General features: G+C 42.8%; 3 protein-coding genes across 4 annotated transcripts; 2 read left to right on the forward strand and 1 right to left on the reverse strand.

Moving 5' to 3' along the window:
- The first annotated feature begins 2,099 nt into the window (after positions 1 to 2,099).
- tmeff2a (transmembrane protein with EGF-like and two follistatin-like domains 2a) lies at positions 2,100 to 31,446 on the forward strand. Of its 2 annotated transcripts, none has more exons than XM_042336297.1 (10): positions 2,100 to 2,466; positions 4,650 to 4,759; positions 5,109 to 5,238; positions 6,007 to 6,033; positions 17,613 to 17,709; positions 21,639 to 21,787; positions 25,961 to 26,020; positions 26,705 to 26,825; positions 26,930 to 26,983; positions 29,249 to 31,446. In XM_042336297.1, exons 1-10 carry the CDS (start codon positions 2,310 to 2,312, stop codon positions 29,343 to 29,345), a joined length of 1,002 nt encoding a protein of 333 aa, XP_042192231.1. In that variant the 5' UTR covers positions 2,100 to 2,309; the 3' UTR covers positions 29,346 to 31,446. The 2 variants fall into 2 exon arrangements, with proteins under 2 accessions (XP_042192231.1, XP_042192230.1); XM_042336296.1 differs by having other exon boundaries at positions 2,104 to 2,466; positions 26,930 to 27,088.
- Positions 31,447 to 36,781: 5,335 nt separating this feature from the next.
- On the forward strand, positions 36,782 to 41,997 carry cavin2 (caveolae associated protein 2). The gene is made up of 2 exons (XM_007890171.2): positions 36,782 to 37,638; positions 40,800 to 41,997. Exons 1-2 carry the CDS (start codon positions 37,057 to 37,059, stop codon positions 41,832 to 41,834), a joined length of 1,617 nt encoding a protein of 538 aa, XP_007888362.2. The 5' UTR covers positions 36,782 to 37,056; the 3' UTR covers positions 41,835 to 41,997.
- A 3,752-nt stretch (positions 41,998 to 45,749) lies between these two features.
- Positions 45,750 to 56,235, reverse strand: LOC103176544 (SOSS complex subunit B2). Its single transcript, XM_042336286.1, has 6 exons — positions 56,038 to 56,235; positions 54,694 to 54,832; positions 52,322 to 52,393; positions 50,853 to 50,937; positions 50,632 to 50,695; positions 45,750 to 48,011 (listed from the first exon to the last, which is right to left on the reverse strand). The coding sequence occupies exons 1-6, from the start codon at positions 56,204 to 56,206 to the stop codon at positions 47,815 to 47,817; spliced, it is 726 nt and encodes a 241-aa protein (XP_042192220.1). The 5' UTR covers positions 56,207 to 56,235; the 3' UTR covers positions 45,750 to 47,814.
- Positions 56,236 to 72,089: the final 15,854 nt, after the last annotated feature.

Genomic DNA, 72,089 nt, shown 5'->3' on the forward strand with positions numbered 1-72,089 from the left:
TGATTCCTGGCATCTAATCCGAAGTTCCTCAACTATGAGTAAGTAGCAAGTAGCCTCTGGTACCTAACCCATCTCTTCAGTGTATAATATTTAACCCCATGTATATAGTCGTTCCTGGCATCTGTTCCTATATAAACATCTGTGACAATCAGTGGTGTCTAACCCAGTGACCTCAGCAGGAAGTTGTTTATCTAGTTCCATGTTTTCGCCTTGTATCTAATTTGTATCACGATTTGAGTTGTGACTGATCCCTGGTGTCTAATCCCAAATCTGTAGCGGTGCTTGATCCTTAGTATCTAATCCCCATGTCTGTTCTCGTCAGTGCCTGATCTTTTTGGAGTCAATTCCCATGAATTCAGCAATGCTTTCCCCCTGTTATTTAATCTCATTTTGTTACTTAAGTATCATTTTCGTCCACAAAATGCGCAGTGAATAATGCACTTTACCACGTATTCTGTGAAGCGCCTCGAGGCGTCTCAACATCGGGAATGAGGCGCTATGTAGCAAATGCACAGGTGATTTTATTTATCCCGTGGCATCTGATGCCACTTGCTATTCAGATACCGGCTCCTGGTACCTAACACTCTTTCTTCAGCATTTTAAATATTCGTTTCCTTCAGTATCCTATCCCATATCCTAAGGAGTTACTGCCCCCTGGTATCCAATTATATTACCTCGCAGGTACCATTATCTGGTACATCATCCCATTTCTTCATCAGGTACCTTCTCTCTCGCTGTCTAATCCAATTCCCCAAACAGTGACCGGTCATTTCATATTATATTCAGATTCCAGAGTAGCTGGAGAATAGACAGTGAGAATTCATGTATTCTCTCACATCTGCCCTCTCAGCGGGGAATAGTGACAGAATCAATGTGTGAGATGATTTATTGCATCCTATCCAGGTCCCTCGATAGGAGTGGGACAGGATATATGCTGTGATGCATTACATCTCTCGCCTCTTCGACAGCCAAATGAGACCAGGCATAAACTTAGTATATTAATTCCTAAAAAAAAATATATATATATTTTTATATATTAATTTTTTTTTAAAAAACACACCTCTGAAAATTGCCATTGAGGCAGCGAGCAGCCTGGTCTGGTCTCAATGTAATCTCTCACATCTCCGCCGCTGCACCAAAGCAAAACACGAGTGAACTTTCACGATCTAACGTTAATCGTTCGCATCCCCGGGTCTCTCCCACCGATCTGGAGGTGGAAGTCTCTTAAAATTCCCGTGTCTCCAAAAAGTGTTGTGTGTGTGTGTGTGATCTGATCTGATGCAATGCCTCACACCGCTGTCTGTCGGTCTGTCTGTCTGTCTGTCTGACCTCCCCCCCCCCCCCTCCCCTCCCCTCGACATCTGCAGACAGATGGAAAAAAAAGATGCTTTCGAGTCTGATGTCGCCTCTCTCGCTCATCTCCACTCGTCCCCACAGCGGCCCCAGAGGGGACAGAATCGATGCCCTCCCCCCCCCCCCCTCCCACCCCGACGATGCTTCCTCGCATCCTTAGACATCCCGTTCTCTCTCTCTCCCCTCTCTCTCTCCCCCCCTCTCTCTCTCTCTCCCTCTCTCTCAGAGGGAACCCGAGACACAGCATCCCATCTGCTGCTGGTCCATCCTTTTGATTCCTTGTCCCCCCCCCCTCCTCTCACCAGAGAGCCCTGAGCAGAGAGAGACGGGATGGGTCTGACACTCTCTGTGGATGGATGGATGGATGGGACTGATGTGGTCCCTCACTCGCATCCCCAGTCCCTATCAGACCAGGGGGATGAGAGGCGATCAATGCTGATGTTCCAGTCCCCCTCACAACCAGTCAGTCTCCTTTGCTCCCACTGTTATCCCAGACGGCGTTATCCATCCTGGTCCAATCCTACACATGCCCTTAACTCACGTGGCACAAGCTCAGCCCCAGCAGCTCCAATACCAGCAGAGAGATGATTCAGAAAAAGCCTGACTCCGCTCATCGGCACATCAATAACAAGTTTCTCTACCAAACACCCCCCCCACCCAACCCCCCCCCCTCCTCCCCACTCCCCAACCCACCCACCCACCCACCCCCATTACCCCCCTCCCTCTCTCTCTCTCTCTCTCCTCTCTCCTCTTCCTCCTCTGTCTCCCTCCCTCCCCCCAGCAACCAACCGGGCTCTAATGGAAGGCTGCTTTCTGGGATCCTAAGGCTTCTTCGCTCTCCATCCTCATGTGGTGTGGTTCGGCGCAGGATGTGTGATGTGCCCTGTGTAAGATGGTGGTGTCGGGGAGCCCAGGATTAAGCAGAGCCAGAGGGTTGCGATCGGCGAGCAGTAGTCATGGTGGAGGTCCATCAGCGATGCTGGACACTTCTTAATTACCTGAGCGTTGTGCTGTTTCCAGCGATGCTAACGTTTTCCACGCTACCTGTTAAACTCTCGGCTTTTCCTGCCTCCTTGAGTGACTGTCAAACACCCACTGGCTGGAACTGCTCCGGTAAGCCACAGCAACAAATAACACCAGGCGCTGGCTAGTGAGGGCAAGGCAGGGCAATGCAAGGCAAGGCAATGCAAGGCAGGGTAATGCAAGGCAAGGCAATGCAAGGCAGGGTAATGCAATGCAAGGCAGGGTAATGCAAGGCAAGGCAATGCAAGGCAGGGTAATGCAATGCAAGGCAGGGTAATGCAAGGCAAGGTAATGCAAGGCAGGGTAATGCAAGGCAAGGTAATGCAAGGCAGGGTAATGCAATGCAAGGCAGGGTAAGGCAATGCAAGGCAGGGTAAGGCAATGCAAGGCAGGGTAAGGCAATGCAAGGCAGGGCAATGCAAGGCAGGGTAATGCAAGACAGGGCAATGCAAGGCAGGGCAATGCAAAGCAATGCAGGGCAAGGCAAGGCAGGGGAGGGCAGGGGTTGGGAGCGAGCTCTTACAATTTGAAGTCACAGTCGCCAACTGAATATCTGTGCTTGTGATAAAAGTTACTCTGCCGTGGGTTTGCTCGGGTAACGTTGTGCGATGCTGCAGTCAGCGATCACCGTGAGCCACAGAGCCACGACTCGGGGTTGGCGTTCTCGCTCTGTCCCTCTCAGTTTTCTCTCTGGAAAGTGTGCAATGCTTTTTTTTTAAAAAACTTTCAGACGCACCTTTCGGGCTCAAAACACATCGTCCCTTTTTCTCGTGTGTTATTTTAGTGACAGGTGCGATTCTACGAGGAGCGAAGACGGGCTGTCGTTCCCCACGTTTTGCAACAGACGTGGTTTTCTGTCTAAAGATTTCAGCCCTTTTTTTCAACAAAAAAAAAGAGGCTTTCGGGGTTTAAAACAGATCGCTGGTTTTTGTTTTCGTGCACGATGTTGCATCGGGAGGAGGGGAATCGTTGGTGGGGGGCGATGGAGGGGTTGGGTGGGTGGGTGGGGAGGGAGGGAGGGAGGGAGGGAGAGAGGGAGGAAGGGGGAGATTATGATTCTGTTTTAAACCATTTAAGAGAGAAGTCGGGCTATTGCAGTTCTCAGCAAAACCCCTTTGCGCCCACGACTCTGAAAGCTGCTGCAATGCAAATAAGAATGTTTTCCAGTTTATAGTTATGTCGCAATTTAACACACACACTAACTAACACACACACACACACACACACACTAACACACATACACACACTAACACACATACACACACACACTAACACACACACACACTAACACACAGACACACTAACACACATATTAATACACATACACACACACACACTAACACACACACACACACTTAACACACACACCACACACACAACTCATGCGAAACAGAAGCGAAGGCTCTGTCAGGAGCTCTTCGCTGTGGGTTTGGACTTTGACTAACCCCATCCTCAGTGCACAGACACGAGTCATCAATCTTCCTTTTTTTTTAAAAAAAACACATACACACAAATACACACACACTCGAGCCAACGCCAACATATAACGTGGTTTTATCTCTGCCACAACTTCCTCGTGTAACCTCCTGGGTCTCGGGGTCAGTCTCGCCGTTTGGCGCAGATAAGTGGAGAAAATCGTGTTGCAGGAGAGGAAAAACGCGAGAGGGATGGAGGAAGGTGGGAGGTGGGGTGGGGGAGAGAGAGAGAGAGAGAGAGAGAAAGAAAGAAAAGAGAGAAAGAAAAGAGAGAGAGAGAGAGAGAGAGAAAAAAACTGCACGGATGGAGGAGGTTAGCTGTGGATTGGGCATTTGGCGTTGTGTCTCTCTCTCTTCTGAATCAAAATGCACTGTGAGTGTGAGTGAGTGAGTGAGTGGGAATTCCTGCGCTGGTTCAGCATCATTCGGAATTATTTCTTTCAAAGACCCCAACAAAATAAAATCCGCTGGTCTCCCGGAGCTGCATCTCTGTAACTGCCGAGTTAGCGACCCCCCAACCTGCCCAGAGCCTCTGAGAAAGCAGAGAGAGAGACAGAGAGAGAGACAGACAGAGACAGACACACACACACACACACACACACAGATAACCCTTTTCATTTAATCGACTTTTGAGTATGTGATATCCGACCAGTCTCGTTTGCCAAAACCATTGCATTAATATTTTACACCCACTAAGTTCTGCAAGTACTTTTCCTCTTTCCCCCACCCACCCCCTCCCCCTCCCCCTCCCCATCCCCATCCCCATCCCTCCCCCTCATCTCCTCGATACGTCTCAAGGTTTTGATGACAGGGAACACGACTTGTTCCTCTGCGACACGAATACGTGTCAGTTTGGAGGGGAATGTTTGCGGATCGGACAGACTATAACCTGCGACTGTCAATTCAAGGTAAGGTGGTGGTCGGGGGTGTGTGTGTGTGGGGTGTGTGTGTGTGGGGGGGGCGGTGTGGGTGGGTGATGGGGATGATGGAGAGAGAGAGAGAGAGGAGGGAAGGGAGACATCGCTGCTTTAACTGAGCTCCACTTTGCCTGAGCGCTGTGGGTCCGACTGTCCTTTGCGGTGGGGCGATGCGGTGCAGTGCATTGCAGGAAGCAATGCTGGTGGGGTGGGTGTGGGTGTGGGTGGGTGTGTGGGTGTGTGGGGGGATCTGTTTGACAGGACCCTCCTCACTCACCAGTTATTGTATGCCTTCTGTCCCCCCCCCCCCCCCCACCCCCACCCCGAACCCCCCACTCAGTGCAACACAGACTATGTGCCGATGTGCGGCTCCAACGGGAACACCTACGAGAATGAGTGTTACCTGCGCCAGGCCGCCTGCAAACAGCAGAGTGAGATCAAGCTGCTGGGAGAGGGCTCCTGCACTCACGGTAATGGGCGCTCTCTGGACCCCGCACCCGGTGATGCCGCGCAGATTTTCAACGCCTTTTGCATTTTGAAATTTTTAATTTTTTTTTTAATTGGAAGGTGTCCCCTTCGAAATCAAATGGGGCCCCAATCAACCACCCGACCACCACCCAACCACCCACCCACCACCCAACCCCACACATCATACACATCACACACATCACACACACATCATACACATCACACACACATCATACACACACACACACACATCATACACATCACACACATCACACACATCACATCATACACATCACATCATACACATCACACACACACATCACACACACACCCCAAAAGCAAGTGTGCAAAGATGCATCCAGTGAGATGCTCCCAAGCCCAAGCCCAAGCCTGATCCCTGGGGGAATTTGCTGCCCTCTACTCTTCCCCCTCTTCTCAGAGCCCCACTCACTCGCACGTTATCACGTTCCGCAGCTGTAATTGAAACGTATTGAACCGAAATGGGAGCGAACCACTGTCCCTCCCCACCACCCAATCTGGTCAGGGCATTTAAAGTCCCAGGTTCGCTCGTTTTGCCATATAAATCCTTTTTTTTTCTTCTTCTTTTTGTTGTCGTTGTTTGAAATCGTCTCGATTTTCTTACAAGAGAAACCAGAGACTTTGATTTTGATGATGGATTAGATCCAGTGCTGAAAGGAGCAAGAAATCTTATCAAAAACACATTAACCGGGTACTAATACGCTTTCTAATGAGATATTGTCTCTCTACAGATATGGGATCAGGTTCTGGGGATGGAGGTAAGTACATATTGCAAATGTATTTCTAATCTAATCATTGCGGTTATCGCCTTGCCATTTCATCTGCAAATCACGCATTTTAGGATCTATGCCCCTCGAGGGTTTGTTTTGTTAAAGTCCAAGATTTTTCTTTTTATTTCGCTGTAAGATTGATTCATTCGCTGTCTGTCAGCCACCGAGAGCTGTGGTGTGGCTCACGGACTTCTCTCTCTCTCCGGTCAGTGTCGCTTTCATTGTTAGCTGGCCTCCTGGGTCCTTACAGTGAAGGTAGCCCGGTCCATCTACACCACCCACCCCATTGCCATGCCAGGTCCTGAGTAATAATAATAATAACAATCCTTGCATTTGGTGTAGCGCTTTATCACATCTTCACAACGTCTCAAACCGCTTCACAGGATATACTGTAAAGTGAATTGACTGTATATTTTTGGGCGAAATGCAGTAGCATGCCCCCTGCCAAATAACGCACAGATCCACCCTCATAAATTTAAGCCACATTCCTGGGGTGTTAACCCTGAGAACTCCCAGATGGGAGGGAGGCTTTGTACCACATGTGCTGTGCTACTGGACTGTCCAGAGATGCACTTTAGATTAAAACAAACAGGTGAAATATCAGGAAAAAATCAAGGGGTGGAGGTTTCGTGTGGAGTATAAACACAGGCATCCACTAGTTTGGCCGAATGGCCTGTTTCCATGCGGTATCATTCCATGTCATTCAGCACTCACTGAAAATACAGTCATCAGGGTGTGAAATTCAGCAGTACACAGAGTATAGTTTCACAAAAGAACCCAGTGTGTAATGTGGCCAACAAAAATTTGAGGCCACGATTGAATTATGTCTGAAGATGCTAATGTGAGAAATAAGGGCTGGAGGTTGAAATTCTGAGACTATGAAGTGAAATGATGCTAGCCACTACCCACTTCCTATTATTTTAAGTGAACTGAAGCAATCTATATTAAGGGTTTGTGTTGCAGTATTCATACGCATTCAATTATAATAGACACCAGCCTACACTTGTACACTCTTCAAAGTACTGCAATCTTAGAAGCCGAAAGCATCCTTGGGTGTTTTTCAAGTCAAAGCGCTAATAAGAAATGAGCATCTAATGCAGAGAGATCATGGGCGGTTGATGTCTTTTGGACAAATGTGAAATGGATCTCAAAGTTCAAGTATGAAAGTACATACTGAAACATGTCTACAGCCAATTACTTATTTTTGTTATCACAGAAAAGGTCAATGAAGACCTCTCAACATTTGTCCAGTTATTCTTAGATACAACACAGCCTGCATTTATCTCTTGTCAAAATCTAGTGCAGATCAAACATAACAGAGGTCTGTAACTTTGAATATGCAAACGTGAAATGTTTACAATCACTGAGAAAACAGCAAACGAGCATTTAGGAGTAACATACATCAATGCAACTGATACCAAGTGATTCATTTCCTTATTAGTTATTCCTGTAATTGTATTCATTACAAGATTAGTGATCAGGAAGCTCATCAGTCCAGTCTGGCTTTAATATATACTACATCATTATGACCACTTATCATAAAAGTCTGCCTTTCTTGTTGGGAGGGGGGGGAAAACGGATGTTAATTTCCACATAGATTACATAATTATTTGCACAGATGATAAATTTGTTAATTTAATATAGTTTGTTTATGATTCTACTTAAAGAGCTTTTGGTTTCATTTAAATTTAATCCATGTGGCTATTTATTTCAAAACTTTATTTCCGGATACATATTGGCATGTTTATGATGGTTTAAATATAGCGATGATTTTGAATGTACAAGCTTGTATTTTGAGGATGCAAAAGCATCTCATTTTCACCAGCCAGGTGTTTAAATTCATTCAAGTATAAAGTAAACAGGTGCTGGAAAACTTGAAAGGAAATATTTAAAATTAACTTATTTAAAGTTTCTGTAGATATGCAAAGCTTATGTTTTGAATGCTGAGACTATCTGGCACTGATAAAGTACAATTATGCACAGAATATAACAGTTTAATTCGCTGAAGACAGTAAATTTAGTCTGATGTAGTATGCAAGCTATTCCATTGGTGCAGAGAAAGTCCCGTTAACAACTTATGGTTGTGGTAAATTTAAATGCAATAAAGTGGCGAAGGAATCTATTAATAATAATAATGATAATCTGCAGTTAATGACATTTTTATGTTTAGTGTAGCAATCACATTAAATATTAATGCATAAAATTCACACAAAATACAGTGCCTCTTATGACTGTAGATGGCACTGTTTGAGAAAAGCTATTATTCAGCACAAACTGGAAATGTTACACATTTGTTCAAAAAATCGTGGACGTTTTGTATTAAATATAACTGGCTATCAAATTTTGTTCAAAATTAAATGAACTCAATTTGGAATGAAGTTCGAGTGTTCTAGCAATTTTTTTCAATGAAATTTCATTTTCGTTTCCGTCTTAATCCCCAAAACGTATTGGTTAATAATTCCGTTTCATACGAACCAAGTGTGTTACAACACGCCAGTGTTATGTAGATTAAAAAGAAAAGTTTTAATTTATCAGCATGAAAGGCAACAGATCAAAGGCAAAGGCATAGGAATCCAAGAGAATGTAGCCGGCAATGGATAAGGCAACACTGCGCAGTGTTCAATAATGGGTACATCACAACAAAGGATATATGCAGCTCACAAATTGTATACACTTCATAAGTGCATGTGACGATAAGACAACAAGAAAAAACAATTGCAGTGGCTTCCACAATGGCACCGAATGGCACTACGCACTGCAGAACAGAAATTTATAGGTTTAATTCCCCGTTTGAATTGAGTTAGCTGATGTTAGCAAGGGCAACGAGCCCCTGGTGTGGAGTGGGAGAGAAAATCAGCGCCTCTTCTGATTGTTATTCAGCGACCCCTGCTGGAAAGTGCTCAAATTTGTATAGGATTATGTTGAGTTGCATTGCCCTCCACTGCATGCGATAAAATAAGGCTTAAACATGAAAAAATGATCAAAAAAAAAGTTGAACTGTAGCCCCACAAGACGAGGTGAAGAGTGAAAATTAAAACAAATATCAGGTTTGTGGCAACAATTAGTCTTTACAGAATATTCAAATAAAAGTCAATCTTTGAAAATTCGTTTGAGTTATCAATGAAATTTTCTCACTCTTTGGTCATATTTTTCGTGAACCTCCATAACTTGTCTTTCCTCTCCTTCCTGTTCTCTACTTTCTCTGTGAAGCTCTTTAAAACATTCGTCCTATGCGAAAGGCACTTTATTAGTGCAAGTTGTTGTTGTATACTTTCGTTAGAATTACCTCATTGCATTTTCAACAGATAGTGTTTGGTGGTGATGGGGAGGGAGGGGATAAAGGAGGAAAGGAGAACTGTGGGCCTCTGTTTGGATGGGTTGGGGGGGGTGAAAAAACTGTGATGGTTCAAAGCTGCTCATCATCTTTCACGAGTTCTGTAACTTCTGGTTGTCAATCATATCGCTTTGCCTCTGGTTAAATATATCCCTGTGTTTGGGGGGATGGTTAAATATATGCCTACTCACACGTACATGCGCAATGATTATATCATTAAAGTGTGTTATTTTCTATGTCACTGGTGCAGATTATAATTCTTGGATAGCTTTGAATGTAGCATTAAGGATAGATTAATTTTGCTCAAACTGAAGGATGGTAGAACAAGTGAACATGAGATATTGCAAGTATTAACTCTCCTTGTGTGTGATTATCTGACTAGCGTTGCGCTCTGAATTTTATCCATTTTTTGGAAAAGAAAAGGAAGGAGGAATTGTTTTGAGGATTGGTTGGAGTGCTGTACACTTCCTTGGTCAACATGGTTAAAAAGCTGGCTGACCACATGTATTGCTATAGACACTTTATTATAGATATCATTTCAATGTGGCTGGGAATGACTAAGAAGAATCAAACACTCAGACATTTGAATTGTGGGAATCTCAAGGGGAAACTTATTGACAGAGAGTGAAGAGTGCAGGAAGCAGCTGATACTCATTGCAAATAACCATATGTTTCAACATTATCATTAGCCAGCAGGAAGTTAGTTTAGCACTAGAAGAGCATCCAGTTAATAACTACACAAATAAAGATTTTCTAAGTTCAAGGCATGTCTTTGTGAGAAAGTGTTTGGGAAACAGTACTTTTGAAGGATGGTTGAGGCCAGAATCCTGGACTCATTTAACAAACAGCTCCATGCCGTAATGAGAGGAAGATGGGGAGGGTAATCTGGAAGAATGAGATCAAATAGGCCGAAAAGGCCTTATTCAATTGAACCGATCTTGTGCCCTTGTCTAGAGGGTAGATCAAGCAGAGACCAGCTGCTAACTGATTGAATTAAATAGTATAATTGCTACGGTTTATATTCAAATCAGATCAGTATTTATTTGGATAGATATTAATCCATTCACTTAAGTGCACATGTTCAGGCTCAGGCCAGGAAATGTGTGTTTGCAGATGAATGATAGAGTGGAGTCAAACTTTGTCCCATTTCCTCGCCATTTGGACCTTACGTTTATCTTGCAAAAGTCTTTGTAGTAGGCAGCTTTGATTTTATAGCTGACAAGTTTGTGATTGCCAAGACCTGTCTGTAGACACTGGTACTCAAAATGCTTGCATGTACATATGATTATCATAATTTTCTTCTGCTTTAAGCCAAATAGTTAAGCAAAGAAATAAACTACTTCCACGACATTCCAGTGTCACCCCCTGCAAAGAAAACAGGCTTAAATTGCATTTCAAAATGATTCACACTGAGTTTCTCCTTTAAATTACATCCAATTGGAGTGAAAATATGTTACCCTGTGTATAGCTATTGCCAGTAAAAAAAAGAGTCCAATGTATTCCTGAAAGCTTTTGAAACTCCAGATACATATAACAGCAGAATTGAGATGCCTGATCCTTCAGTTATTGTGTAACATTTACGCCATCTTCAGCCTGTGGAAACAAACACCTTTGTTTTATCCTACGCAGAATGTGGGCAAGGTTAGTGAGGAAGTTTTGTATACACATGCTGTCGATCATTCTATTGTAGTAACAGCCATAGGGGAGATCAATGCTTGCCTGGACAGCTATCAGTCTATACAGTATTGTGATTATTGGCTTATGAAGCATAACCTGGCCAGTGAAGAAGTAACAGTCACCAAAGTCCTACTTTGACAAATGGACATAGCGAGCCAGGATCCAGGCAAGAGGAATTGGATTATGCCAAATTTCACCTAATGTAAAATGAATATTGTTGTTTGCAGAAATAATAAGATCCATACTGTTCAAGGGCAGACAGAAAAACCATTTCCTTAATAAATCATGGCAGGAACTAGAGAAGATTATATCACAGAAAAACGGGACAAGTTTCCATCTGCAGTACTAATGAGCAGTTAATCACAAGCTTGCAGCACCATTGGGTCAATGTTGTCAGGTATCTCATTTATTATGACTTTCTTTGTCAACTCGAAAACAACGTGGAATAGAATAGAGAATATGCATTTTAAAGAAGAGCAAATGACATGCATAGATATGCACAGATAACAGTACAATCTAGGAATTATGCTTAGAGCAATGATGGAATTAGTAAAAAGTGTAGTGTTTCATTCGATGCCTCTCCGCATTAGTTCTTGACAAGCTACAGTAGGTTTTTGAAGTGTGAATAAGAATAATTCTCATGTACAAGGTTGGATGATCGGTAGAAAGCTCATCATATATAATAAAGTGTTAATGGGTGATGTATTAGAGATTAGGTGTGAGATGGTAAATCAGTTACAGTTAATTAATAGCTTGACAGGGGAATCATATTATATGCCAGAAATTGGGAATGACAATATTTTTTTAAAACCAACCCAGTACGTAGCAGATATCTGTGTATATGCAGAGCATCGGAGAGGAATTGTGGCTACCTAAACATACCAGGAACATATTATGACAGATTTGCATTTGTGTAGATTTGTCTGTACTTGTACTCTGGCCATTTCTATCATATTAAATTTCCTGTTTGTTCATTTAACATAGAGTCTCAGCATAGATCGGTTGGTAGCACTCTCACCTCTGATTCAGAGGGATATGGTACAAGCTAGAATAGTCTAGACTCACGTAGTCTAGGCTGACACTCCACTGTACTGCTGGGGGTGTGCCTGAGGTGCTATCCTTTGGAAGAGGCTTTAAACTAATGACTTGTTTGCCTGCTCGGGTGGACATTAAACGAACCCTTGGCACTGATCGAAAAAAGAAGGGAGTTTCTCCTAGTGTCCTGGCCAACAATCTCCCAAATAAAAATTTACTTCAAGGCTGTTTGGGCGACATTGCTGTAGCACATGGGCTGCTACTTTCACCCACTCTATTTTGCAGTAAATCCTGTGAAGCTCTTAGAGACATCCACCTGACGTGAGAGGCACTATACCAAATGCAAGGATTATTCTGATTATATGCCTTCGCGCTGAATCTGATCATCAAGCATAACATTTAATATCATGCTTCTTTGAAAACTGACCTGCTGCCAAATTCTGAGCTTCAGTTGGAGATGAATTGTTGAAACAGCAAATGACATTCAACTCCAAATCACAACTACAATAGCACAACTCTTTACAGCGACTTGTTTAAACTAACATACAGTATTTAACCAAACCAGCAGATTTCTTAACCCCCTCCTAACCCCCTACCATCCTGCCCGCTCCGTCCACTCAGCAGGCTCCAGCCTGCTTCATGTTCCCCCCTCTGCCCTCCCCACCATTGGCGGGTGAGCCTTCTGCCACTCTGCCCCCAGCCTCTGGAACTCCATTCCACAGCCCATCCACCTCACCCCCCCCCTCTCTTGTCTCTTTCAAGACCCATCTCAACACCCTCCTCTTCACCCATGCTTTCGATCATCCTGCTTCCCTCCCTGCCCCTCCCCAATCCCGATCCCCAGCTCGGGTCCAGTGCCTTGGGACATCCGCCCGACATGAAAGGCGCTATAAAAATATAATTTTGTTGTTGTCGTAAATTCTCTGGAACTAAAAAATGTTTGATGCTCTACAATATACTTATGCAGTAATATGCTGTTATTGAACTGCTAGCCTTCTGCACTACCTTAAATGTTCAAATGATTAAATATTAAATAATAGGGTTATTGTATTCAAACTACAAATAGGGTTTGTTGATGCTGAGTGCTTAGGTTTTACTTTGAAAAGTGCCTAATTTTGTAAATTAGAAGAGTTGGCAGTCTTTCACATCTGCAAGTATCAAGTCAATGAAACAAACCTCTTGAAAACTCTAATATTCAACATTATTGTCCTTGAAAAAAAATCACTGAATATGATGGAACATTGCAGCTCAAAATACAATGAAGAAAGCAATATTGAATCTTGGAGCAAAGCATTAAACAGTATAGTTACAATATTTGTTATTTTTCTCTGAGAGTTATATTATTGGCTTCATATATGGAATACTTGTGAAGCACATGAAAATTATTGGGTTCAGGGTTGGAAGGATGGGGGGAAAGAAAAGAGGGTAAAACATGCCATCAGAAATTATAATGCATATTTCAATACAGATTTTTGTTCTGGTGATATGAGGCCCGACACTTCAATCATTTCCGAGTGAATGGTTGAGTGTAAGACAGATACATGCAGGCTCTGTCTGCTGCACAGAAGCACTTTCTATGGAACAGCATTAATAAAATCAGGATTTGGTGGATTTACATTTAAAAAGACAGAACTGTCTTGTACATTTAATTAAATTTACCTCAACAGTATAAAGTGCTGCTGTAAAGTTTTGCCTAGGGAAACTGCAGATAATCTTTTCCATCAGCCTGTCTGCAGATAGATGCAAGAACAGTTTTGCAGTGCTTCTGTGGGGATTTTTTTTTTAAAAATCACCAGAATCCTCTGGATAAATTCAGTCACGGAATACTGTGTATTGCTGCCATGCGTGAAGTTAAAATAATAACTCATAATATGCGCTAGATAATATAGCACACGAAAACGAAACATCAACTGCATTGATCATCTCAAGGTATAATTAACAGCGCGCCAGTAAATTCTCACTGGTCGGGGGGGGGGGGGGGGGTTGAGGTGGGTGTTGGGGGAAGAGGATAATGGGTGTTGCTTCAAAATAAATAGTAAAAAGACTCGCTGAATAGATCTGTTTCATATAACAGTTATTAGCTTGTCTTGAGTTTTGTCTAACCAGTGCACATAAATTATATCGATTGTTTTCAGAAACACAAAGTAATCTTGTTTTTCCTTGGTGGGTGGGGGCTGGTTGGAACTTGCTTCTTTTGTACATTTTGAGTTGCAGTCTGCCCCGTGATGGAAAATGATTGTTAATTTCTGTTGACCTTATAAAGGCACTGACTTTCAAGGCTTTAAGGCACGATAAGGATATGAATCTTCCTCTGTTGCTGTTAATGTTTACCAGTTCTGCCTGGAAAGAAATTAGCTTGCAGCTGTTGGCAGCTGCCTGTGTATTGTTGGCAAGTGAGTCAAATACAAAAGAAGCATAGAGACTTAGAACAAAGACCAAAGCAGAAATCAGGACCAAGTGTCAAAATCCTTACAGAATGCATTTGTAATTCATATCATTTCCTGTTTGCATTCAACAGTAATGGGTGATTGTTAATGAAAGCTGCTGGCTGGTAACTCAGCATAATATATTCTCATTTTTGTCCTAGCGTGACTATGGCAGAGTTTAGTATGCGATCTGCTCATATTCATTGCTAGCACACTTACAAGCTCGCTGACTATTTTTTAAATTACAATTTAAGGTCAGTAACAAATGATTTGGAAAAAAAACAAGAACGTGGACACATTTCAATCCACGTCCACTAAAGTACTTGTACAGGGTGACCAAAAAGTTGTGATAACTGCCCTATAAATTATAAAAATAAAAAAATTGGTCACTCAATCCAGCGGTGTTTGTGGGACACTGCTGTACACAATTGGCTGCTGCATTTTGCCCACAATATGCACAGTCACTACACTTTACATGCTTCACATGCTGTGAAGCGCTTTGAGACGTCTTGAAGATGTGATGAGGCGCTATAGCAAATGCAAGATTTATTATTATTATCTAAAAAATATATCATTGCTTTAATTAGACATTGTAACGGTATTACGACTTATTGGTCACCCTGTATTTGCAACCGTGAGCCATGAGATCAGTTGGAGTTACTCCCTTGCTAATGATTTCTTCTTAACTTCAAAATGCTGTAGATTTATGTTCTTTTAATTTATAATTTGGCTTCACGCAGTGAGTCCTGATGTGACTATGGAAATTCCCTCCTTGTCGGCCTCCCCAACTTTTCCCTCCACAAGCTGCAGATCATCCAGAACTCTGCAACTCGTGTCCTCTCCACACGAGGCTCCGTGACCCCATCAGCTCCACCCTCGCTCGGCTCCCCTGGCTCCCCATCCCTCAGAGGATAAAATTTTAAATCCTCTTCCTCACTTTCAGGGCCCTCCATTACATTACCACCCCCCCCCCCCCCCCCCCCACCTTCCTGACCCCCCCCCCCCCGTCCGCTCCCTCCGCTCAGCAGGTTCCGGACTGCTCCCTGTCTCTCTCCCAACCCGGCCTTTCAGCCTCTCTGCCCCCACCCTTTGGAACTCCATCCCATAATCCCTTCGCCTTGCTCCCTCCCTTGCCTCCTTCAAGACACGGCTCAAGACCCTCCTTTTCAACCGTGCCTTTAGCCGCCCTCCTACCTCTCTGCCCTCTCTCATCCCAACCCTGCACGCACTCCCCCACGCTCAGGTCCTGATCCCTGACTGTTCAGTGCCTTGGGACGTCCTCCCGACATGAAAGGCGCTTTACAAATATAATTGTGTTGTTGTTGTCATCCTCACTTGCTCAGAGAAGTTTCTGACACCTTCAGAACATGAGAAAATTAAATCAAAATTCACAGTCGCACTTTGTCACCATCGTCACTAATAATTCACACAATTCAAGGTCTGCACAGAAGCTAGTCTGAGATCAGGAAGTTAGGAGGCAGCCCAGGGACAAATCTTCCCATTAAGTGGGGAGTTGTTTACCCTCCCTTTATGATCTCTTTTCAGTATGTGGCTGAGGTCAGCAGTCAGGAGTCTGTTCGGAGCCTAGTGTTCCCTTAGCTCAGTGGCACTGTATGTTGATGCCGCAGTGCAATGTGCCACTGCCTTACCTCTCTTTTAACTCTGTTATTTTTTATTCAAAATAGAACCCTGATAGGAAGATTTACACTTGAACTCCTGAGATTTATCTTTAAATTAAATCTGGGTTTGGTGTGATCAAACATCATCTCTGGTTTCGGAATTTAAGATTACCCTGACCGAAGTCTAACCTGATATAAACTAAACCGGCGTAATTATGTATTGTACATGAATAAGGTAATGGCATATGCCGCAGCTCATTACAATAGCAATGCATCATTCATGGACCAGTCACTTGGTTCAAATCTTCAATACCTCTTCTGATCCTATTGTTAAAAGTGCAATCTTGGTTTCACTTTGCTCTTTAAGAAACATCCCCAACCCCCCCCTCCAAAAAAGGGCATTACTGTGTAGTCTAATCTGTTCAGTTTAAAATAGTTCCATCTTAAGTGCCCGTTTACACTATTTTAAATTGCATCTTTCTTGTGTTGACTTTCAATTGCTGTAACGTGCTGCCATCTAGTACAGTCATTGCATCTCTCTGTGTAATTACTGTGCCTGCTTCTCACCTGCTTCCCATTCTTATCAGTGTCTTCTCTGCTGACTTGTGTGGTGCGGCACAGATTATCGTGACTGCCATTTTCCTGAAAAATGTGTTGGTAAATTGCTTCGGTTGAAGACTCGCTGGGTTCAAATCCCACCTAGCTGTAGCCTGTGACCATTTTAATCACAAATTTAAAGGTTGCATAGAATTGTGGAAAATTCTGAAATTCAGTCTTAACTGAGATAAACTGGCTTCCAGATTAGGACTTCATTCAACATTTTTTTCTCAATTTTGCACAACCTTACATTTTTGAAGAAGGGTTGTCCTCCAGGCTTAGACTAGGTGGAATTTCAGGCCCACAGTTCTAGCCTCAACAACAGTAGCTTCATTGTTTATATGTGAATGATGAAATGGAGGGGACATCGTAACTGGGCATTCATGTCACTGACTGATAGCTTGAATCCTTGAACTCATTGAGGAATAGGAAAATGCAGTGAGGTATTCAATGAAATGAAAAGAAGAAGTAATGGAAGAATTCCCTTCATAAACTGAACTTTAAAGCTTTATAGACATAACACATAGATATAGTTAGGAATGATCATAATTAGAGTGGAGCTGTGTTACAACACAGTAATTGTCAGCCCATAAAATCCCAACCAATGCTATAACAGGGCACGAATAGGGCAGGTCGGCATTTCAGGGTTCACTGCGCACACACTACAAAATACTAAACAAGAGACAGGAAATAATAATGCTGTAATAATAATAATAATATTCATAATAATAATATTAATCATTCTATCGTAATTGTTTAACAGAATGGCTTGAATCCTTTTCAAACGCATAACATGCTTCAGAAAATGAGGGAACAAATAATTATTTCCTGCAGCTTTTAAAATCTATTCTGTCTGAAATTCTGTGATTGACCCCACAGGAAACGAAGGTTCGGGAGAAACTATTCAGAAGAAAACCTCCTCCTGTGATATCTGCCAGTTTGGGGCAGAGTGCGATGAGGATGCAGAAGATGTTTGGTAAAATGCTGCTATGTGTTGATTGAAGAACATATTTGGGTGCCCACATGGCTAGGTTGTTGAAGTCACTGCTTGCAATGAAATTCAATGTTGCGAACCCAAATAGGTCCTACCCCTACCCTCCCCGCCTTCCCCCACCTCCTGATCCAAGCCACAAGCTCGGGTGCAGATCCCTGACCGTCCAGCGCCTTGGGACATCCTCCTGATGTGAAAGGCGCTATACAAATGTAATTTGATGTTGTTGTTGAATTAGCTGATCTGCCTTAGGCACTATAATAATAATAATAATAATCCTTGGATTTGATATAGCGCTTTTCACGCCTTCTAGATGTCTCAAAGCGCTTCACAGAATATGCTGGAAAGTGAATTGAGTGTACATTTGTGGGCGAAACGCGGCAGCCAATTGCGCACAGCAGTGTCCCACAAACAGTCGTGGATTGAAAATGACCAATTTATTATTGTTTTTGTTTTGGAGGGATTATTATAATCTCTTATTATAATAGGCTTCAATGCCCAGGTAAGAGAAAGGTAGAGTAGTGACTCCACTTCTGAGTGCTAGTAATTAACTCGTGCTGGAAAGTGCTCACGTGTATAAATGAAGTGACTGCAGGACCAGGTTTTGGATGTGATATTCTCATGTTATAAAGCCTGCTAACTCACTATCTGGGCTCAGGCATGAAGAATCATTGTGAGTCAGTGGAGGGCAGCTGACATCTATGGAACTATTTGAGTCAGCAGCAACATCAGAGGAATGGAAAAAATTGGGAGGGCTTAACAAATATATGTTAGTAATCATAAACTACAAATGTAACTGTCCAGTATCATCACCAGCTGGATGGTGCTTTCAGCTCTGGAATCCAAGTTCAGGTTCAAGCCAAACAAATGAAATGGAAGTATTCTCTTTCTAACAACTGTTGTCCTAAATAAATGTGGGTAGCCTTACCTCAGCACAAATTTGCAGCACAAAGCAATCGATAATTCAGTGCTAATTGACACTATTATGTTAACAGTCACACTCAGAGTATCCAGCGTGGGAAATAGAAAATGTTCATCTACAATAAATAATAATAATAATCCTTCCATTGGATATAGCGCTTTTCACATCTTTGAGACATCTCAAAGCGCTTCACAGAATATACTGTAAAGTGAGTTGACTGTATATTTGTGGGCGAAACCCATCTGGTGCATCTGGTACAGAAGGAGTTGCTGTTCTGAACTTATGAGTTGACACATAATGGGAGCAGAACAGAAGAAGCCTTATTCTCCATCTGATCTAGATCTATTCAGCTGTCTTTGGTGAAGCGTGCTATATACAGCTCAATCCTTACTGTTTTGGGACACTGCTGAGCGCAATTGGCTGCCGTGTTTCGCCCACAAAATGTACAGTCAATTCACTTTGCAATATATTCTGTGAAGCGCTTTGAGATGTCTCGAAGATGTAATAAGGGGCTATATCAAATGCAAGAGTTATTATTATATAAATGCAAGTTGTTGTTGGTTGGATCTCTTCTGTATCTGACCAGTCCTATGTCTTCTCATGAATCTGGTTCTAAAATGGGAGAGAAGTTACATTTCAATGAGCATCACAAATGGAAATTCAACCCCCTTATCGTAGTTGTTATGAAGCGTTGATTAAACTGAGGGTTTACTACAATCTTTTGTTAAAAAGTGAGTGTGATCTGTCGTGCCAGTGCATGGGTCTTACGCAGAATAACTACATAAAGATTTAGCAAAAAAAACATGATGTGCAAACTCAAAAAATCCTCAACTGCAAATTGCTGTTCAATGAGACAGAAAACCTAGAGCCTATATTCATAAACTATAGTGTTCGTTCAATTGTTTCTCTGCTTACAAGTTTATAATAACATGTTAAATCAAATTATATTAAGTCAGAGGATTACACAAGATCTGTCTGATTTCAATACCAAACCTTTTCACTTAAAGAGGCCTATCCTGAGATAAAATTCAATTATCAACACCGAGTGTGGAGATCATGTAGAGTATTAGTGTCTGGTGCGTGAAGGAGTCCTTTAATTATAAACTCCTCCAACCAGGTACTGTGACTAGCCAACTGAAATGAAATGAATCCAGAAACGAACCTGAGTATGTCTTGTTTTGATCAAAAAGAGAGTAAGACATTTACCTGTAAGAGTACAATTAAAATAATAATAATAATTTGTTCACCCAATCCCTGACTGTTTGTGGGACACTGCTGTGCATAATTGACTGCCAGATTCCGTCCATAAAATATACAATCAATTCACTTTTACAGTATTATGTGAAGCGCTTTGAAACATCTTGGAGACATGATAAGGCACTATATCAAATGCAAGGTATTATTAAAATGCTAGCATTGTCTTGAGGTCAGCTACCCTGCAACCAAGAAAACCTCAACTCTGCTGCCTTTCTAGGCTTAATGTCTGTTGCGTAAATACTGAGGTTAGTTTGGACCAGAGCATTCCAAAAAATACTGTCAGACTCAAGCACTGGGCACAAAAGGCATTGATGCCCAGGCATTATTTAACAACAACAACAAAATTATATTTGTATAGTGCCTTTCACGTCGGATTAACTGCTGTAAATTATAACACTTACGTGCTCGACTCTCTGTGTCTGGCTGAGCTTTGATTGATTGCTTGCTTGTTTGCTTGATTGATTGATTGATTGATTGATTGATTGATTATCTCATCGTATTGTAATCGAACACTCTCAATATTATTATGAAGATGGGTTCAGAAGTTCTACGTTTAACACACCCCAAATCCTTCCTTTTGTTTTTTTTCAATAAATAAATTTAAAAAATTGATTTTGCTCCACCACTTTGTAGTTATTGCCTAAGACTATCCCAAAATATTCCACGCTTAGTAGAGATAAGTGTTAATATTAGAACTCTCCATTCAGTCATAGTCACAGTGTCTGTTTGGAATACTTTAACTCCTCGGAGAAGCTGTCCGGCATGAAGGGCACTATATAAATGCAAGTTGTTGTAATATTCAAGAGCACAGCTTAGAAAAGCATATCGTTGCACATTACCTTTTTTTAGATAGGCTGGTTCCACCCAGACTTGAAGCTAAATTAAACATCCAGATGTGTCATTATTTCAATCGTGTCCCTGTTATTGTTGTGATAATGTATATGAATAATAATAATTTTGTAATACAGTGGCAGATTCTGACCTGGAGATGTGCAGATTACTAACATATAATTTTGCATATTTTCAAATGGCTTTGTCCCCTACTTTCTAACAATATACTGACTGCCGTAGTATCTTCACTGCTCATTTAAGTGCAATGAAATTCTAATTTGCTTAATGCACAATTACATAAAAACCGTCATTTGTTGTTTCATGGCATTTTAAACAAAGGGAGATTAGAACATTTTAAAGCTCTTACACAAGGTCAGTAGACAGTTTACTTCCATTTACAAAATTAGTTTTCTTTTCTATTCTAGCATAATGTTACTAATCATAAATACACAGACGTGCTGTGAAAGTCATTTTTTTCCCCCAAATGATTCAGTGTCTCATAAATCCCATTAACTAATTTATCTATACTTGTTGACACTTAGATGTAGTATGTAATATTGCACAGTTTTAGATAAATGCCAACCATTTATTTTACACAATATTTGGCTGCAATATTACAGTATATCAACACCGATTGGGGCTAAATTACTAGCTCATATATGTTCTGCTTTGCTGAATTTGAAGAGGTGCTTTCCAAAACTAATTTTAAAAAGTAATAATAGCTCTTTTGAAAAATCAAAGCTTTATCAAGTTGGTATATTATGTTTTTGTAGAGGGAACAGTGGCCACATCCTGTAGTGTTATACCATATGTTACTGTCAGATTTGTTCACTTGTTATTACAGCTGAGCAATTCTGCATCGAGGAGATTGTCAATTTACGTACATTTCCTTCTGTCTGTTTAGGTGTGTTTGCAACATTGACTGTTCCCGCATCAGCTTCAACCAGGTTTGTGCTTCTGATGGCAAATCCTACAATAACCCCTGCCAGGTTAAGGATGCATCCTGCCAGACTCAGGAGTTCATAGAAGTAAAGCATTTGGGACGATGTCCAGGTAACGTCAATAGATTTGCCACTGTACTTGATACCGATATTATGTATAAGAATTATTTTCTACAGGAAGCAATGAATAATCAACATGTAAAATTGTTCTTAAATGGTTGGCAACATTTGTCAGTTGTGCCTGCAACACTCTGATATTCTGATATTCTTGTCTGGTACATGTAAGGTTTTCTCACTCCTTGGCTTGAACCACAAGGCCCTGTAGATCCAAATTCATATGTCAGAATAATGGGCCATCTGAAAGGAAGCAGAGGATAATGATGCTAAATTGTACTCTGCATGCCAGACATAGTCCGCTCACCATCTCCTGACATGAAGTAACAGAACAGTCAGGTGTTCATTTAAAGGCAATGATCCTGGAGGTCAAGAACGTAGCATTCACAAACCGCATTCGATGCATTAATTGCAGTTTGTAAATATCAGATTGCGCTAGATTAGGAAATGACAAATCCCACTTTAGCAAAATCCAAAAGAAAAAATGACCCGTCAAATTCTTACCCAACATCTCTACCTGGTGAGAGATCAAGAGCAGGAACCCTGGTTATTTTCCCTTCCCTTCCCTTCCCGAACATTGTAAATGAAACAGAGAGTGAGTGCATGCAGGTCAGTGACTGCTAATGTCTCATTCAGTTCCATGAATCACAATGACAATGAGCTGTTTTTATGAGAACGCGTGACAGGAAGAGGGTTTTACTTACAGCAGTTCTTGTACCAGGCCTGCCTTGTATTGTATTATCGTTTGAGAACAAAAGAGTTGTACTCAAGAATAGTGCACTAGAATTTAGTTAATCTCCTATGTATTCTATCATTGTACCACACTTCTTCAGATAGTTGTTATTCTGGGTATGCTGTATATACTGCTCTCAATTACAGCAGTGTTTGTCAGACGAGTGCTGTAGTGATACAAGAAAAAACAGGATAGCTGTCTTGAAGGTTTTAATGCAACTGCAGTGTTTCTTCTGAAATTCAGAAAGGAAAGGTTTTTTTTAAGCATTGAGCTTAATTCTTATGGATAGACGAGTAGCTGGAACACTAGATTTCCTGGCTAGCAAACCCAAATTCAGCTCCCAATCTCAAGTGAAATTAATACTCTGCCTTTGCTACAAGCCAGCTTTTCTATTCGTGTAGTATTCAACCATGCCCTCTGGTAGTTAATGCAAAACCCATCAATGAAATCATCCAAAGCGATATCACAGATGGAAAGTCTCTCCTCCTCCCTCCCTAGCATATAAAATAGATCAGGATTTGAGCCACATAGTCAGAGGGAGAAAAAGGGAACAAAAATACAGTAAATCACTCAAATAGCTCACCATTACAGTAATAATAATGGTTGTATTTGATATAGTTCGTGACTTATCACGCCATTGAGACATCTCAGGTATGTTTCAAAATCTTGAAATGTTTAAAAATATCACATTTAAACATTTAAAATGTCAAAGATGCTTAGCAACAGTAAATGCTGCTTGATATTTAATAAGAATTTAAAGTTAATGTGACAAGTAGTATTGTACAACAATGTTTTGTTTCTTCTGAAAATTGAAAGGATCTATCTAATATTTGCGATCTGCTCATTACTGAAGAATCATATATGTCTTCTCTATAAACACATTTTTTTTACACAATTCCTATACATGGCCTTATTTGAGAAGGTCCATTAATTCTTCTTGACTCAGATTGTGGAGTCCTCCAGTGTACAGAGTGTTAAGCAAAAGGTATCAGTCGTGAGTAACTAATTCTCAGATATCTGTCTCTTAATTCTAAACTAGAAACTCTGAAAAATCAACAAGTTTCCAAAACAGTCAAGATAATAAGAGAGGTTCTGGTGAAGAAAATTCCTTGGCCCATTTAATCTCTTCCTTCACAATGTCAATCCTATCACCTTCCCATTGCAGTCTCTAGCTCTTTTTAAAAATGGGTCCAATCTGAATTCAACCACCTTTCTTGGTAACCTGTTCCAACTGTTAATTACCCGTCTGTGTACAAAAATGGTACCTGATATCACTTTAAACATCCCTTTGCTAAACCATGATTCAGTCCCTCTTGTCCTGTTGCCTTGACAGATCTAAAAATACTGCTTTGGGTGTCCCTTCTGAGACACCACTTTCAAAAGCTGAAGAGTCATAGTTTATTTAGTCTCTCCTTATATCTTATCCCTCTACCACAGCGGATCAACCCCATTGCTCTCCTCTGCACTGCCTTTAGAACGTGGCTGGCCTCATGTCGCAGCAACCAGAACTGTACTCAGTATCCAGGTACTGCCTGACTTGAGCACGGTTTCAGCATGATTACTGGCGGTTCAATCTCAGCATCCTGTTTGCTTTTCTTTATTGCCATCTCACACTTGGCCTGAAATTCTGGCTTGCATTGCATGTAGTGTCGTTGGCGATGCCCAATTACAATGGGGAAATCTCGTCCACGGCTAAAATTGGCAAAGGCGCTACACACAACTCCAACCAGAATTTCAATTCAACTGTTAGGAAACAAAGAGCAGTAAACCAATTAACACACCTAAATCTCTTTCATCTCCCCTTTCAATACCATCCATTATGACTTCCTGGGGGTCAAGCTTTCCTGTCTCTGTAGTTTGTAGAAATCAAAGATAGCTGAAGAGGGGTTTGTGTATCATTCTGTGTTTGTTGGAGGATAAATTGCTGACAACATCCACGAGGAATCCATAAACTTGCCTTCTCTGAGAGTAATAATCATAATAACAATATCTTGTATTTATATGGCAACTTCCATGTAAAATAAATGTTCTGAAACATTTTAAGTATATAAACTCATTAGAACTGGAATGAAGGATTTTCTGTAGACAAATCCTAACAGCTAATCTGTTTCAACACTGGCCTAAAAACAACAATGAGATAAGTAGTCAATTCCTTTGAATTTAGAGATACATTTCGATGGTGGGGGAATATAAACCAGGAGAAAGACCCTACATTTCTTTAACAATGAGCAATAGTGTCTATAAATTTGAAATGTCTCAAAGGGCTTCAGAGAGTTTTCTGTCAAGTGTAGTGACTACTCATAGGCGAGCAGGGCAGCCAATTTATGCACGGAAATGTCCCCAAAACAGCCATGAAATGAATGATCAATTTTTAACTGGAGGATTGTTGGCCAGGAAACTCCCTCCATCACATTGAAATTGCAAATTTGTTGGTCTGAATCACAAGACCAAATTAATAACACAATGAAGGAATTTGGACTACAGGGATTAGAACCGAATTGGGGGAAGTAGGAAGAAGTAGTAACAAGGAAAAGCAAAGTACCACATTTATAATACTTAACAAGCCTCCAAAGCGTGTACTGTGTCTTTTCACAAACAAAAACAGAAGTCACTGGTAACACTATTATATATTACAGTATTACAGTATTTTGCATTTTGTTTACTGTGTCTTTTCTTTGTAGTTAATGGTTCATCTTTTATCAAAGTAAAAATGTTCTGGAAATGAACTTCCTAATTCCATAAACTCTAATCATTCCTAATTTGCATGTGCCCCAGAGGTCACTACGCATCGGGATAATTCATTTAAAATTACTACGTTCGTGTACATTTTTAATCATACATCGAATTAAATTAAGTAGTTGTCTTATACCCTGCTGGGGGAAGATAGTGAAAGATAGATTGTTCACGACTGTTGCTCTCACACCGCTTTCTCATCACAAGTTACCCCGCTCAAAGTAAGCTTGTCTTTATTTGGAATCAGATCTCCCATTGCCTTCACCCAGACGAGACCCTTTGGAGTGAATGGTATCGTCGCACAATGCGTGAATGTCTAACGTTAATGTGCGGGCCTTCAATGGGAATGTGTTTGGCCATCGCCACGTCAGCGGAACTGGGATAAAAACTGGGTGGAAAGCAGCCTGATAATTCAGCTTATCTCCCAGCCTTCACTACTGTTATATATGGGTCCTGGCGATCGCAATGATACACTATCATTGATTCTGAGCAAGTGATGAAGTCAGATGTTCGCACATATGGCGAATGCCGTTTACCATACGTGCCCTCCAGAGATTGAAAACACAGCAGCCACATCTTCTAGCCTCTCGAACTGCAACATAAAGCAGATTTGGAGACAGCTAATGGAAGTGTCACAGGATGCGCCATTGACCGTAACTCAGCAATTACTGTTGCTGAGTTAAATTTCTAATTTCTTTTATACAGAGAATGTGACCGTAAGTACAAAAAGTGAAGATGTGCTATTTGCAAGGACCGATTACACAGGTACGTGTTTCATTATCCAACTCTCTATGGGCTGCAGGCCGGTTTGAGCTACAAATTAAGCCTAATTCAAATGAGATTTGAGTATTTTCATTTTTGATAAAAGAACATTAGGGACTTAGCAATGCTCAGGTGTTATTAAATGCCGTACATATCTGCAATACCGCGAGACGATTTTTAACACAAAAATCTTGCAGTAAGTTCTATTTTGAGGGTGTTATGTGATTGAAAATCTCAGCACTCGATAGTTCTTAGAACAGCTTATTTGCAAAGATGGATGTTTTGCAGGGTGGTTTAGAAGCACGCTTAAGAACTTTTATTTTTTTAAATAAAATTTTCATTATTTGGGATCCAGTACAAGGTGAATTGTTGGATCACTGTCAGTTGGTTTGGTTAGAGAATGTCAATGCTCGACTGCTTTTGTGCTCTTCAATTTCACAGCGATTATGCCCTGTTCTGCTGCTATTTCCCTTCTCTCGCTCTAACAGTGCCTCTGAAGTTTATTTACCATTTGTGTTGATCAATATGATCTTGAAGTTGTTGCTAAGGCGGAGTTCATTTATACTGAATTACACCTAAATGTCATGCTCCCACCCCTGACTGGCACTTACACAGAGCTGCGAGCTCCAATAATCCCTTATTAACTTTTATTGACTCTCAATCTCATGTTTCTACATGTCATTGCAGAAGAGACTGCAAATAAACTAGAAGAAACTGCTCGATTTACCCCTTGTCCTAAACCTCTTGCTACTTATTGTCTTCATGGAAAATGTGAATACGGGATTCATAAGCAGGAGCCAATATGCAGGTAACACTTAAAGCTGTGCAGTCGCCCTTCAAAGTGTCGCAAGCTCTTTTTTCGTCGTCTTATTACATAAATTTCATTTCTATTCATTTATTCCCACTCTGCAGATGCGAAGCAGATTTTAAGGGACCACGCTGTGAACAAAGGGAGTTTAATGTTTTGTACGTAGTTCCTGGAGCTGGAAAATTTCAGTATGTCTTAATAGCATCCATCATTGGAGGTGTGCAGGTGGCCATCATTTTAGTCGTAGTTCTTTGCATAACAAGGTAACCTTACACAGATACATTTGCCAGACAGTGAATTTAACAGTCGAATATTTCTTTGATATCCACTGTATTGTTTTATTAACTAATGTATCTTGCTGGGCGGAGTGGAAGTGAGCTGTGCTCTGCTGAGCTGGCAGTGCTTGATGCTGGCAAGTGGGGTGTATCAAAGCCAAAGAGCAATGATATTTAGAAATAAGAGATTGGTCAGATAGATTGTAAAGGCACTTCTCCAGCTTTGTACATTTCTATGTAAAGTGGAAACACAGTACATTCCTTATCACTGATGTCCCTCACTTTGTGCTCAAATATTCTCCCCCAAATTACTATATACAGTAAGATCCATTTTGTAAGATTCACAAAAGCATTTGCAACTAGCGCTCTAGTAGGTACACAATTATATCTAAGGCTGATATTCCACTTAGGCCCAATCGATACCGATCTCCCACCATGATCTTTCTCTAATTCTAGCCATAATCCGCTGTCACAAAGGTTAGGGTGGAGGTCAGTTTCCAAGTGGAGTTCCGAAGGGTCAACCTTAGACACATCTAGGCACCGGCAGCATTTGCGATGCACAAATCCTTTAGCAAATGATACTCTCAGTGTCATTCCACAAGTTAAGGAATGTGGCCTCTAGCAACGATTCTCGTTACTTGAGACCATATTTATACTGTACATTGCCAATAGGTTTCTGGGAGCGTGAAATTTCGCCCACAAAGTACACAGTCAATCTACTTTACAATCTATTGTGTGAAGCGCTTTGAGACATCTCAGACAACCTGGCGAAGGTGGATTCACTGACACCTCATTTCACACCTTTGCAATCATCTGATAACCACTGGCATTCAATATAACTGATGCTTAATTGATGCACAGCTGCACTCATCTCTGGTACAACCAAGAAGGTTTCCCTGATTGCAGGCACTTTTCCGATGGAAGCAATATCACTTCTCTTTCAACAGTATAAACAGGCCAAAAAAGGCGCTAAAATATAAATTTCCTCAGCAGGAAGGGAAAGTACAGCTTTAAAGATGAATTATGGAAAGGTTTAAAGCCTACAAGAACAATAAATGGTTTAGTATAGCGCTTTTCACATCGGGGGGACACCTCGAAGTTCTTCCCAAGATATCCTGCAAGGTGTAGTGACTGTGTATTTTGAGATGTAGAAATGAAAATTAATGAAAATGTAAAGTATATAGCAACACACAGGGTGAACTCGACTGAGGAAAGGAAATAAAGCAAAGAGAAAGGAAAACATTTATTGATTTTATTGAACCAGTAATTCTGAAACAATTTCATATGATTATAAATGCAATGCGGATGTGTTTATCGGAATACCACTTAGGCAAATTGACCTATTAAGTGACATGATTGACCTCTCAGCATTCCTTGCAATTATATAATTACACAGCACGTCACTCTGATCCGAATTCATCTCATTTTAATGCAGTATGATTAAATTAATGTGCAACTTGTTTTCTGGATTCTTCACGTAAACAAACAGGATGCCTCTGCGTCTCTTCCAATAAACATCGTCCCAATTGGACCGTGGAGTCCTGTGGCTCAGTGGTTAGAGCACTCGCTTTGCAAGCGAGAGACCTGAGTTCAATTCCAGGCAGGGCGAAACCTTGGGCAAGTTTCCTTACTCCACACGCCTAATAATAATCCCTCCAAAAACCAAAAACAATAATAAAATTGGTCATTTTCAATCTACGACTGTTTGTGGGTCATTGCTGTGCGCAATTGGCTGCCGCGTTTGCCCACAAATATACAGTCAATTCACTTTACAGTGTGTTCTGTGAAGCGCTTTGGGACGTCCTCCTGACGTGAAAAGCGCTATATCAAATGCAAGGATTATTATTATTATTATTATTAATTGTCTCAAAGTTTAGAAAATTGTGAAATCGGCATTGTTGCTATTTGATAGCACTCTGTGGAGATTCTGATCTTGGAACAGTAACATTTACTTAAAAAAGACCAACACAATATCACGCAGAGCTTGGGGTTCTTTACAATATATACGACACACAATTGTACAGATTTTAGCCATTGCAGTTTTCTGTTTGGAAATATGTGACGAAAAAAATGTATGAACTCCTTTGGAGTAAAGCGATAATTCCGTGCTGCTCGATGAATAAATAATACTTTGTTTTCCGTCTGCAGAAAATGTCCTAGGGGCAACAGAATTCAAAGACAGAAACAAAACTCAATACATTACAGTTCCGACAACACAACAAGAGCATCCACAAGATTAATTTAAAAGGTGCATGACTGTACAGCTGCAAAAATAATTACACAAAGCTCGGACTACTGATTAATCATACAAAATGGAATTACACATGTTGCCTTGCATTTGTGGTATACTACACCAATGAATACACATACTACAGCTATATTTGACTATGTCTGGATTATATTTCAAACAGTATATGCTGTCTCAATGTGATTTTTTCCGTAATAAAAAAACTTAAATGGTTAACTAAATCACAATATTGATTTCCTTTGCACAACTATGGAAAAACAAAAGCCGGACTAATGAAAAATAAATATTTCTGTGATGTTTAGGAATTTTTTAAAGATGAGACGTACTTTGCATTATTTTTTTAAAAGGCAAGCAATTTGTAATCTTCAGTCAGGCACGACATTGCGTTAAAAGTATAGAGAGTGAGGAGTTTGTGTTTGTGGCTGAAAATTCATTCCTGCAGAGCTATGAGTTTGTGACTAGCGAGGTTCTAACAATGAGTGATTCTTTTAGTTACTTGTTACCACTGTGGCTGCTGTAATAGTCCAGTAGTAAGACCAGAAGGCTTGGAAATGTTCAGGTACTGTAAATAGAATGCTATTTATCCTCTATTATACTATACATGTCAGTGGAACAAAAATCACAGTTAACAAGGCTCTCTCAATTTAGATTGCCAAGCGATAGGGAGAAAGTACAGTAATAAGAGTCATCAGCAGGCTTTCCGATTTTATATTATGTGTTTTGTGCACTTGAATAATTCAAAGATCACCTTTTATATGAACAGTAAAACAGGCATTATGAGCCACTGGAATCAGTGAGTTAGAGGTCACCCAGGAAACTTAGCTGCCAATGAGACTAGAAACGTCCAATTGGCCAGGATGGGGATCCGTGGGGAATCACACACCTAGTTACTGGGATTGAAAGAGAACAAGTGGGACATTTTGTTCCCTATGATGTTGATTCCCATTTGGAATATCCATTTCCAATACTAGCATTACAGAACAAATTGACAGAAATAACTGCAGCAATAGACCATTTGCAATTGTTTTTTATACATCAACTATTGCACTTGTATTCCCTGAAGTGCATCTTCCCTGCATAGCTTCGTCCTCGGGCTGAGCTGTCGTCTAGGCTACAGAACTGGAGATATAGGTCACATCCTTGGGACTCTATTGCAATCCAACTAGACTAGATCTAGGTCACAGCCCGGCCCCAGTGATGTGATAGAAGTGCAACTGAGTGAGAGTGAGCACGGGGCATCCCTCCAATATTGAGAATCCACGTCACCCTCACTGTGAGAGTTGAATATCACTCTTACAGTGCCAATTGCTGTGACCAGAGCTTAAGCACTTACTCTGAATCCTCTGCTAGGCTTCCAAATTCTTGTTAGGTATGAAAAGGCTCCCAACTCTGGAACACTGGGTAACATATCAGACTGCTGCCTGTAACAACAAAGCCCCCAAGTATTTATTACAGACATCACCACCAAGGAAACCAAGACTAACATGTTGGAACGTAGAGATTTATCATCTTTACCATGATCCTTCCACCTAACTGCGAGTCTAATATGTGTCTTAGAGGTGCACAACACCGGAATCCATTGCACAGTTCTGTATTTCATACGGTACAACAGCAGAGTTATTGATGGTCCAAGATACTTGGAGAAATCTTAAGCCAGAGTTCTCATTGGTGTGTGTGCATTTCCAGACCATTTCTGACACTGGGCATAATTCCAAGATCGAATTCAAACATGTATGATTCTTGTACAACATGTAATTTAATCTCCTGAATTTCAAAGAGCATTACAATGTTGTATGTAAACCTAGAAGAGAAAAGCAGCATGTGGCATTATACAATTTTGATATAAACTGCTGTATAATGTCCACACTTAGGTGTACAATCTTGTAATGTTTACTGCTGGTGCAACTTTATCACAGTATAAATGGTGATACAGACCAGCAAATCATTCATAGACACACATGGTTTATTCTTCAAAGCTGGCGGTCCTGACCAGTCACTAATATGTTTCTAAGCTGCACCTTTCCGTTTGTCTGTGTATTGCTGTATATGTAATGGTGTCAAATAACAAGTGTGAATAAAGAATTGCCTTGAAATCTTAGCTTGTGGAGGTAATTCTGAATGAAGCTCTGCAGTTTTATTTACCTGATTCTCAATCTCTTCAAGCATGTTTCAGACGCGGAATAAACTCGACATTTGTTGCAAAACAGTCCTGCAGTCATGATGTTTACAGCAAAACTTACTTGACCTGATGATACAACAGCAACCACTTGCATTTGTATAGCGTTCTTCGCACAGGATAGTGCCGTGAAGTGGAATTATACCAGCGGAGGGCATTAGTATGCTTGTGTCTGTGTGGATTGAACTGTACAACAATAATGTCCTTTATGTAGGTTTATAACATTTTTTGAAGTCGCTATTCCCTAAAAGCAACCAAAGGCCGCAGGCTGAACATCACTTTGTTTCACAGCTCCTGTGGACCCTCCTGTAAAAGGGTTACCTGGGATTCTAAATGTTTCTCCGAAAAGCACTGAAGTTTTCGAAACTTTGATCCAATAGCCAGGTTCCTTTGTAGGTATCCCCAGGGCAGCCTCTGGGCCCTTTAATTCATTATCATTCTTTCAATAAATAATGTGAAAGATAAGGGTAGTGTTTGACATGGAAAAGGATATTTATAAAGAATGTGATTGAAGTCATGTACAGGGTGAAGATCTACAAGCCCAGGGGCAACACTGAGCAATCGATATATGTAGTTTGAGGCAAAAATCCACAGAGAGAGTGAGAGACATGCACATACATACATTGTAAAAGGAAGCTAACAGAAAGGAGCACACAGTGAGAGGCACATAACGAAAAGTAGGATGAAATTAGATGATGATAATAATAATAATCATTGCATTTGATATAACACCTTATTACGTCTTCAAGATATCTCAAAGCACTTCACAGAATATAATGTAAAGTGAATTGACTATATTTTATGGAAAATGCAATGACAGTTAAACAGTGAAAAATAGACATGCAAAGACTTGCATTTAAAAAGAGCCCTTCACGTGGGTTAGTGTCTCAGAGCACACAATACTAATACACATTTATACACACGTTGGTAGTGTCCTAACCAACAATCCCCCAGATACAATTGGGCATTCACTTCATGGCTGTTTGTGGGACATTGTGATGTGTAAATTAGCTGCTCTGTTGGCCTACAAAATACAGTCAATATTCTTTATAGTTAAGCCAGTTAAGTACTTTGAGACATCCTATGTCAAATGCTAGGATTATTATTTTATTTTGTGGGACTTAGATATATACGGTAATAGTACATCTACTGCCCAGAAGGACAAGAGCAGTGTCATAATTGGAACACCATCATTTCCCTGTTCCCCTTCAAGTCACACCATCCTGACCTTGACATACATCACAGCTTCTTTATCATTGTCGCGTCAAAATCCTAGAACTCACTGCATAACATTGTGGCAGGATCATCACTGCAGTGCAGTACACTGACTGCGGTGGTTCCCGTGAAGGGCTGTCAAAGCTCCTGCTCTTTGCAGTTTGGTACCAACATAAGGAATCTCATTTCGATGTCTCACGCAAAAGACAGAATCTCCTATTATACTCAGTGGTATATTAGGAGTTCAAGTCATGGTCTGTCCCACAAACTGTGACTCAGTGGCAAGAGTGCTAACAACTGAGCCAACTTTGCTCTGCATGCACGTGTGCGTTTGAGGATAGCGAAAGGAAGAGACGGAAGAACAATGACTTAAAAGTAATGTAGAACACAGAGATTCCTTATTCCTTTTGATCTCATTCTTCCAAAACACCAAACCAACCCGATTTCCCTTAATAGCATCAAGCTGTTTTCTAAACAAGTGCAGTGATATGGCAACATAAATACCCTTCCTGGTGACCTGTTCCAGCTGTTGATTACAATGTGTGTGAGAAACACTTTCAGGTGTTAAGACTTATATTTGCCTTCCCCCCCCTCCTCCGCCCCCCGCCCTGAGCCATGTTGTATCTGAAAGTATTGCTCCACGTTTACTTTCTCTCGATAAACTGGGGGAATTAAAACACAAGGGTTTATACCCAGGAAGGGATTAGTCAACCACTGGCGTCTGCTGCTATTTAAAGAGAATGGCGCTTAGTGTCATTTATCTGCCGTCTGACAGCTATGATATGTTCAGTATTTCAGACACACAGAGATTCAGCTGTGTAAAGACTGTGCAATGTCAAGGAGTTTATTTGTGTGTGTGGGGGGGTGGGTGGAGGGAGCAGAGAAGAGCGCAACACATTGCTGTGCAACGTTATAGGCTATTAGCCCAGTGACAAAGGGATTCACACCCACTGATGTCTTCATTGGGTCGTGCAGTGAGTTATGAGGTTGAAATAAACAAGTTCATGTCAGATTTTTTTGGATGTCAGTTTGTTGACACTCAAATATTCCAAGAGGGGAGTGGCAGCTTATCGCAGCCTGGTATTTTGAGGGGTGGGGGGGGTTCTGTCAGCCTAGTTAGTGAGATTAATGAGGTCATGTCATCGAGCAACGACACCACTGGGAGGAGCTTCCCAAGGATCTGCAGCACAAAGTGAATCAACCTGCCCCGCAACTAGCAAATTATTGTAATCTTTCCAACCTCCATTACCTTCAGAAGCTGTGCCTCGCACCTTACATCTCCTTCATCCTGCGTACTGGAGAGATGATTTCGAAGGGTAATAAACCTTTCAAAAAAATAAATTCACCGTAAAATAATAATCCACGACTGTTTGTGGGACACTGCCGTGCGCAATTGGCTGCCGTGTTTCGCCCACAAAATGAACAGTCAATCCACTTTACAGTACATTCTGTGAAGCGCTTTGAGACGTCTCGAAGACGTGATAAGGTCCTATATCAAATGCAAAGATTACTCTTATTATTATGTTCCTATAATAGTACATCATTGGCTAAAGAAAAGTAAATAAAGTTATTTACTATCTTTTTACCTCTCAAGCAAGTTGTCATGCTGTCAAGACATCTCAACATACTTCTCAAGATACACTGTAAAAGTGGAGTGACTGTGTATTTGTAGATGAACACAGCAGCCAACATGCACACAGCACTGTCTAACAAACAGCCCTGAAGTGAGTGACCAAATTTGTTTGGGGGAATTGTTGGCGTGGAAACTGGGAGAATCTCCCTTCTCTTTTTGAATAACATCCATGCGAAAAACGCAGGAGGCACCTCGGTTTAAAGTCTCACGGGCATGACAGCACCTCTGACAATGCAGCACATACCTGGCACTGCACTGGAGCGTCAGCATAGGCTGCATGTGTTCCAAGTACCAACTTAGGGCTTCAACCCACATCCTTCTGACTGAAAGGCGAGAGTGCTACCAACTGAATTTCAGTCCCAATGTCCAGCCTACAGTGAGCACACTGTCTGCCTGCGGACCCAGTCGACAGCTAACTGCTGCACGTGCTGGCCTTGATCAATACAAGCGTGACAGTTTGCAATATACAAGTCTGAAGCAATGTGGGAACTCTTCCAACTAGGCAAGTGAAGAGGCCTGTGCTCAGAAATTTGCTTGTGTTGACAACTTACTGGAACACTAACAAACGTCAGGGCAGGAGGGCTGGGTGGGGAGGGGGCATTGTGGGAGGGTGGAGTTTACCCAAAAGTGAGTGTCAATAAAAGCTAATCATGGAGTGCAGGAAATCAAGTGCTGGAAGTGTCTGGACGCACATTGGTAGCTATTCTGGATTAGGTTACATCACGGGTGAAGTATGCCTCCCTTCCCCCTTCACTCCGAACTGGAACTAGAGAGGTGTCTCCTGACATCTAGTGGAAACCAAACATAGGAGAAACCAACTCAAGGAAACTTATCTCAACCAGTGCAGGAACTTTTCTATTTTCTTTGGCTCCCCTTTCCACTTGTTTACACAGTAAACTCCTGATAACTCGATCCTGATTTCACTGGTCACTACCACATAAGTCAGTATAGCGGCTGCATTTATTTATGCATCTATCCAAAAGCCTAACTCACCACACCTGATAACTCATCAGTAAGCTCCCTTTTCCTTGCAGAGACGAGTTATCAAGAGTTTAGTGTTTAAATAAAACAAGTTGTCTCAATGTGATCCCATCTTTACTTAATCAGACGTTTATTAGCGCCTTGGGATGTCCCCCCGACGTGAAAGGCGCTACACAAATATAATCTTGTTGTTGCTGTATTAAATGGTGAGGGAGTGAAAAAAATAGTGCAAAAAAAATTTTGTAAAAAATAAGTTGCATTTTGCTAATTCAGTATGTGCATCAAAAAAAACATTTGAATGTATATTTTGTTTCGGAAAAAAATGGTAAATTTGGGCATTGTGGTATTTATCCATTGAAAATTCACTGGGACCATATGTTGTGTTAAACAAGTTATATTTGGCATCGCCCTGTTTGCTTAAAGAATAATAATAATCCTTGCATTTGACATAGCCCCTTTCCACTTTGTTGAGCCATGTCAGGGCGCTTCACGGGATATACCGTAAAGCGTAGTGACTGCGTATTTCTGTGGGCGAAATGCAGCAGCAGCCAGCCAGCCAGTTGCGCCCAGCAATGTCCCGCAAACCAACATGGAAAGCGAGTGACTAATTTCTGCCCAGATCGTTGGCCGCTGCGGCAGGAGACAGAAACCCTTCCCAACCCCACCACCCAAAAAAAATAGAATAAGCATTTTAGTTCATAAAACTTTTCGGGCAGCATTCGCAAGTAGGCGCTGAAGGCGTGTGACAGTTTGAGGACAACTGTGGGGGGTGGTGGGGGGTGAAGGAGGGCGTTGTTTTACTTGACAGCATTTGCCCCAGATACGTTTGCTCCACATAAAAAAAATAAATGCGTTTGCAGATGCGATGGGGGTGGAGAGAGAGAGAGAAAGAGAGAGAAAGAATAACACATGGGCGTCACACAGTGTCAAGTGGAGCCAATGAGCAGCTGTGGGAATGGGGCCAGAAACCAGATTCAGGGTTTTTTTTTGTTGCAATCCAGTATTTCTGGTGTTTGATTGGGGGGGGGAGGAGAGAGAGGAAAAAAGCAATGCAGGGAAGGAAACCCAGAGGACATTTACACTGCAACTGAGTGAGAGAGAGAAGGAGAGACAGAGAGAAAGAAAGAAATCTGCTGTTGACCTAAGTAGGTGGTGGTGTCTCTGTGTGTGTGTGTGTGTGTTTGTGTTGAAGGGGAAAAGTTTCCCTGGATTTTTTTTTGCCCCCTCCCCAACCCTTTACCCCTTAAACCCCCCAACCCCCACCCACCCCCCCCCCCCCCCCCACCCCCACATACACACACACAGAGACACACACACAGAGGGACGGGTTGATCTGGTGTTGGGGAAGAGCGCAGAGCTGAGAGGTCTCTGTGGGGAGGGAGGAGGAGGAGGAGGAGGGAGAGGAGGGGAGTGGGAAAGCGTAGAGGAGAGAGGAGGGGAGCGGTGGCGGTGGAGGGGGGAGAGTGGGGATGTGAGTGGGAACGATTGGGACTCGCAAACTGTGTTTGCAGAGGAGCAGCCGTGACCGGGGGCCGAGATCGGTGGAGATCGCCCCACAGGAGGGGGGGACATCACACACACACACACACACACACACAACACACAACACAACACAACACACAACACCAGAAAAAAAAAGAACTAAATAAGTGTGGAGTCCGCGCGGCCACATATCGCTTGAAGAGTGCGGGATTGACCTCGAGATGGGAGAAGACGGGGTACAGGCGGAGAAGAGCCTCTGCGAGGCCGGGAAGACCTCCCCGCGGGCAGGGGGGGAGCAGAGCCCGGACCCCCAGCCCGAGCCCGAGCCCGACCCCGACCCCGAGCCCAGCCCCAGCCCCGTGTCCAGCCAACCTCCCAGCCCGGGACCCAGCGGGAAGGTCCCCCCCGTCCCCACCCCCACCCCTCCGCCTCCGCCGCCCATCTCGGTGGAAGCCATCCGCCAGGGCAGCGGCCAAGTGAACGCCATCACGGTGCTGGCGCTGCTGGACAAACTGGTCCACATGCTGGACACCGTGCAGGACAACCAGAGGAAGATGGAGCGGCGGCAGATCCAGGTGGAGAGCTCGGTCCGGGGCATCCAGAGCGACATCAGCAAACTGTCCAAGAGCCACAGCTCCACCAGCGGCACCGTCACCAAACTCCTGGACAAGTCCCGCAAGGTCGGCTCCAACGTCAAGGAGATGCGGGAGCGGCTGGACAGGCAGAGCCTGCAGGTCAAGAGGCTGGAGGCCAACCAGACACAGTTGCTCAAGAAGAACAACTTTCGCGTCCTGATCTTTCAGGTAAAAAAAAAAAAACCCCCCTCAAAAAAACACATCTTTTTAAAAAAAAAAATTTTTTTTTTTTAAAAAATTTAACAAAAAATCCCTCGTTTAAAAACTTCCTTCCGATTCGTATCGATATCCGTATCTTTCTCTCTCTCTCTCTCTCTATGTATATATATATATGTTATACGGTCGCACCCTCCCGCCCGCGAAATGTACAGTTAATTCCTGCGAAGCGCTTCGAGACGTCTCGGAGACGTGATAAGGGCGAACTGTATTGAATGCAATTATTATTATTATTATGTATTATTAACGGGTTACTGGGGCGCTTGGCTTCTCCCCCTCCCTCCCTCTCCCTCCTCCCTCCCTCTCCCTCTCCCCCTCCCTCCCTCTCCCTCTCCCCCTCCCTCCCTCTCTCTCCCTCCCCCCCTCCCTCCCTCTCCCTCTCTCTGTCTCTCCATTACACACTAAGGCTAAATATGGTGCAATGCTTTACTTACACACGAATCTGTGCCTCCAACAGTCTCAACACAAGTGTATTGATTCAGACCTGTGTTGGCGCGGGGAGTGAGTGTGAGTGTGTGTGTGAGTGAGTGAGAGTGAGTGTGCGTGAGTGAGTGTGTGTGAGTGTGCGTGAGTGAGAGTGAGTGTGTGTGTGAGTGAGTGTGAGTGTGTGAGTGAGTGAGTGAGAGTGTGTGAGTGAGTGTGAGTGAGTGTGTGTGTGAGTGAGTGTGAGAGTGTGAGTGAGTGTGTGTGAGTGAGTGAGTGTGTGAGTGTGCGTGAGTGAATGTGCGTGAGTGAGTGTGTGAGAGTGTGTGAGTGAGTGAGAGTGTGTGTGAGTGAGAGTGTGAGTGAGTGAGAGTGTGTGTGAGTGAGTGTGTAAGTGAGAGTGTGTGAGTGAGTGAGTGTGTGAGTGAGTGTGTGTGAGTGTGCGTGAGTGAGTGTGCGTGAGTGTGCGTGAGTGAGTGTGTGAGTGAGAGTGTGTGAGTGTGCGTGAGTGTGTGAGTGAGTGAGAGTGAGTGAGTGAGTGAGAGTGTGTGTGAGTGAGTGAGTGAGTGTGAGTTGTGTCACCGGTTCACCAGCAAAATAGCTCGTCGATGCTGGTAACCACACAGTTGGCTTTAAACAAGTGGTGTGTGTGTGTGTGTGTGTTTTCTCCCCTTATTTAATACAGTGTGTGTACAACTAAAAGTCTTTTCATGTGGCTGGAAAGTTAGGAGCTGCCCAAATGTTCTTTCTTTTACAAAGTTTCGTCTGTCTTTTTCAACCCGGATTTGGCTGTATGTGTGTGTTGTGTGTGTGTAAAAATATATAAAATAATAAAAAAAAACTAAACCAGATCTGGCCAGCAACGAGCAAATACAAACTCATGCCTGAAGGTGTGACCCAGGGCAATTTGGTGTGAAATTTTCTAAAAAAAAGCAAATTACGCACTGTAACCCACACCCAAACTGTGTGAGATTATATTGTCAAAATGTCCTGTGCAGTAAGGCCGGCTGCTATTCCTGTTATGGAGATCAGGTGTGGGGTGTGTCCCGACAAGTTGCTGGGAAAATATGTCCATTTTAAGACAAGGAGGTGCGCTCCGCAAACCCCCCCAAAAAAAAACACCACTTGTCAGTCGGCTCGGTTTTCAAGCTGTGTTTTCTTAAAAGGTGGGGAACTGCGATGGGTTCAATCGCCACAACTGACTGTACTAAACAGTTCCGAAACAAGTCTCTCATATATTCCAGATCTGGGTCTTGTAGCAACAAAACACAAACACAACACAAACACACACACACTGTGCGTGAAAGCCACTTGCGGGATGAAAATCAAATGGCCGGGAGGGATTATCCGCCTGTAGTTGAACGCGCTGATCTTTAACACGACTTAAAAAGCTCGCCAAGTTCACCGATCTTTAGCGGAGAATTTGCGAGCAGCCAATTTCCATTAAACACTACAGTCATTGGCAAGCGATCCAAGATTTTGCACGTATAACATTCGCGGCATGAGTGAGTCACGACTCACATTCTTTCCAACTGAATCAAACTTTTTCTGCAGTTATTTTTTTTTTAAAAAAAGGTGGGGGGGGGGCGTGGTGGGGGAGAAAAAAAAACCCTGAGAATAAACAGTTTAGATTTCCAACGTTTCAACTGTGAGTGACTTGGAGGAAACAACACAGGAATGTTCACGTGTTTCATTGCCAGTGCCTGGAACATCAATCAACCACGCCTTGTGCTCGCTTGGCTTATCTTCACCCGGGCCTTTTAAGCTGATTTCTGCCCGAAGGTTAATAAAAGCAGAATGGTATCGAGGTTAATGTGAGCGTTACGTATCCCATACAGTGTTTCAATGAGATAACTGACCGGCGAATGCTTCACGACCGGTCAATTCTGACACGGAGCCCGAGCCCATTATCTCAAAAAAACAACACAACGCCCTCGATAATTAGTCGAAAAATAAGTTGGAAAAGATAATGATAAATGACAAACCCCATCAACAAGATGGTAAAACAATCGCGCTCGCACACTTGTCACAAGACCTGCTTGTGCGGTGGCTTTGTCTGCACACTTTGAAGGGAATCAGTCAGCTCGTGCTGGCATGATACCTGACCACTTGCCGTAGGTGTAACATTAACCCAAACACTCAGTGGGGTTTGTTTGACAATACCTTAGAACGATCGCTGTCTGAAATCCACATGCCTTTTTTGCCCTGAAATGGAGAAAATTCCCACGCTTAATGTTTTGATTAAATGTCGCACTTGAGTGAATAACATCTCCCTTTCCTGTATACGTGTCGATGTTTTCTTTTTCGACCCCCCCCCACCCCTTTTTTTATCTGTTTTGCCTCACAAAATATACACAGCCACTTCCACTTCACAGCCTATTCCGTGCAGCGTTTTGAGACGTCTCAACAAGGCGCTACATCAAATTATTATTATTATTAGTGGGGGGTGGGAGTGATTCAGATCCCTTTTTATCCCTTGGATGCAGATTTTTTTTAAAGTGATGATTTCTGGCAGGAACTGGGGATACAGTTGGGAAAATGTAGCACGGAAAACAAAACCAAAATCACTGTTTTTGGGTGAATATGAGTCACCGTGGTTTTTTTTGTGTGTGTGTTGAGGTTTTTTGTGTGTGAGAGGGGGGGTAGGGTGTTGAGCAGTTGTGGACTTTGAACATGATCAATCATTGCAGGACGAGTCAGACATCCCACCCGCTGCATTTGTGGAGAAGCCAGCAGAGGGGGCAGAGAATGAGCGTGTGGACGAGAACAAATCCCTAGCCGATGCCCCTCCGGCCTCGCTGGAGCTCTCGTCGGATGAAGAGGCTCAGGCGGGGGGAGAGGCTCACGAAGAGGAAAAGGTTGAGAAACTGGAGCAGTCCAGGGCCGCCAAGATCAAGAGGTCAAGTCTGAGAAAAGTCGACAGCATCAAGAAGGCCTTTTCCCGAGAGAACTTCGAGAAGAGGATGAATAGATTCGGCACCAAGATCGTGTCGCCCGAGAGAAGGGAGAAGATTAAGAAGTCGCTGACTCCCAGCAACCAGAAGACACAGTCTCTCAAGGCCTCCAGTTTCAAGGTGTCGCCCATGACTTTCAACGTGAAGAAGGTCAGGGAGGGAGAGGCAACTCCAAAGAGCCCCAGTGACCCACTGAAACCCGATCAGTTCGGTCCACTGGCTGCAGATGGCAGCTTGTTCCCCGAAGTGAGCTTGGAAATGTCCCCCAGCGCCTTAGCTGCTGAGGAGGGTAAAGAAGGCGTGGTTGGCACCATCAAAGAAGTGGACGAGCCAAAGCAGGAGAAGAACGAGGCAGATATCGTGGTGGAGAACGATATGTGGGGCAGCGCGGTCAAAGAAGGTAGCAGTACATTGGCGATGGATGATAAGTGGGGTGCTGGGGTCAAAGATGATAGTACCGAGGCGGTGGACAGCAATAAGTGGGGCAGTGGGGTCAAGGATGATACCCTGGCGATGGATGATGTGAATTGGGGCAGCGGGCTCGATGAAGGTAGTACATTGGCGATGGATGATGATAAGTGGGGCAGCACGGTGAAGGAAGGTGGCACAGAGGCGTTAGACAGCGATAAGTGGGTCAATGAAGCGGGGGCGGCTAAGCTTTCTTCCCCAATACGACGGGCAGGTGAGCCACAAGCCGAGGCTCAGTTAGATATCGAGCTGCACATTGTGGAGGATGAGGCAGCTGTGTTGCAGATACAGCAAACAGCCTAAAGCTCCCTTGGCGTGCAGCACCATATATGTGTGTTATTATTAGCTACTGTAAACTGCGGAGGGGAGGGGGGGGGGTGTGGTGAGGAGGGAGGAAGAGGGGATGACTACCAGGCAAGACTAGAGAGGGCTACAGCATGTTGTGGAGGGGGAGGGGGAAGATCAAGAGCAAAGATAGAAAGAAGTGGTAGAGGCCTTGTGACGCCAAACAACAATTTGCATTCATATAAAAGGTGATGGGAGACTTGCACAGATTTGACAGTCACTTGGCAAGGGTCAGAAATGGCCTGGACATCCTCAAGCACTGTTACTATTTCATTTTTTTTAATACTTCAGGTATGTATGGAACCGCTCAACCAGGCAGCAAAAACGACTAAGTTCTAATTCAATAATTCGTTTGAAACGTTATATGTTACGCACGCTACACCCGCAAGTCATTTTCTAGACTATATATTGAGATAGGCCAATTTTGTACAAATTTTAGAAAAAAAAATCTATATAAAAAGCCTTAAGCAATATTATCCAAATATATCCTGCATCTGCCTCTACAGATGTTAACTGTTTATTGTCCTGATGCCAAAGGCCTGATCTCATGGGCTGTGTGAGTAGATGGTGTCAAATTTTCCTCACCTTTGTTGTAGTATCAGGGAAGCTTTTTCTGCACTGTATGCCTCTAGACAGATTAAATATCTGCACTTATAATGTATTGCACGGGATTTTTTTTCCTATATATATATATATACGTTTATTTTCTTATGTTTGCCAATAAATGTAGTTAACGCCAAGTACCTGTTTTTTTTTCTAAGTGTATGTAAGGAAATAAAACAAAAGAGCGGAATTTGGTTTGGTGTCCCATTATTACTAACGTGGTGTAAATTGAATACTGTGAGATCAAGACTCCAGAATCGGGCCACACGTGTTGGACTGTATGTGCAGAATTCCTTCAGGGAATAGGTTTAAATGGGGACAAACGCTAAGAGCCTATAAAAGTGGAGATCAGGAAACATTTGAAAAAAAGCATGCTGCGTGCTGCCAGGTGATAAAATATTACAGTACTCTTAAAATAGTCTATTTGATCGAGTTTCTGTGCAACGAGGCAAACTGCAGGCAACACTTTAGTACCACAAGCCACACTCCAATTACCTATGTGACACTGAAATGTGAGCTTTGACTTGAACATCACGCCATAAATCTCGTCTTTTGACTCCCTACATCAAACACTGATAGTGATGACAATTATGTACATACTGTATGTTCTACAGTACAACGTGCACAGTGAATTCTGATATTTGCGCAACAGACACTAAGGAATGTGTTTTCCCATATGAGGCATTTCATTTATAGATCACTGTCAAGTTATTTCTAATGCTTTACCGCTGAGCAACTTGGGAGTGGGTTGGAACCAGTGGGTTGGCTAAATGGTTCAAAGTATCAAATCCACCCATAAATGCAGTGCCACAGCGACACCTGTTGACACAGCTGTGCACTTCACCGTGAATATTAAGGTCATGTAATTCACATGGGTCAGAGGAATTTAAAGTGTAGGGGGAGAAGAGGACTGACATTTTATGTAAGATGTAGATAAACTGGGCTTTCGTGCTAGACTGGCACCCGATGCACATCTTGATGTAAGGTGACCTGTATTTGATTCAGTGCAATCTTGCTGTTAAAGGACTGCCTTAGCATTCAGATCAATTCCAGATCACTGCTACTGCTCACAAATCATGTACCACATGCGTTGCCTCAGATCAGTGGGAGCATTGAGTTCACATCCACAATACAGTACTTCATGTTGGCAAGATCCCAATCTTTACACACAACACACACCAGAGGGAAGTGCAGAGTGAGTACTCATGGCTGAGACCAAAAGTTTCTAAATGCCAAATCCCCGCTTTCAGTGGTTTCCTTAATCCATCACTAACCTGCGCAGTGAGTTGCCCTCCAAGAGCTGATTGTATCCTATGATTGACAGCATCCATTTAAATGTTCACGGGTCACTAAAATCTGTTTATTGGTACAATGAAACCCAGATACTGTTCCGGGGGTCTATTATTCTTGCCAAAAAAGGAGTGGGGGGGGAACCTGTGTGAAAACGAGGATTGAGTTTGGAACACAACTATGCCTGGTCATAAAACCAATTGAGTGTTTGTGTAATTGACATTACATCCAATTGAGTTTCAGGATATACACACTCCAAGACACCCTACCCCTTCTTCCCCAGGAAATTTGGAGTTTAAAATTTACCAATTTAGTTGAAATAATCCCCCATCCCCAACATTCAAGTGAAAACGCTATTTAAAAAAAAGGGCCGTACAGATGTCCCAATGTAATGATTGTTGAAACTTGAGTTCCGAGTCTGTATTGTTGGGGTGAGAGAGGGTGAATTGAATAAAATGGACTGGTACTTCATCTTAGCGAAACTTTGGGAGACCATCTCTCAGCCCACCTTACACTACACGATGGTGATTCCAAATACTTGTCCCACTTGATCTTATTTTTGCACAGTATTTACCCTACATTTTTCCAGCATTGTTAATGAACCCAGTAGTTTGCCCTCTACCACTCTTTCTGCTATCCCATTCTACCTTGAGATCATACTCAGTCTAAGGAAATAATTTACTGCTTGGCACCTCTCCTAAAACTGCATGTGTACCTTGTACATATTTCCAGCAAACATTCCAAGCGCAGCTGATTGATCATGTGGGTCATTCAAATTGTAAAATAGAATTCAAATTGGTCTCACACGGAGCAAGTTTCATTGAGTAGTTAAATACACTCAGTACCAAGGACACCTTCAAATTAGATGCTCTCTTTCATCAGCTACTTAGCTGTGCCGCATTTTGCAGGCATAAATGATCAATTTAAATATATTCCAAGTTTTAAAATATTATCCCTTCAAAACGTGGTTATGGCGTTAGCACTTCCATATTACAATGCTTTTGTCCCCCATTTCCATACATCAGTCCCCTGGACTTTTCAGGACATTGCTTTTCAAACTACTTGAATCTGAAGTGCTCAAGAAGGTTGATATTAAGATGTGCAATCTTACTCAATATATACAGGTGCAAAAAGGTCTAAATTAAATACTCCTTACACAATTACCCCTGAAGAACCTTGAAACATTTCAATGTGATACAGCATTTATACATTTGCATTTTTTTAGTTGTTAGCAGCAAATGTACATCAAATGGCAAAACGTAAGTAAAGCTTTATGTAGATCCTATAGAAAGTTGAAATTGTCAGTAGAAATTCTAGACAGACATGTAGCAAGCCATAAAGGCTACATAATAGAAATAAAGGGTTGGGCAATCAGTTTTTAATATAGGATTGAAATGATTTACTCCTGTATGAAAGGGAGCAGCAATAAGATTATCTAAGCTGTTAACATTGTGAACTAATTGTTTGAAGACAGCGCAAATAGCCATAACTCAAGTTTTGGAGGTTTGAATCATGTGTTAGGTAGCAAAAATCAAATGGCATTTTATTTCACAATATTTGCAATGTGCCTGCTAACCTAGATATGTACTGCACTTTTAATCTCTGAATTTGCAGTGTAGCTGTACTTGTATTTGTATTGGGGATAATCCCAGCAAGAAACCAGCCAGGTACATAGACAAGTATGAAAATAAAGCAATTTTTAAAGAAATTCCACATACTCACAGCCAACATTTTGAATTGGCACACTATTACCTGTGCTATTTGCAAAACTGAGACTGCACACAATATCAAGTGTAAACTGACAAGGACTGTGGCAGGAAATCGTACAATAGACCTCACAATTTTTCTCATAGAAAAGCTACCCTAGTAGGAATGTCTGTACACGTTTCAGTTGACTACGAAAGCTTGCATCAGCTAAGAAGATTGTAGATGTGTAGGATATAGACCTTAAATATCATCAGTAACTCTTGCCACTTTCAGTTCCTACAAAATTGAAATTTTTTAATGACTTTCAGCAAGGTCATGGCTCTTCCACTGCATCAATGTGATAACCACCCAAGCCAAGGTCACCACCCAAGTATATTTCCCCTCTGCTGCCAAAATCTAGATTAGAAGCTTGTTTAAAGCAATAATAACTGCTGTTCTGCTGTACAAAAAACATTATGGTTTGCTCTTACATGTTTTTTATCAGAATAGCTTAGTTGAATTACTACCTTCTGGCCCCATGTACACCATTTATAATCCTATACACAATTATAAATACACAGCACATAAGGATTTATGTACTTGTTCGTGAAAGCCAGTGCTTTCAGATGGGATTCTTATAACATTCCTTGCCTTCCTAAAAAAACTTTGTTTCACTTCAACAGTATGAACACAGAATAAGCAGCAATTAGACCCACCTACACTGCTTCTCCAAACACAATAGCATTCTCCCAAAAATGCCAAAAGGTGAAAATCCAAAGTGACAAGATCATTTTCCCTTGCCATTTCAAAAGACTAAGATTAAACCTACATTATTCAGCTCTGTGTGGTTCACAGAATGCCAAGAGAACAGGAACTAGAGAATCCATGAAATGTAGAGTGGTACCAAACTGGCGAGTATCAGCAAGTATAACAAATCCTTACCTAGGCTAGTTGTAGTAGACTTTGTGGCAGCATAATAAATCAAATGCCAACTTGGTTAATTGCAAATTTGGTGGAATTGGTCATTTTGGAATGGAAATTTTGAGCCACACTAAAAGCAAGGTGCAAGACTAAAGCTTGTGCATGTGTGTGCATATCAAGGAGGGATTGCGCAGAGAGGAAAAATTCAATAGGAGCAATTCTATTTTAAAATTTTCTGAACCAATTTCAAACGTTCCTTTACTTGTGCTGTATATTTAGTTTCGGTACTTGAAGGTTCAACATTTATAAAGTTAAAACAAAAAAGATGCTTTGAGAGGGAGCCGAGGGAAGCCATCTTAGAAAGTCCAGTTTCTTGATACCAGATAGCAACAGAATGAGCAACGAAGCTTTGCTACCTTGCTCACAGGGTATTTGTGCTTCAGCCCCATTTCTTTTACAACCAGACATATACAACTCATCTTAACATCGCTCTATTATACAAGGTAAATAGCAAGCAACAAATTACAGAAAAAGCAACTTTAACTTAGAGGAAAAGGAAAGTCAAATCACAAGACTAGCTGAGACTCCAGCAACCTTACTTTACATACAAAGTTCATAAACATTTGCATCGTATGAAAATGTACCTTTTGCATATCAATCAATGTTTTAATCCATATGGTGCATAGTCACACAATTTACATCAGGCAGGGACTGAAGCTTCTATGGAAATGTTGATGCAAGATCTTGAACTCAGGTCTATGATACTCTTTCCAATATCATTATTTATCCCATTCAATGTAACAGTCTTACAGTCTTATATGCCCACTAGCAAAAACAGTCAAAGTAATCTTTCTAATGGGACATTGGATTCTAGAAGATAAAGGTTGGTTGGTCATTACATAGTTGAGCCCAATTGGAACAGTACATTCAACACCCAATGCCAAAACTCAGCAATGCATAAGGTGTACTGAAATGTACAAATGACCTGAAAAGATGATGTTTTAAAAATAAAAAACATTTTGCATAGTTTGCCTGAAAGGTGTTGCCTAAGTGAGCTTCATCTGGCCAACAATGGGAGCACATTGCCTTTTGTTTCGCACTTCTTGTAATTGAATTGGTGATTTTATTGACATTTTAAAACGATCTGTATTCATTTAACCCTACTGCTCTCAACACAGACCATCGCCGCCACTTTAACAACTTGTAGTCTTCAGACTATAAAGTTACACGTCATTCGCAGCCGAAACACTGCGAACACCTCAAACTATTAAGTATGCAACACACTCAGCAGTTCAAACTCTTGCCTTAATAGTCTGAGGTGGATAAAACAAAGCAAAATATAATAAAAAGTCACAGTTATATAAAAAAGTAAAAGTGCATTGAGTGGGTTCAAGTAGGATGTAGAGATGTATAAGGTTGTATGCACATGTATTACTGGTCATCGTTTGACTGCCCTCCGGGGATCTCTTCCATTACTTATAGGTGCAACTCCAGATCCTTGGGTTACAGTAGTCATCTGTGGTGAAGTTATTGGTCCACGTCCATTACTCCTTCCACCTACAAAGTTAGGGTTCTGCTGGTTATTGCTTGAGGGGGGAGTGCCCCCTGGCAGAAACACGCTTTGCGAGCCATTTCCTAAATAGAAATCATTGACAAAATCCTCTACATTAATACTTCATCCTCCTCCAAATATTTTAAACACTTCACAAGTTACAATTTGGAATGATTCGATCAAAAGAAAAACAGGGGAGAAAATAAATCAAGCTGGTTACTGAACTGCAAGTTAGAGATCTTTATACCCGATAGGTCAATACAGGGAACCCTATTTTCAGTGTAGTGATGCCTCACTTGTAGCACAGCTCTACTGGTGATTCATGCTAAACAGAAGCACAGTAAACCTGCCAATCCTGGTTAAAAATGCCCAAATTCCAGGCCATCAGATTGCCTTTGCATTGTATACAAAAAGTGACGCTAGTGGATTTTGCACTTAATGTCTGCAGCAGCTTAAACACAATACAAAATTACAACTGTATAGCTCCTTTCACATTGGGAGGACGTTCCAAGTTGCTGAACAGTCAGGGATTTGGACCTGAGCTGGGAGTCGGGATCGGGGAGGGTGGAGGGCAGGGAGGGTGGCCAAAGGCTCGGTCGAAGAGGAGGGTTTTGAGACGCACCTTGAAGGAGGCAACGGAGGGAGCGAGGCAAAAGGAACGTGGGATGGAGTTCCATAGGGTGGGGGCAGAAAGGCTGAAGGTTAAAGACTGGAAGTTGGCAATTTTTTATCATGCCTTGCTTGTAACAGTTGCTAAAGACATTGGACCCAGCAAACTGGCCTATTAAGGTTTCTTTGTGCAACTTCACAGGCAGGTTTTCTTAGCATTCACTTCAAAGGGGAGGCTTATCCTAGAAAATGTTCATCCACATTCAGTCACAACATTACAACTGCTGGGTGGAGCTGATGTTTGCATTTTGAAAAAAAAACACAAGAAAACTGGGGTACAGCAAGAAGCGTGTAAAGCAAAAAATTTAAGGCTCATTTAAAATCACAATAGTTCAATACAATTAAGTTGGGCAAGCAGCATCTCAACAGTTTAACTGAACATAATTGGTGAGCTAAGCTCTGGTCTAATTAAGGATTCTGCAAACATGGAGCATTGAATTTTACAACAGTTATATGATGTTATTGATACATCAAATGAGCTTTACCCATGCACCAGCTTACCAGGTCAAACAACACGGACACTATCGGTCTGAATGTGGCTTTAATATAAAGGGGACATGGGGTAAAATAGGCTATGAGAAGCACAGTGCAGAATACGTAGGTTGCTTTGATGGTTACACAAACAGGATGGGCTTGCTGCTCAGCGATCACTGGTGTCATGTCTGCCGTTTGAAGGCAGACCGATTTGAGATAAGCCAACAAAAAAAGTGCTCCAAATATCATGGCTCGATTTTAATGGTTCATCTCAATGGAACTCGTAAAAAGTTGTTAAACGCATCACTGTAACATGTAACAGAACGTCCACTTGATAGGGGTTGCAGTCAAGTTCCATTATATGCCCGAGGCTGGAGCCCGACATTCACAACAGAACCAGTCATGACCTCTGGGCCAGTCTACCTGAAAACGTCTTGTTTATTGCCATGACAGCAATCAGCAACCCATTCGAGGAGAATGGTATCCAGCACAGGAGAAAGATTTTAACTGCAGATTTGTTTAGATTTAATAAGGAAAAACAACCCATATTATCTCAACTACCCCTGGTATGTATATCGTCAGATTTCAGACCAAGGACAAGTTTAGAAATGCATTCCCATGGAAACAGTTTCTATCTTCAAAAAAAACCTCTGGCTCCAAAAATAATCTTACTGCACTACATGTAACAGGGAATTTAATGCATCACATTGTGATTTGAAAATTTTGCATTTTGAATATTCCTATAAGCTCTTGACTTGTAGTAAAAGCTAACTTTTCTAGGCTCTTCTTCATAGGGTGCTTAACACACTGGCAAAACCCACCCAGACAGAGAACAATTAATCCACAGTACAATGCAACTCGACTTGAGTTAGATAGACCAGTGAAGTGGTGAGATTAGTTTTCAATCCATGCGAGAGAGACACACGCGCACACACACACACACACACATTCATAAAATAAGCATAATTTGCAACAGAAGGCTGTACACATGTACTGTTGTACAGATGGAAGAATTTGTCACTGAAACATTGAAATCAGTGAAGGAGCTGCTTTGGAGGAAGATGCATATTGGTTTCTTGCAATCTGACCAAGTGTCATTAACAAAGTAAACTTGCCATATAATTGAATTCACATACAGCAAGCTCACACAGATTAATGAGCCTCTTAGATATTAGACAAAAGATAACTTCAACTTTGATCAATCATTGAAGGGCCTGTCTAAAATGTTCTACCAAGTGTTATCAAATTAATAGTTTGTTTAAACAATTGGATAAAATGACCACATGGACAGGAGAGCAAGCAAATACCAGGTAAAAGCCTTTAACAGAAGCTTACTCTTCGGCAAGATGCAAAGCATTAGTGATCTTTTATCAGCTGAGAATGGAGTGGTGCTGATGGTAGCTATGAAGACATCAGTGTCCCATCTTTGGCACGTGGAATAGAACTACTGGGGCCCCACAATCCTGGAGTAAGCAGGGGGAGCTCCAAGCAGTTTCCTTCATTCCACACTTTGCTCCTTGTAAATCAGTTTGGTTAAAAAAATCTACTTTACCAACTTACCCGTTTGTATCTGTCCATTTGTAGCCAGTTGATTAGGAGAATTGCTTCTATGATCATTCTGTGCCTTGATAAAATATAGCAGTGAATAAAGGGCAATGAGGAATAGAAAATGTCATGAAAAGCGCTATCAATAATAAAGCAAGACTGATATTCATTTAATTCCATTTGAAAGAATAATCTGCCAGAATAGCAGAGCATTGAATACTCCTAATTTCACTTACAACTTTGTTCGTTTGGTTGTTCTGATTGAGGTATTCTGGATTTGGTTCACTAAAGTTGGGCACTTCTGAATATACCATACAAAACCTGACAGCAAAACAACATCACATTAGTGCACATTTCACTTATTTTAGTTAATCTGGTTCATACACTTGAGCGTTAATAGTTCTTTTTTTTATTTCCTACATGAGGGTAGATGCACATCCATTCACAGAGGAAGTGACAACTATTCATTTTAAAAAAAACATTTATTTATATGGGTGATATTTCAATTTTAAACAGCCCTGGAGAAACTTGCATGTAGGTCCTTCCGAGTGAGTGTAACAAAGCTGAACCAATAGTGGATGACAATTCATCATTTTTATCCAGCTATGTTTTAGGATACAGTCCATCATTTCTTAGTCTACTATATAAGCAAAGGCTGAATGACTTGCAGCCCTGGAGAATGCTACGCCTGAGATTACTCTCCCCGCCAAGGAACAAGATTGAAGTAAAAGGAAAAATATTCTACACAGGGTTTAATGGCAACTGATCTGCAGATTAACTAGCAGTTTTCAGTGCTTGGTTAGCATTGAAATCCCACTGCTTGCAACTTCTACCACTGTCACCTAAGGTTCATGACAATGAACCAATCAACACTGGCAGCCTCCATCAAGAAGCCAGAGCCTGAGCAAACTGTACTTTCCACAGTAGTTGGGACAAAAAACCTGTATTGTATTTACACTGAAAGACTTTGATGTGTGGAAGGATGTTCACAGGATGAAACGCCCCACTTTTTCCAATGATTGTGGACGCAGAAACATCAGGCAAGAACTTGTTTTAAGTTCTCCTTTGACCTTACATAGATAAAGCAACGGTCAATTAGACTGGCAATGGTTGATTACAACATGCACACCAGAAGTGAGTGATTCTGAAAGTATAGGCTTTATTACTTCTTGAAATATTATGTCAAATTTAGCAAAACAGAAGTTTTAACCTCTAACCTCAATAGATTATCGAAATACAGGGCACATTAAAGGATGATCTTTTACTGTCCTTTAATCTTCGCATCCTCTAATCAATATTATTTTTTCTATTTAAAAAAAATCAACAAATTATGGTGCTACACTGATCTCTCAGCTGGGAGTTCACTTGCTTAAGGACATTATGATGGAGTCACCAAGCCACCAAGTTCAAAACCGCCAAATAAATGCAAGCTTCTGTGCAGAACTGGTTCTGTTTACAGAAAGCCAGTTTAATATTCTAATATCCCACTCCCATGAACGAGAGCTAAAATCATAAGACTTGAAGCAGCACTATTCACTCAGAATTATTTAGGACTAAACTTAAAATGCACGGATTTATAAGCACAAATTATTTGAGATTTCTAATTATTTTGGCCAGCAGACTGTATACCATGACACTGGTAAATAAAGCAGCTCAAAACTTCTTGCACTGCCGCAGTGTCTCTAGAATTTCCTGATATACTCACTCTCCGATTTTATGAAGATCTCCCCCTCTTCCTGTGTACAACGTCAGGCAACTTTTCCATATAGAAGCATAACTGGACAAGAGAAGGTCATGGAGGGTCAGTGAAAGATCAGATTAGACAGTGGCATCTCAAATGCAATGCAAATGTAAAATATAAGCACTTGAGTAAAGGCCTGTACTAAATGAATCAAAATAACACTCTTTTTGGCCCCCTTCCCACACACACACGTCACATTTTGACATCAGTTTGGGACACTTATTACCTTCTACCACGAGAGGGCAGGGTGGTGCAGACCAAAAACTTCTTTGTAATTTCCATCAAGGGAAACTACAAACGTAGGAAAGGCCTAGTTTGCTATTTTTTTTCCTTTTTCTAATACTGGTGACCGCAGTGCATCCAGTATCCCTACATGGACCTGGCAAAGGCCACCCAACAAGAACAGGAGATTCTGAACACTGGAGATTGCGGTTTAAAACTGTGAAGCTTCTGTTTTTTGTCATCCCAAATAGATCAGGGCCATTCAATACAGCATGGTTCTGAATGCAAAGCATGCTTTCTACGCTTGTCTGCACAGCTAAACACCAATGCACCGCCTTTCTCATCTCCAAAGAAAAGCTTCTTCGCCGTTTAAAAAAAAATCTTCCAACTTTCAGAAGGGCCAGGTGCTCTCTCTCTCCAGATGTTGCACACCTCACCTGCTCAGTGGTGCAGCTGCAGGAACCCATTACTCCTGTAGTATCAGGAAGACACAAGGGCTGTTTAGCTTCCAAGATGGAGTGTGGGGCCTTACTGTTCGCAGCTTACAACAGTTGAAGCAGCTCGTCTGACATCAGCCAACGAAGCAAAGTGCAGCTTAACATCCAAGATGGCACCAGAAGTGGCAATGCTTGTACCTTGGAGGACAAGGATCTGGGCAACTGGAGAATGAAATGTTCGCCGTTCAAATATCTGTACAATTAAACAGGCGATACCCGATCCTTAAAAGCTCCCTGAACAATACAGCTAAATTTCTATAAACTTCTTTGCTTGCCTTAAGACCTTTTTAAAAAATATATTAATAGGGAATATGCCAGAAACAACTGACAAACATGTAGGAGCATTCAAATTTCATTTAACCAGTAAATTTGACTCATTGCTGACACACAGAGGGATACTAAGTAGATGAACTCTTGGAACATTAAAGAAACACTGTGTGCCTCTGTAATTGCGCAACGTTATTTAAATAGCAAATTGATGCAGCACAGGCTTACTTGACATTGTTTATTGCATGTTTCTTTAAAAGTATTCTTTGATTATTAGCATGTCAGTATTAAGGCAAGTCTTAAGTGGTGCCTTAACACCATTGTAGAGTTATTGCTCAGAGTCAAGACTAGATTCAGATTGACCCAGTCAGAAGAGGGCTTTCTGGAGTTCAGGATTACAACATACTATTGGGATAAAGCTTCTATCCAGTTAACGGAGACAAAAATGCTCATTGTTGGGTTAAAACTCAACTCCCAATGTCTTTGATTGCAATAAATAAATTCAGATTGGCAATAGATGCTTGATAAAACTCACTACAGGTTTTTCATATAAATTAATCTCATCTTCCTGAACAGATCTAAAATGTCAAATCATGTGCTCCTTTGGCCTCTCACCACTGCTCTGAAGTCAGCCACCAGTAAATGAAGGGATAGTAGATTTTCCTCCAGTTCTCCCTGGCAGTAGGGAAGCACCTGATCTCTAGCACCTCTCCAAGGCACAAAGGCTGGTCAGACCATGGATACAGACCCACAGCTCTCTCTCTCTCTCTCTCTCTGGTTAAGTTAGTGTGGAGAAGTTATTTACTGAATCCTGCAATACAGGCCAAGGTTCTTCCTGTTTTCAAGCCTGCTCAATCTGCATATTCATTTTGTTCATTTATGACCTAACCAACCATATTGGCAGGAAAAGGGGCTCTCCTCTACGTGTGAGTCACATCTTGCACAAGGGCAGGCAGGAAGGTAGAGGAGGAAGGTGTATTACTCATCCTAATGATCTGATAACTCGCCCATTGGCACACAAGTTCTAACACCCCCAATGATCTGGGTCTCTTTTTTCTAAGAAATAAAGTAGCCTTTTCCCACTTCCCCAATTAAATCTACTGCTTTTTTTTGGTTTGGTCACACAAAACTGGTATGCATCGCACGTCTTGACACATACAGAAACCCATCACACAGAAATTTCCCTGTGCCTGGGATGGAAAGCACACTCTCCATCCTGAGGGGCATTTACAGTGAGATAACAGTCATCCTCCTTGATAGACTGCTTCAGTTATTAAATACCCAACTGTATCGTTAGGTTAGTTCAGACAAGTTTTATCCCGGCCTGGACTCTGGGCCATTTTGACATACCCTCTGGTCAAGCGAATGATATCCCCAGGTTGTACCAGAGCTCCAACCTCATCCCACACTGAAATTGTGATGCTGCCGGTCTTATCGGCCACTTTGCACGACCTCACTTCATGCCCATCTTTAGTTTTGGTAACTCGACCTGCACAAGAGAGTGAACAGACAGACAAGACAGACAAACACACACACACACACAAAAAAAAACACTAAAATTAGTTTCAGCAAGGCACGCATTTTTTTTTGTTGCGGGGGTTTAAAAATAGAATTTAATTTAAGCGCTTAATTTTGTTTTAGAAACCTAAAAGCCGGTCAAAATGCGACGGGCAGCCAGCAAATAACTCAGTTAAGTAAAAAAAAAACCATATCTGATAAGAGAGAGAGATAGAGACGACGACAACAAGATTACATTTGTATAGCGCCTCTCACGTCGGGAGGACATCCCAAGGCGCTGGACAGCGCACAGCATTTCAGACCCGAGCTGGGGTCAGGGGCGCGGGGAGGGGGGTGGGGGGGGGAGACATTTCAGAGCAAAAAGGTGTCATTTTTTTTCATACCCCCCCCCCACCCACCCCCGGCCCTCACACACTGGAGGAGACTGTCCGGCTCTTCACCTGCTGCTCAAAAGTAACCAAGAGTTCACATTATTATTATTATTATTTTTTGTGGGGGGGGGGGAAATGCTATCAAATAAAAAGAGTTTTACGGAGTCCACTCCTTTTCCTTTTTTTAAAAAAAAAAAAAAAAATAATTAACCCGTTAATTTTAAAAATAATTTTAATTTTGAATTAAACACTTTTAAAATTTAAACCCAAAAAAAGTTGTACTTTTTATAGAATTGGACAAACAAAAAAAAGTCTATAAATTTTTGAAGTCGGGAACAGGAGTCCATCCCCTCTCTCTCCTCTTCCCTCCCTCCCTCTCCTCTCCCCTCCCCCTCCCTCTCCTCTTCCCCTCTCCCTCCCTCTCTCTCCTCTTCCCCTCTTCCCTCCTCTCTCTCTCTCCCTCTTCCCTCCTCTCCCCTCTTCCCTCCCTCCTCTCCACCCTCTCTCCTCTTCCCTCCCTCTCTCCCTCTTCCCTCCCTCTCCTCTTCCCACCCTCTCTCCTTTTCCCTCCCTCTCTCTCCTCTCCCCCCCTCCTCTCCACTCTCTCCTCTTCCCTCCCTCTCTCCTCTTCCCTCCCTCCTCCTCTCCACCCTGTCCTCTTCCCTCTCTCTCTCCTCTCTCCCCTCTTCCCTCTCTCCTCTCCTCCCTCCCCTCTTCCCTCCCTCCTCTCCTCCCTCTCTCCTCTTCCCCTCATCCCTCCTTTATGTATGAATGTATTTGTGTACAACTCACTCTCTAAACTTACCGATTTCCAGCACAATAAAGACGACATTTAGGTTTTTCATTCCGGGCTTAATGTCTTTCACGAACACGTAAGTGTCGTTGATCAGATTCATACCGGAGGCCCCGGAGGCGGCGGCGGCCCCGGAGGCGGCGCAGAGGTGACGGGAGGACGGCGACAGGACGAGAAGCATCACCCGGGGGGTGAGGGGGGAGGTGGGGGGAGAGGGGACTTCACCCCCACACCCCCCAACACCCACTCTCTCTCTCACTCAGTCAGTCAGTCACTCTCTCTCTCTCTCACTCCCCCCCCCCCCCCCGGGAGCTGGGAGGGAGGGAGGAGGGAGGGAGAGGGGACACGGGCCGCTCTGCCGAGCCTCAGCTCCTCACTGTCAGAGCCCAAAGGGGTTCTCAGGCCCCGAATGGCTTCAGGTTTGGAGGCTCCGACTGTCCGCTCCCAAACCTCAACCCCCTCCTCCTCCTCCTCCTCCCCCCTCACAAGCTCTCCCCTCCCCTCCCTCACAAGCTCTCCCCTCCCTCACAAGCTCTCCCCTCCCTCCCTCACAAGCTCTCCCCTCCCCTCCCTCACAAGCTCTCCCTTCCCCTCCCTCACAAGCTCTCCCCTCCCCTCCTCCCCCCCTCACAAGCTCTCCCCTCCTCCTCCCTCACAAGCTCTCCCCTCCCCTCCCCCCTCACAAGCTCTCCCCTCCCCTCCCTCACAAGCTCTCCCCTCCCTCCTCCCCCTCACAAGCTCTCCCCTCCTCCTCCCTCACAAGCTCTCCCTTCCCTCCTCCCCCCTCACAAGCTCTCCCTCCCTCCTCCCCCCTCACAAGCTCTCCCCTCCTCCCTCACAAGCTCTCCCCTCCCTCCTCCCCCCTCACAAGCTCTCCCCTCCCTCCCCCCCTCACAAGCTCTCCCTCCCTCCTCCCCCCTCACAAGCTCTCCCCTCCTCCCTCACAAGCTCTCCCTTCACCTCCTCTCCCTCCCTCACAAGCTCTCCCCTCCCCTCACAAGCTCTCCCCTCTCCCCCCTCACAAGCTCTCCCCTCCTCCCCCCTCACAAGCTCTCCCCTCCTCCCCCCTCACAAGCTCTCCCCTCCCCTCACTGTCTCTGCCTTTCACACTCTCTTCTCACAATCTCTTCCTTCTTTCAACCTCTCCCTCTCACTATCTTTCTTTCAATCCCGCTCTCCTCTCACAATCTTTCTCGTTCAATCTCTCTCCCAATGTCTCTCTCCTCTCAATCTCTCTCTTCTATCAAAACTCTTCCCTTCACAATCTCCCTTTCTCTCTCTCTCTCTCTCCTGACAACCTTTCACTCTCCTCTCAATCTTGTTTTCTCTCCCCCTCTCTCTGGGTGTCACTGAATGAACAGCACCAGCTCCTTCCCTCCCTCTTCAAAAAAAAACCACCCAAAAAATAAGGCTGATCCTCTTGGGTGAAAGAGGAGGGGGAGGATGGGGGTGTAAAGACCCTTTTTTCTCTCCCCCCTCCACCCACCCTTTCTTTTTTGCTGCTGCAGCTCCACGTAAAGTGATTTTTTTCCTTATATATATATATTAAAATTCCACCCCAATTAAATAACCAGATACACCTCTATCCCAGACAAATGACAGAGAGTGTGTGCTTGTCAGCTCGATCCTCTCCTCTCTGTGGGGTATATATATATATATTTTTTTTTGCACTCAGTAACTCAAACCCTTTCCCCTCTTTTCTTTCTCTCGGTGTGTCCTTTCCTGACTCCTGATTTCAAACGGTTCCCTTGGACCTCGAGAGGCAGATCCTGGCGATGAATCCCCTTCCTCCTCTCTCTCCTTTTTTTTAAAAAAAAATCCCCTTCTTCTCCTCCTCCCCCCTCCTCACCCCTCTTCTTCCTCCTCCTCCTCCCTCTCCTCCTCGGCCACCTCCACTAATTAATTATCAACGGAACAAGTCCAGAGAGAGAGAGAGACAGAGATAAGAAAGAGACAGACAGAGAGAGAGAGAGAGAGTGTGTGAGTGAATGAGAGAGAGAGCCACGCTGCGCTCCTGCCCCCTTGACTCTCGGCCCCGCCCTCTTCTCCACGTCACTCCACTCGCCCCCCCCTTTTCCTCTCCTCGCCTCTCCCCGGCGGACGCAACCTCCGACTGAGCGGGGCGGCCGCCCGGGCGCCGCCTTTTATAGCCGACCGGTGGACGGGCGGAATCCACTTCGCGGCCGTCGCGAAATCCAGTCCTGTCGTCATGGTCACGTGACGTCACTCGGCCCGCGCGGGGGGGGGGGAGGGAGGGCGGGCGGAGAGGAGCTGTCAATCAGCGGCGCGGCCCGACCCCCCCAACGGTTGTCGCTTTGATACGAAAGTGACATTGCGGCCGCTCCACGTGGCGCTCTCTCTCTCTCTCTCTCTCACTCACTCACTCACACACGTGGTCCCTTCTTCTCATTGCACCCGTCCGACAGCACTGCCTCCCTGTCCTCTGGCCTCCCCCCACCCCCCACCCCCCCCCCCCGAGCCCTCCGCTCCGCTCCACCCGCGGCGGCCGTGCCTTCAGCCGCTACGCCCCGAGGCTCTGGAAGTGCCTTCCTCACTCCCTTCGCCGCACTCCCCTCCCTCTCCATTTTCTGGTCTCTGCCGAAGACCTTTCTTTTCGACCGCGGCCTTTCGTCACTCCCCCCCCCCCACCCCCACCCCCGCCGCCCCCGGCCCGCCCACTCCTCCCCCCCCCCCCCCCCCCGGCTCGGACCCGGGATCCGTCACTGTAAGGCGCTCTGAGACGCCGTCCGGCGCGGAGGGCGCTATATAAATCCAAGTTGTTGTTGCACTGCTCTGTTCATTTTTTTTATATACTGTATAAATACATATACTGCGTATATAAAGTCTTGTACACCCCCCATCCTCGCCCAACTCCACTGGCTACCCATCACACAGAGGATACAGTTCAAGATCCTGGTCCTCACCTTCAAAGCCCTCCACGGTCTTGCTCCCCCCCCCCCCCCCCCACCCCACCCCTCCTAACCCCCCCAACCACCCTGTTCACTCCTTCCGCTCAGCGGGCTCCGGCCTGCATCACGTCCCCCGCCTCGCTTGCCTTCCGCCACTCTGCACCCACCCTCTGGAACTCCATCACGCAGACCCTCAATCTCAATCTCACCATCTTCAAGACCCACCTCAAAACCCTCCTCTTCGATCGTGCTTTTGATCTCCCTGCTTCCCCCCCACCCCCAGCCCTCCAACCGCCCCCACCCTGATACCCAGCTCAGGTCCGTAACTCTGTCCAGCGCCTTCGGATGTGAAAGGCACTGTACAAATGTCATTTTGGTGGTGGTGTTGTAGCATATTGATTAGAGCACACGCCTCGTGAGCAAGTGGCCCCAGGTTCGATTCCCGGGCAGGGCACAGAACCTTAGGTAAGATTGCTTACTCCACACCTCTGTTTACCAAAGTCGGAACCCGGTTCGCTTTCTGGGGGTAATAATGAATCCCTTCGCTTTGGGAGACGTCTCAATGACATGATAACAACAACAAGATTACTTTGTATAGCGCCATTCACGTCAGGAGGACGTCCCAAGGCGCTGGACAGTGTATAGTATTTCAGACCCGAGCTGGGGTCAGCGGGGGAGAAGGGAGGGGAGGGGAAGGGGGTGGTCGATGGCATAGTTGAAGAGGAGGATTTTGAGGCGGAACTTGAAGGAGGCTAAGGAGGGGCCGAGGCAGATTGATTGGGGGATGGAATTCCAGAGGTTGGGGCAGAGTGGCTGAAGGCTCTCCGCCAATGGTGGGCGGGTGGGTCGGGGGACATGGAGCAGGCCAAAGCCGGCTGAGCGGAGGGAACGGGAGGGTTGGTAGAGTGTTAGGAGGTCGCAGAGGTAGGGTGGGGTGAGGCCATGGAGGGCATTGTATGTGAGGACCAGGATCTTGAACTGGATCCTCTGAAGGATAGGGAGCCAATGGAGTCGGGCGAGAATGGGGGAGATGGGGCACGGAGTTTGGTGCGGGAGAAGACACGGGCTGCAGAGTTCTGGATTATCTGCAGTCTGGAGAGAGGAGTTGGGAATGCTGACAAGCAGGGCATTTGCATAGTCGAGCCTGGAGGTGATGAAGGCATGAACAAGAGTTTCAGCGGCCTGAGGGGTGAGGTAGTAGCGGAGTCGGGTGATGTTATGGAGGTGAGGGAAGGCAGACCGGGTCATGGCTTGGATGTGGGAAAGAAGACAGTTAAGGGTCGAACAAGACCCCCAGGTTCCTGTCTGGCTGGTGAGTTGTAGTGTGCAACCATGGAGGTTGATGCTGCCAGAGCCTGAGGTGCTGAGGCGCTGGTGTGAGCCAATCAGGAGGGCCTCAGTCTTGTTCACATTCAACTGTAGGAAATTTGCCCTCATCCAGGACTTGATGTCCAACAGGCAGTCTGTCAGGACAACAGTGGGCCTGGAGTTGAGGGTGGAGGCAGAAAGATAGAGTTGGGTGTCATCTGCGTACATGTGGAAGTTGACCCCATGTCTGTGGATGATGTCACCAAGAGGGAGCATGTAGATATTAAAGAGAGGGCCAAGGACAGAGCCCTGGGAGATGCCAGACGTGACAGCGCGGGGGCTGGAGGAGAAACCGTTAGAGGCAACAAAGTGGAGACAGTGAAAGAGATAGGATTCGATCCAGGCAAGGGCAGGTCTGCGAAGATTAAGTAAAAAGGAGAGGCAGTGTATGAGGATGGAGTGGCAGCAGAGAGGTCGAGGAGGACAAGGAGGCAGAGTGAGCCCTGATCACAGATGTTCAGAATGTCATTAGTGACTGACCAGGGCTGTTTCCGTGCTGCGGGCAGAGTGGAAGCCGGATTGGAGGGGTTCAAAGAGGGAATGGCGAGAAAGATAGGAGCGGAGCTGGGACGCAACGACTCATTCCAGGACCTTGGAGAGGAATGGGAGGTTAGAGATGGGGCAGTAGCTGGAGAGGAGGGATGGGCCCAGGGAAGGTTTTTTCGGGATGGGGGTGATGGCGGCTGTTTTTAGAGGGGTGGGAATTGAACCGGTGGACAAAGAAAGGTTGATGACGTCGGACAGGAGAGGGGCCAGAAGGTGGAGCTGGGAGGTGAGAAAAGAGGTGGGGATGGGATCGAGGGAGCAGGTGGTGGGTTTGAGTTTGCGATAAGGCAATATATCGAATGCAAGGATTATTATAAATGTATATATATATATAGCCCCTTATCACATCATTGAGACATTTCAAAGTGCTTTATAGAATATACTGTTAAGGTGCTTAAATATTCACAACAACCAGCGAACAACCTCTAAAAGAGAATTTAGGAAGAATACTTCATGCAGGGTTCAGTGAGAATGTGGAACTCACTGCTCGAAGGGATAGTTGAAGAAAATGGTATCAGTGCATTTAAGAGAAATACAATTTCCACACAGCAATACCCTCCACTTCCCCCCATATCCATACAGACACATACACAGACAGCCATAAAGTGAATCCACTGGATCTTAATGGACGGACAGATTTTTTTAAAAAGAGATATTGCCTTATGTGACAGTCAGGGCAGGGTGCAAATAATTTGTTTTGCAGGAGTCAGCACTCTGCTGCTGGAGTGTGAAGGTTTTCTCTCTCTAAAGGCTTTTTAAAAAGACTGGAAAATTTGTTTGCAGAGTCATCAAAACTATTTTTTAAACTCCCTTTTTGTGGCTCATCGGGCCTTGTGTACATTTTTATTATTCCCCAGCTCATGTTCTAACAAGACAAGATAATCCTTGAAATTGAACAGACTCGATTGCCAAGTGAGGCACCCTTTTTTTAAAAAAAAATCAGTATGTTATGACTGGTAAAAGGACAGTAAGCTCTCCATTTGTCCTTTTTTACATATTTTTTATTAGGTAAAGATATTTTTATTCAATCTTACTTACAGTATGATGTTTTCAAAAGCCAGATACTGTAGTTCTTAATCTTTTTTCTAAAAAAAGAATACAGGCTAACAAGCTTGTTCCCTCCACGGTCCATCCTTTGGGGATTGCACCCCATCCACTCTTTGTCTTAAGTGAACATTCTCGGGAAATATTATCCGATCTCCAAAGACTTTGAGAATGTCCTCCTGGCTCTCCAGAAATAGAAAATGTAGTATATTCAAAATAGAATATTCGTCATCACGCATGGAAAGCTACCCTCCACACAGAATATTACTCCCCACCCCGTCAGCAAAAAAAAACACTCTTCCCTTTTAGTCAGTCTCCATCAATTCCCGAATAATATTGGACTCCACCCACTATTTCTTAGAAGAAAGTTCTGCATAAATGCTTCCCACTCCCAAATGATTGCTTTACCTAAGGAAACAATTGAAAAAGGTGGCAAGTTCAAGCCCAACATTGTGCTCATAGACCAAGCTGAAACTCCTGCATTGTCAGAGGTGCTGTTCTTAATGCGAGAACAGCAAAACAAGGTTTAAATGAGGTTAAACCGAGGCCCCATCTGCCTATTCAGGTGGCAGTTAAAGATCTTGTGGCACTATTCAACTGCTGCAAGTTGACTGCTGTGTTTACCTACAAAATATACGCCCATAACATTTTACAATAAAAAACAGTAAAAATCCCATGAAGCGCTTTGATATTTGTTGACAAGGTAATAATGCGTTATATCAAATAGAAGGATTTTTAATATAATCAAGGTGAAGCGCTATAATATTCACCTTTCCCCACATTGTTACTATAGTGTACAAACCTGCCTTCTCTCCTCATCAAAGGATATTCCGCCTACTGTTAATCAACACACTGCTTTAGTTACTACCTCAAAGAACTACGGTGGGTTTGTGATTCTGGCTACTTCTCATTTAATGTCCAAACTCATTCACACCAAGAGATCAAACAAATTCCATCAGCTCCTCTGAATGTGCAGTTGGTAAAACCACTGACTGATGGGAAATTGAAATTGAAAGTTCCCACCTTCACTTCCCAGTCAGGCTACTTCCCATCTCGGGGGTGGGGGGGGGGGGGGGGGAGAAGGTGGGGGCGGGGGGATATCTCACACAGACACTGCATAATAATAATCCTTGCATTTGATATAGCGCTTTTCACGTCGGGAGGACGTCCCAAAGCGCTTCACAGAACACACTGTAAAGTGAATTGACTGTATATTTGTGGGCGAACGCGGCAGCCAATTGCGCACAGCAATGTCCCACAAGCAGTCGTAGATTGAAAATGACCAATTTTATTATTGTTTTTGGTTTTGGAGGGATTATTATTAGGCGTGTGGAGTAAGGAAACTTGCCCAAGGTTTCTCCCTGCCTGGAATTGAACTCAGGTCTCTCACTTGCAAAGCGAGTGCTCTAACCACTGAGCTACAGGACTCCATGTGGACTCAATGCCCTGGGCTAGGGAAGAGAAAGTCAGACATAATTTTTGCTTCTGATCACCATGCAAGGTGGGGACAAGATCAAGCTTGCCTGTGATGTCTTCATGATCAATTGTCTGCTGCACCTGTCTGAGATCACAGCTAAAAAATGCCTACTTACCATGGATCGGAAGACAGCTGGCAATATTGAAGCAAGGGGAAACACAAAGGGTGATTTATAGCAGCTGAAGCAATATTCTGTATTAAAAAAGTGCTTTTTATAAAAAAACAGAATTAAAGTACAGTTTGTGGAAGTTTGCATATTGTTGTGAGTCTGACCCTGAAGGCATCACAGTCGAGTCCTTTCCTCTCCTCACCTAAAATCTACACACACACACTTAACAGCACTGGCTGTTGGATACCAATTGGGAGAGATTGACTTGTAGGAATGTGTCTGCTGACCATCTGAGATCAACTAAGATTACCAGCCTTAATCTTCAGACCATAGCCTAAGCTCTTCCAATTGTAATTCATTGCTTGCTCCTCACTCTTTCTGTCCTAGTGTCAGTGACTGAGTCTCCTGCCACTACGCTATGTTCTCTCAAACCGTTTCCCTAATCTCTTCAACCTGCTTCCTCTCGCCCTACATTTAAAATTCTATTAAAAACATATATCTTTTACCAAACCTTTGACCAGCATCTTTAAATCTCAAGTTTAAATCTCAGTACTCACCATTATATCTTCCAAGCACTCTGAGAAGTTCATTCTGAGTGAAAGGCGCCACACAAGTGCAAGTTGTTGTTGTTTATACTGTAAAGAAATGCCGAGTGCAAACAGATGAGATCAGTCACTCGGATTACTAACTCATTAAGTTGGGTGTATTGGAGTGGGTGCTCACACGAAATTACATATTATTGCATGCTGCACCCTCCTTTAAGTGCGAATAAATAGTATTAACTAATATTGGTGTCATACCACCACTTTCTTTCCTGAAGTTTGCATGATCACCAAGCAGATAGTTATCACTATATGAAATATAATTTCCCCCTAACTAGCTTCACAGAAGCCTGCAACCACATCCTTGATAATTCTATTGCTTCAGAGCTCCAGATGGTCAGAAATGAATTATGAAATCCAGTACGGGGGAAAAAAATGATTGCAAGCAGACTTTAATATAAATGTAAATTACTGCATAATGTAATGCTATTAAAGTTATTATTTTCCTCACAACGTCGAACCTTTGAATGTCTCAATCATTCTGCATTAGTAGAGGAAAGAGAGCGCGAGGCAATAAAAATAAATCTCACGTAACTGCACACTGTTGTAAATTCTGTTGCGATGCCAATAGGATTATTCAACACCTACATTAATTGTCTAGGCTGACACTCTAATGCTGAGGGAGCACTGCGCGGTCAGAGATGCTGTCCTTCCCATGAGTCGTTTAAACCAAAGTCCCGTTTGTCTGTTCAAGTGGGCAGTAAAGATCCCAAAAAGAGAAGGGAGTTTCTTATGGTGTCTTGGCCAACATTCCCTCTGATGAAATTGGTCATTCATTTCATGGCTGTTGTTCCATGTAAATTGGCTGCTGCATTTGCCTACAAATAGTTACTACACTTTACAGTAAAATCCTGTGAAACACTTTGAGACGTCCTCCTCATGTGAAAGGCACTATATCAAATGTAATTTATTTTAAAATATTTCCATTTTTTTCGTCTCCCTCCCCTCTCTCTTTCTCATATTCTCTCTTGCTTTCTCCTCCAGTCATTTAGAGTATTGGGATGTCCTCTCAACGTGAAAGTTGCTGTACCAATGTGATTTGTTGTTGTTGTCTCAAGAATGTGATACTAGCAGAAATTATGTCATTTTGCAGACATGTAAAATATATACTTCAGCCGATGTATTTGAGTGAGCCTTGCTTTATAGTCTACAGAGTGCTGGTTTTTGCATTCTTGGGAACTTCACTTGGGTTTTTGCTTTAAGAAACTTCTGTTCTCTCACAAAATTGCATTCAGATCTACACGCAAATCCCTGTTAAGATTGCATGAGTCCGTGGAGCTAAGGACAGTTACGACCTGATAGGAAGCAACGATTGATGCAAAGCCTCCCCTTGCACTTTCACAGCTAGATATGAATGTGTTCTGACTCACAAACCTCTATTGGTCTCATTGTCCTTGATGATAATACATTGCTCAATTAATGCATTTTACATAGTCTAATCAATGGGAGTATTTCAAAACTTCCAACTAAGCTTCCTTTTTATGATACATTTTGTTTAAAAAGGGCATAGGCAGCTATTTTTAAAAATAATAATTTACCTCAAACAAAATGCAGTCTTTAAAATGCGTGGAATAAGCAAATTCAGACTTAGATTACCAGAGATACCAGGACACTCTGAAACTTATAGCTATTCCAGTTATTGCCTAAAGTCATAAAGCCTAGGAGGGTTCATGGTTCAATCTGTGATCAGTTCTGAGTCTAGCTTGGGTGGGGGAAGGGATTTTACAATAGGCCTCAGTGCTCTTGGTTGAGAGAAGGAAAGTTCATTCTGGGTCCCTCAAATGATAAGTAATATAATAATAATTCTTGCATTTGATATAGTGCCTTATCACATTATTGAGACATATCAAAGAACTTCACAGAATGTGCTGTAAATTGAATTGACTGTATATTTTGTGGGAAAACATGAAGTAGCTAGAATGAGTTCACCAGGAAGGATTGTCAAAGCAAAGCTCTAAACTTATTTCTGAAGTCTAGTACGGACTAATTGGCCTAAATGGCCCATTACTGCGCTGTAACATTCTATGTAAAGAAATAAAGTATTCTGGAAAGGTGAGATAAAATGTGGCAAAAGATCTTTTTCATTCAAATCTCTTTGTGACCCACTTATGGAAATGTATGAATGTGAATGTTGGGTCAAGACATATTCAGGCCCAGCTGAGATGCTCTTCACAGTTGAATAGCCTGGCCATGCTCATGAGTAAAGAATGGTCAGTTGTACAAAGTGCAGGAAGATTGCTGGCCTCTCTGGAGCAAGACTCGTCACAGAGGACAGACAGGAAGAAAACGGGTGGGGAGCATATCAGCACAGTTCTTAATGTAACTTTACAATATTCAGTGTTGGAAACATGCATCAATATCACTTTTACAGAAAATATGCCCGCTTTCAAGGCTACGAAAGACAGTCAGTCACCAGCGAGTTAATAACCCCTCCTAAAACCTATGCAAATGTGCACCTGGACCAGACATAACTGAGCAAGGCCTCCATTGCCAAGTGTTGAAGAGGAAGCGATCATTTCCTGATAGAAAACAAGCCAGCCTGAGCTGCGCATAGATTGTAGCAGGGCAGCAACATGATGGAACTCCAGTCAACAGGATTGTCACTACAACCACAATGACAACAACAAAATTACATGTGCATAGCACCTTACTCGTTGGGAAGACTTCCCAAAGTGCTGGACAGTCAGTGTTTCGGACCTGAGCTGGGGGTTGGGATTGGGGAGAGTGGAGGAAGGGAGATTGAAAGAACGGTCGTAGAGGAGGGTCTTGAGATGGGTCTTGAAGGAAGCAAGGGAGGGGGCGAGGCGGAGGGACTTTGGGATGGAGTTCCAGAGGGTTGGGGCAAAGTGGCAGAAGGCCTGCCCGCCAATGGTGGGGCAGGCAAGGCAGGGGTCGTGAAGCAGGCCAGAGCCCGCTGAGCAGAGAGAGCGGGTAGGATGATAGGGGGGTTAGGAAGTCGCAGAGGTACGGGGGGAGCGAGGCCATGGAGAGCTTTGAAAGTGAGGACCAGGATCTTGAACTCTATCTTCTGTGTAATGGGAAGCCAATGGAGTCGGGCAAGGATGGGGGTGGTAAGGTCACGGAGCCTGGTGCTGGAGAGAACACGGGCTGCAGAGTTCTGGATGATCTGCAGCCTATGGAGGACAACTGTACAGCGCCTTGGGACGTCCTCCCGACATGAAAGGCGCTCTATAAATGGAATCTTGTTGTTGTTGTTGTTGATATGCTCCACAGTAAATGTGCAGGGATACGGAGGGTTTGTAGTCACATCAAAATGACTAAAAGTGTTTCACAGTTTTTCTATGAAGTATAGTGACTGTATATTTCTGCGTTTGAAGGCAAATATAAAATAACACATAAGAAGGGGTAAAGACCAAGACTTTGTGTAAATCAGGGGAACAAAAAGCAATCAGAGCCTGGCAGGATGAAGCAAGAAAGGTTTATGGATGTCATGGAACTATCAAGGTTAGATTACTAACTATTAACTGTTATTTTTTTAAAATGAACACTGGAAACATTTTACTGTAACTAAGCTGAGAATTTTTGCTTTTTCTCTGAAAGTCTGGCTGTTGCTTATACACCACTCTGACCTCTCTGGAGTAAAGGCACGGCTAAGAATGACACTGAGAGACTTTCATGCCTGGCTCAGTTGGCAGCAGAAAAAAAAACACAAAATACTGCAGATGCTGGAAATTTGAAAACACAAACCGAAGTCGCTGGGAACACTCAGCAGATCAACCAGCATCTATGGAGGAAGGAAAGTGAGTCAATGTTTCGTGTCCACGACCCTTCGTCAGAACAGGACCAAGTAACCAAATAGGAACTGGCTTCCTATCGCACAGAGGATACAGTTCAAGATCCTGGTCCTCACCTTCAAACCCCTCCATGGCTTCGCTCCCCCCTACCTCTGCGACCTCCTAACATTCTGACGAACGTTGACTCACTTTCCTTTCTCCATAGATGCTGCCTGACCTGCTGAGTGTTCCCAGTGCCTTCTTTTTTTGTTGTTTTCAGTTGGTAGCAGTCTCGTTTCTGAGACAGAAGGTTGCAGGTTAAAGCCCGCATTGGGGCTTGAGCTCATCAGTCTTGGCAGACACTCCAATGCAATGTTGCGGGAACGCTGTGTTGTTGGACATGTTGTCCTTTATAGGAGGGAGATGTTAAACCAAGATTCTTTTTTTCCATCTCTGCCACATCCGGAGGTGGAAGAAAGTGTTTGTTGTTGTGGGTGGTTGTTGTTGTTGAACCACTTTTGTGATCTTTTTGTCTGCAATTCATCACCTAATTCTCTGCTAGTTTATGTAATGCACCCACACTTTAACCAATTCATATTTAATAATAATAATCCTTGCATTTGACATCGCTCCTTATTACATCTTCGAGACATCTCAAAGTGCTTCACATAATATACTGTAAAATTAATTGACTGCATAGTTTGTGGGCGAAAGTTGGCAGCCAATTGCGCACAGCTGTGTCCCACAAACAGTCATGAATTGAAATGACCAATTTTATTATTATTATTTTTATTTTGTGATAAGCAGTAAATTTGCAGTGGGATGCGAGAACGTAACAGTGAAGTGAGCAGCAATACAAAGGCTGTGGGGGCACAGGCAAGGCATAACAACTTAGTATAAATGTCACAGATCAAAATTCAAAGAAATTGCTTAGCAAATTGTGGAAGTGGTCAGATAGGAGCAGTTTGTACAGCAACAGCATTTCCAGAAAGAACGAGAGTCTCTGTCGTGCTGACAAATTAGCAAATGTCTGAATAACTGAGTCCTTCTGAGTACAAACCTCCAGCATTGAATTGATGCCCTCTGAACGTGAGAGGACTTATTTGAATAAAATAAAAGTTTGGTTCACTCTGCTATCAAAATAAGTTGTTTGTTTTTGATACGGTAACATTTGTGACCATTTCCAATGGATGTATTGAATAACAAACACTCTGTAGTTTGTTATGAGGCAGTATCCTATTTAAGGACTGAGTTTGTCACAAACCACAAGAAGAAAAGTTCGGGAAATTTATTAAGAGACTCAAGATGTTTAATTGAATAACACGGAGAGTATTCTAGTCTATGTATATTCCACGGAAAATGATACAGTATATCACTCAGAATGGCAACTAAAGTTTGAGAGATCCATACTGGTGCAGTCAGCATATTGAGATACGCTACTACAGTAACAAAAGGATCATGAACAGCAAAACAACTTCAGCAAATGACCTTCACTTAGGTTTGTTCTGTAATTTTTAAAATATTTTCGTTGACAAAATAATTTCACAAAAAGATTGTCATTTTACTCCATACAGAAAGAATTGCCACATTCCTTTTGGTGCGTTTTAGCATAAGGTGCAGATTTTCGGTTTCAATTTTGACAACTGCCTTCACTTTATGTTATGGCCCTGACTAACATGGCACATATTCTGTAACTCATTGGCGTGATTCAGCACACAGGAGAGAGACAATGGTAAGGAAGGAAAAGAATCAGATCAGAAACACCCGAAGGGTAAAGCAAAGGGCAGGACGAAATGTTGGGTAAGTTTCCTTACGCCACACGCCTCTGCTTTCCTAGCAGTAAGTAAAAACCCGGTTGTTAGTCGATTGGCGGATGGCTTTTCCGAGGGTAATAACCCCTTTAAAATAAATAAAAATCATAACAAATTTGTCACTCAATCCACGACTGTTCGTGGGACACTGCTTTGTGCAATTCGCTGCTGCATTTCTCCCACAAAATACACAGTCAATTAACTATACAGTATATTCTGTGAAGCGCTTTGAGACATCTCAATGATGTGAAAAGATTGTATATCAAATGCAAAGATTATTATTTGCGATTTTACAGAAACTGAGATCTAGTTTTAGATTGGAAGCACAATAGTGTACTACAGCAAAACTACATGAGACATTTTTATTTAATAGTTTTAATATTTGAGAACAATCTTTGAGAGTGAAACCACTCATAATCAAATCTTTCTCAGCCATAAAGATCTCCCCAGAGGAGCTTCATATACCAGTGGCAATGTAGGAAGAAATTAAACATTTTTTTTGGGAATTGAAACACATCAGCTGTCACAGAAAACAAGTGATATTGTCAAGAAAGTTGTTTCAATGTACAAATATTCAGAACTGCAGAACAACAACAATGAGATTACATTTGTATAGCGCCTTTCACGTTGGGAGAACGTTCCAAGGCAAGACATTCAAAAGTAAACCAATGACCTAAAAAAGTGCTGGAATGACTCAACTTCAATAGGTAAAGCAAATCAAGTGAATAAGACAGCAAGGGCTTTGCAAATATCTCGCACAACCTACCTTTCAAGCTCCGAGGCTAAATTTATCTCAATGCTCACTCATTACCATGCGTTTTAACTTGTTCCCGGAGTAAATTACGACTGATTGAATTACTTTTCATGAAATGCTGTTAATGCTGTGCAGAATTGCTGATGTTTCTGATTTACACAATGCTCACTGTTTCTAAATACAGTACAAACATATCAGCCTGCTTGTGGGTTAGCCATGCAGTCTGCTGAGAGTCGATAATTACTGTATTTGAATGCCCTACCGGAGGTGAATAAACCACATGCTATTTTGTCTCAGTTGCAAAACTGAAATATATGTTGAAATAAATATATCAGTAATAAAACCTCTATAGTCCTTATATTTTAGATAGCATCTTATTGTGTCATCAGAGCATCTCAGGCCTTTAAAGCTTTTACTGTAAAGTGTGGTGACTGTATATTTGTAGACAAATGTGAGAACCAAGTTGGATACAGCAATATCCCACAAATAGCCAGGAAGTGAATGATAATAATCCTTGCATTTAATAATCCTTGTATTTGATATAGCGTCTTATCACATCTTCGAGACATCTCAAAGCGGTTCATAGAATACACTGTAAAGTGAATTGGCTATATATTTTGTGATCGATTTTATCTGGAGAATTTTTGGCCAGGACTCTAGGAGAAACTACTTTCTTTTTTAAAAAAAATAGTGCCATGTGTTTTTTAACATACCTGAACAGGGAGGTGATTTACTGTTGCATCCCAAGGACAATGGAGTTCCTGTGGTGTGTCAGCCCTGGACCATGAGCTCAAAATCCCGACTCGAGGCTTGAACCCTCAAATTCTGATTCCGATTTGAGAGTTCAAAGATATGAAACCTGACTGATGCCTAAGGTAAGACATTTCCCAACTGTACGGATAAAACAGCAGTTCTGTTTTAGCTTGGCACCCAGTGAGTAGAACTATCCCAAAAAATCCAATTTTACCTCCATCATTGCCCATTCTGAGAGGCCGTCGATCGATCTTACAATTTTTTTTTGATAGTCTGAAGTAAAATATAGGAGAGCTTTGATTTACAAGCAAACTGCATCTCTAGACAGAACAATAATTATACATGTTCTTTAACGGGTCCCCAGCCGAACATGCCTTCTGCAGCACATGTATCAACCAGCAGTAGTCACGGCTACAAATACATTGAGTGAATCACAGTGTTGTAACAAAATCCATTTGTGCCTGTGTCCCATGTGGTACATTTTACAAGCTATATTAGTAATTCGTCATGGGTGCGACCAGCATCCAGTACTTCAGAAAAAGAGTGTATATCTGAACCAGCTGACTTGCTGGAACAAACCTTCCGAACTGACAATCTGTCTGTATTTACAACTAGGGTCAATTAAATGCTCTTTGGTACCAAGCTCAACTGGCACAGGACTTCTGATACTATAAAGAGCAGCTGTTAAATTATGAGCAGAAAATGAAACAGTAGGTATCCTTGCATTTAATATTTGATTAGAGGTTGGTGAATGTGATTTGTCTTTGGTTCTCAAATATTTAATAAGCGTAAATCATATTTATTTCATGCTCCCTCCTGCAAATTTGATTTCTACTTGTAAAAATGAAGGAGCAGCTAACTTGCTGCCTGCAATCCAATTACCGGCTTGTTCTTTAGGGACATTCTTATGTTATTGTCTGCTAGCCGTTTTCTTCAGGGTGATTTGCAGCAAGCTGC

The sequence above is a fragment of the Callorhinchus milii genome, unplaced genomic scaffold (genome assembly GCF_018977255.1).
Source record: "Callorhinchus milii isolate IMCB2004 unplaced genomic scaffold, IMCB_Cmil_1.0 Scaffold6, whole genome shotgun sequence".
In the NCBI taxonomy this organism is placed as follows: Eukaryota; Metazoa; Chordata; class Chondrichthyes; order Chimaeriformes; family Callorhinchidae; genus Callorhinchus; species Callorhinchus milii.

Bases quoted from the DNA above. Each gene is read 5' to 3' on its own strand.
- tmeff2a (XM_042336296.1), top strand. From the start codon at position 2,310: ATGGTGGAGGTCCATCAGCGATGCTGGACACTTCTTAATTACCTGAGC. The intron at 5,239-6,006 runs GTAATGGGCGCT...GTCTCTCTACAG, and splicing joins AGAGGGCTCCTGCACTCACG to ATATGGGATCAGGTTCTGGG. The intron at 21,788-25,960 runs GTAACGTCAATA...TCTTTTATACAG, and splicing joins GCATTTGGGACGATGTCCAG to AGAATGTGACCGTAAGTACA.
- cavin2 (XM_007890171.2), top strand. From the start codon at position 37,057: ATGGGAGAAGACGGGGTACAGGCGGAGAAGAGCCTCTGCGAGGCCGGG. The intron at 37,639-40,799 runs GTAAAAAAAAAA...CAATCATTGCAG, and splicing joins TTCGCGTCCTGATCTTTCAG to GACGAGTCAGACATCCCACC.
- LOC103176544 (XM_042336286.1), bottom strand. From the start codon at position 56,206: ATGCTTCTCGTCCTGTCGCCGTCCTCCCGTCACCTCTGCGCCGCCTCC. The intron at 50,938-52,321 runs GTGAGTATATCA...TTTTGCTGTCAG, and splicing joins GATCTTCATAAAATCGGAGA to GTTTTGTATGGTATATTCAG. The intron at 50,696-50,852 runs GTAAGTGAAATT...TATTTTATCAAG, and splicing joins ACAACCAAACGAACAAAGTT to GCACAGAATGATCATAGAAG.